This window comes from Podarcis bocagei, assembly GCF_964188305.1.
Source record: "Podarcis bocagei genome assembly, chromosome: 1".
Classification (NCBI taxonomy): domain Eukaryota; kingdom Metazoa; phylum Chordata; class Lepidosauria; order Squamata; family Lacertidae; genus Podarcis; species Podarcis bocagei.
This window is the reverse complement of record NC_138125.1, coordinates 92,396,251-92,468,339: the sequence shown is the minus strand read 5'-3', so window position 1 is coordinate 92,468,339 and position 72,089 is coordinate 92,396,251. Positions and strand designations below refer to the sequence as shown.

Below are 72,089 nucleotides of genomic sequence, written 5' to 3'. Positions count from 1 at the left end.
TCTCATCAGCAAGATAAATAGCTAATGGACAGAGCTGAGGGGTCAGCATGGGTTATTCCACAGCATGTGTCTGAAAGGTGGAAGCGTAACAGAACACTCTCTAACAAACAATTATAATTATAGCAGGATCTGAGACACAACCTGTGTTTGTCCTCATCATTCATCTTCAAGGAAGCAAGCTGTCTGATTAGAGATTTCATGCACAGACAGGGCTCGGTGTGAGTTACAAATTAGTAGCTGTGGCAGAAAGAAGACAAAATGAATGGAAGATTACATTAGGGCAGGAGTACAGAGTAGCGAAACAATAGCAAAATACATATGCATTAGGTTGCAGATTCTGGCAACACACAGGGGGTGCCATCCCAGTAATAGAAATAGAAATGATGAGAGTTTGGTGGAAATTGCTTTGGTGCCATTCTTAGCATTCGTGTGTCTCAGGAGACAATGGGGAAATGTGGCCTTGGAGGCAAGGTCAAGCTGTTAGACAGTTGCAGTGCCTGCTATGGCTGTAGAGACCAAAGCAGGAGTGACATGTTTTGTTGCAGCTGGTTGTAAAAATGTGAGAAGAGACTGCTGGATTGGGCCAGTGGTCCCTGTAGTTCAGGATCCTGTTGTTCACACAGTGGTCAGCCAGATGCCTGTGGGAAACCTACAAGGAGAATCACCAGAACACTCTCCCCTCCTTTGGTTTCCAGCAACTGGTATTCAAAAGCATACTAGCTTCAACTGTGGAGGCAAAACATAGCCATCATGGTCCAAGGCAGTGCATATACATACATTTTACAGATGGGCAATGTCTTCTGATTTAGAAAGTTTGGTTGAGCCAGACTGTTTACCTGGAATGTACAAACTATGCCCAAAACAGGAGGTTCCAAATATTTCTGCAACCTGGACTTTTCCCACCTTCTCCCACTACTGGAAGTAGAATGACCGCTCCCCACATTAAACGGGGGGCACCCTTTGCGTGGACGCATGCAGCCCTTGGACCCAGTGCAGCTCCATCAGCATAGGCTTGGCTTCGCCTTCCCCCAGGTGGGATATCTGGAGGTCTCCGCCTACCTCAATTAGTTGTCCAATCCTGCCTGGGGGAAGCGTTGCCAAGGAGACCAGGCCAGGTAGGGGAGGGACTACCTGCCCACACAATAGAGGGAGGATCTTACCTGGGAATCCTCAGTTGGCCTTGGGCGGAAACCTTTAGTCTATCTTCCTGAATGGGAGGGACATGCAGCGGTGACCCACGCCCCCTTCCTCTTTGCAGCGGTGATACCAGGGTTCCCCGTTAAAGAGGTCATCATTGTTCTCCCCTGCGACGGCGGCATAACGGGGGCGGCTATCTCTGCTTGAATATATGTTCTCCAGAGCCGGCCCATCCCCCCCCCACATTGGATAACCCTGATGTTCCCTAGATCCCCGGCTGGGGACTGGGGAGGGATAACACCCAATGCCTGAGCCAAGGTCTACCCACATCTGAAATATAATAAAGTTGTGGCCAATTAATCCCATAGAATGTTGTCTTGAGTCGTTATTCCACTTGGGGGGGGGTGCCCATGGTTTGGGGGACTCCGCCTGTCCACACAAGGGATGGATGGCCGAGAAATCTCATCTTGTGATGGACTGTTTCAAGAAGTGGCAGAGAGATAGCTCTAGATTTGTCTGGCAGGGCAAGAAACCTCGAATAAAATTTAAGATATTAACAGATGCTAAAGAAAGAGGTGGATTTGCCCTGCCAGACCTTAAACTTTACTATGAATCAGCCGCATTTTGTTGGCTGAGAGAATGGATGCTTCTTGAAAACACGGATGTGTTGGATTTGGAAGGTTTCAACAACGTATTTGGTTGGCATGCATACCTGTGGTATGATAAGGTTAAAGCACACAAAGCATTTAAAAACCATATTGTCAGAAAAGCACTGTTTAATGTCTGGATGAGATATAAGGATTTGTTAGAAAATAAAACCCCAAGATGGTTGTCACCAATGGAAGCAAAGGCTCAGAAAAAACTCAATATGGAGGCTAAATGGCCGAAGTATTGGGAAATTTTGGAACAAGAGGGAGACAAAAATTGAAGAGTTTTGAAAAATTAAAAAATAGAGTGTGAGACTGGCTCCATTATTATCAAATAAGAGAGGCATATAATTTGGACAAAAAAATAGGCTTCCAAGTGGAAAAATCAAAATTGGAAACAGAATTGCTAGACTCTAAAGTTAAGAATCTGTCAAGAATGTATAACTTGCTGTTGAAACGGAATACTCAAGATGAAACGGTGAAATCTGCTATGTTTAAATGGGCACAAGATGTTGGACATAATATTATGATGGCTGACTGGGAACAGTTATGGACCACTGGTATGAAATTCACGGCATGTAATGTCTTAAAAGAGAACTTAATGAAAATGATTTATAGGTGGTACATAACACCAGTCAAGCTTGCAAAAATTTACCATTTGCCTGATAATAAATGTTGGAAATGTAAGGAGACTGAAGGTACTTTCTTTCACCTTTGGTGGACATGCCCAAAGATTAAGGCATTCTGGGAGATGATCTATAATGAAATGAAAAAGGTATTTAAATATACCTTTTTGAAGAAACCAGAGGCCTTGCTTTTGGGCATGGTTGGCCAGTTGGTGCCAAGGAAAGATAGAACTTTTTTTATGTATGCCACAACAGCAGCAAGAATACTTATTGCAAAATACTGGAAGACGCAAGATCTACCTACCAGGGAAGAATGGCAGATGAAACTGATGGACTACATGGAAATGGCGGAAATGACTGGCAGAATCCGAGACCAGGGAGAAGAGTCGGTGGAAGAAGATTGGAAAAAATGTAAAGTATATTTACAAAAACATTGTAAAATTAATGAATGTAAGAAAGATGCTGGAATGAATTTACATGGTTTTAGCAGAAAGGTTATAAAGAATTAAGTAAAAATAGATTGTTAATGGGTCAAAGTGTAAAATTTAAGGTTAAATTGTGTCAAGATAAACTATGGAACAAAGTTTGAGAAAGAGGGAAAGGACTTGCTGAAACAACTAATTGAATTAGAATACAAAAAGGGAGGTGTGAGGAAGTCAAGGAAACAAGTAAATGAAAGATAAAGATATGAAAATACTGGATGTTAGTGTTTTTAAATGTTTTTGTTTCTTCACTCTACTCTTATTGCTTTGTTGCACTGTTTTTGGGTTTTTTTCTTTTCTCTTTTTTTCTTAGTATTGTATTTTTCTTTTATTTTTGAAGTATTGTAATCTTTTTTCTTTTTTTATCACTGCCTGCTTTTCTTTTCTTTTTTGTAATTGTTAAACTTTAATAAATATCATTTTAAAAAAAAGAGAGAGAAATCTCATCTTGTGACATGAAGGCTATAGATTTCAATCAGGTCTTTCCCAACCATGCCTAGTTTGTTATGGGAAATAAGACCAAAGTAGACTGGTTAAAAGAAGAGGGGTGGCAGATGGATTGAAAAATATTATTGACTTCTTTTCCTGAAATGCAAGGAACATGAGACACTTGCAGAAATTGGCAGGCAGAAGAAGGCTTACAAGTGCTGTTTATGTAACAAAAAGACAACTTCTGAAACACATACCCGTGGGGGCACTTTGAAAATGTGAGTAGGCTGGTCAATGGATGGATGTTTATTATTGTGATAGTTGTTATAAAGGTCAGTAACACCCTTGTGACTTTGCAAGAGTACATTTGTTTTTTATGCAGTAAGATTGGGAGTACAGATGATGAAGACTGAGCCTGAGAGGGAATAAATTAATGAAGCATAAAGCCCCAATCACATCCCATAGACCTGTTAATAATTTAATCCCAATACATTGAAATGCATGTTTAATAACAGCATTATAAATTAAATTAGTTATTTAATTGCAATTTTCTCTGCTCATAATATCTCTATGGCACTGGGAGAAAGGATTTCCCTGTGCTCATTGTTCATTCATTCATCAGGAGCAGTAAGTGTTTGGGAATTCCCAGGCTCAGAGTATTTATTTGATTCCTGAAGCACCCATTGCCCATGTCTGTGCTAGGAGTTGTAAGTACTGTAAAGAGTAAACAAAGACTCTCAATCTTGTCATTTATTTTCATTAGTTTCAGAAATGTGACAGTGAGTAAATTTTAATGATGGGATGGACCTTCCTTAGCTCAGCTCAGAACTGAGTTCAGCTAAAATAAGCTTTTCACAAAACCAGAAAAGAAGTTGTATTTTCTCACTTTATTATTGTATATCCATACAATATTATGCAAAAAAAAATAAAAAATAAAAATCAGAACCTCACAGATCCCTCAATTAATGTTAATGTTATTCCCCAAATGACCAAGAGCCTGGAGAGAACCATTTACACTTTTCATAAAATAACCATTTTGTCGATCTTGTTCATCCTAAGATTGTGGCTATTATGAACAGTTTCTTGTTTTGGACTTCAAATGGACCGTAATTATTTTCATTAAAATTGCATCACCTTATTTAATTATCTCCCCCCCCCCCTCGCTCATTTCCACCCCCTTTGGTTCAATTCCACCAAGGTCCTGGAATTTCTTTGCCTTTGAGCTGCAGCTTACCTATTTTGTGAACTGGCTCAAGATTAGATTTTTATAGCCATCAATTTGGCCATGTAGTCTATAAAGATCTAAACTCTGCACTGCCTTTTTGAAAAGGTCTAAAGCCTGCATCTCTTAGGATGATCAGAAGGGGGGACCCAAGAGAGGCCTAAGAAAGACTTTGCCATTTTAATCTGCATTTGCCACACACTGTGCAATTAACTAATTGAGTCTCTTCGATTTTGCATGGCGTTGGAGGACCTGCAGGGAGACCTGTATGGCTGCCTTAATGAGGTGCAGTTAATCTTACCTTTTAACTGAATTTAATTTAGAGTACCAAATGAAGTGATTGAAGGGAGCAACAAATGTACTTGCTGACCATTTGGCTTGGCAGGTGCTGGAACGCCAGAGAAATATATTGATTAACTCTGAGCTTCCACATCAGCTGCTACATTAATACACAGAGAAACTGTATATTGCAATATAAATTATGAGAAGGCTACTGTACTTTCTGACAAGGCCAAATGCCAGACCAATAAAGATAGTTGCCACTGTGGCTGTATATCACCTAATCTTTCTCCATACGCCCACGTATCTGCATATGTGTTTGTGTAGGAAAATGATCTGCTCAAGAATCCATCATGATTGTGTTGAACCTGACTTATATTATTGCTAAGGTTTTCTAGCTTCTTTTTTAATAATAATAATAATAATAATAATAATAATAATAATAATAATAATAATAATAATTTCCCGCCCATCTGGCTGGGTTTCCACAGTCACTCTGGGTGGCTTCCAACAGACTATTAAAAATACAATAAAACATCAAACATTAAAAGCTTCTCTAAACAGGGCTGCCTTCAGATGTCTTCTAAAAGTCAGAAAGTTGTTGATTTCCTTGACATCGGTGGGAGGACGTTCCACAGGGCGGGCACCACTACCAAGAAGGCCCTCTGCTTGGTTCCCTGTAACCTCACTTCTCGCAGTGAGGGAACCACCAGAAGGCCCTCGGAGGTGGACCTCAGTGTCCGGGCTGAATGGTGGGGGTGGAGATGCTCCTTCAGGTATACTGGGCTGAAGGCAAAACTCCATTTTTGAAAGTTTTGAAAGCTAGTCTTTATGTGTATTTCTTTAGCCTGCTTTAAGTGATCCATGAAAGATCAATATGGGTAGATAAGACCCGTGAGACTGTGCCTCTTGCCCCACTCCCTTGCCATACAGCTTCCGGGAGTTCTCCACATGATTAATAAGCCAATACAGACAGCCCTCGTGATGTGTAGAAAAGCTTCCCCATTGCACCAACTACACTAGAACCCAAGGAAACTGGCATGGTCTATGTAATGGTGAGGGTGAGGCAAAGGGCACAGCCTCATTGCTTTTCATTTTGTCCCTTCACTGCTGTATCATCTGAATAGGACTTTTGACACCTGCCCAACAAACCTAAGGTCTTACAGGCAACCACCTGGTAATCCCTAAATGGCTTCGGGAAACTGGTCATACTATCCTGGAGAAATGTAAATGAGAAATGTAGTTCTTCTGGTCTGTTAACTGCTTCTAAATTTCAAATGCTTAGACCTTGGTTTGGATCTCTCTCCCTCTCCCTGCTTTACGGCAGGAGTTGGAAACATGGTGTTAAACTTATTTGCTTTAGGAAATAGAGAAGTTCAGGGATTGCATTCAAAAATGTATTTACAGGATTTAAATTTCAAAGTGCAGAAATAATTCATTTTATAATTTTCTTTGGGAAATGTTGACATTAGGTTTTGAATACTAACTAGAACTTAATTTATATCTGTGTCTTGGTCTGATATGGAAATGTCTGTGTGATCATGCTACTGCCTTTAAAATACTGTGGACAAATATTTAAAATACTGTGGACTGCAAAAGTCACATGATGATGTGGATTTGTAAATAGGCTACCACAGAATTAAGACCAAAGATATAACTTATAACATATTTCCTTGATTCCTTCCTAATGCCTTTCAATGGACTCAATTAATGCATTCAGCTGCCAATCATGTAAACTGCTTAGCAACTTTCTGTTGATATATCAATTTTGTGAAATATTTTTTTAAAAAATGCACTGTACAGTAACCAGTTACAAGGAATCAAGTGATGAGCATGTGTGAACCAGGATCACAAGTCACTAATTATTTGAAATCAAGACTCACTTCTATGAATGCACAAGAACAAAAAGAGATTTGGGCATCATGAGTTATGGCAATATGTCAGTCAAATGCTGCTATTGCCTCACCACATGTTATAAAGCTAATTGCTTGCAACAAAGAATTATATTTACCTAGCCTGGACGAAGGGTGGGGGGATGTGGGGGAAAGAGTAGCAGCACGCTTCCATGACAAACCAGATCTTGCTTGTTGGCTTGTATGTATGTATGCAAGTTGACATCCGGTTCCAGTCTTTCCACTTCATTCCGAACAACAGTTCTAGAAAGGGCAAATGTGTGCGCGTTTTCACCCACCCAACCAGATACAATGAAAGGGAGAACCCTCATGTGCTTTGCCCCCCTCATGATTTGAGATGCAAGATCTCTCCTGCAAACATGATTGAAAGTGACAGCGGTGCAGTGTTTGATTTGGAGACCACATTTCTCCACGCAAAGGCAGTTCGTTGCTCAACTGGGTACACTTCAGTGACACGTTTATGTTCCTTTCATGCTCACTTGTTTACTGAATTCCCTTAAATTGTCCAAAATTGCTATTGAATTTGTGTGGTTAGATTAAATTAGGGATTTGGGAGATTGCATCTGGCATGTTTAATCAAGGATTGTTTAAGGACTGCGTAGGCTGCCAGTTGGTTTTCTGATTGAATGTGCTTAGCAGGCTCATACTGAATGTCTCTCTTTGGAGGTGGGAAGTGGTATGGGATGTTGCTGGTTTTTTGTTTTAATGATACTTCCGTTTTTGATTAAGAATTAATTTATATCTTAAAATTAGTCATGTGAGTGCTTCACATCAAGCTCCACTTTGCTTTTTCTAGGAAGTGCCTAAAAATAAGAAGTCAGAAATGTTTCTTAAACTTCCTTGATATTTTGGGGGTGAGGGGGTTTTTTTTGCATGGGTTTGGGGTTTTTTGGTATTTTTTTTGAGGGGGAGGGTGCATTCAGATGCATATATTCCCCCCCCCCGGTCATCTTACATTGTGGATGTTTAGCCATTATTGGACACAATACCATTGCAGATGTGCTACCAATGTGACAATGGTAGCCAGTGATGAATGTTTTCACCAAGTACCCCCATTCCTCACCATTCCTGTTTCATAGTGTACTAAATCAAGAGGCAAATCCTGCCAGCAAGTTCAGATAGGACACATAACCACCAATATGTTCAGTAGAATTCAGACTAAATATCTACTGCAATCTCACTAAACCCCACTATTTCAGATGTTAGCTAGAACAGATGGCATCTTTCATGTCTGCAGACATCGTCACACAACAACCATGTGAAGCAGTTTAGGCTTCATTAGTCCAGACCTTTGTACACTACAGCCAATTGCTTCTCAAAAATCTTCTGAACAGAGAACTGGGGGAAGCCAGCACCAGCTTGAGGAGGTAGTGCCAGGAGGCTGTAGTGCTGGGAGGCAGGCACACAGTGTACTTAGTGCAGGTGCCAGCCCCCCTGCCCCCCGTTCAGGGTGGTACAGCCGGGAGGCAGGCCACACCCACAAATAAGCCTTCAATTTTAAAGGTGCGGCTTATTTGCAGGTGCGGCTTATATTTGGGCCAATATGGTAACTGTCTTTTCATTTTGTTAAACAAGAAATATTGCAAGCAGTGACAGTTTTCTTCAGAGGAGTTCCTCATCCCCTGGCATCATGTGAAGCTCACTGAGACCCAACTAAATACGGACTCAAAACCCCTGCAATGAACCATCCGTATGTTTCAAAAGTAAAAAATCAACAACCCAAAACAGATGCCTACAATCAAATTTGGAGTCCCCTTTCTTAAAGTCGATGCTACTAAGAACAGAACCTTGTTCGGGATTTCACATCCTGAGAAGGAAGAACCGTTCCATTCTTCCACTCCAACAACAAGCTTGCCATATTGATCAGACTTGCTCGCGGCCACCATTTGCATAGCACAGAGGAGTCATCTGCAGCCATTTCTAGTCCATTTCCTAACATTAATTTTCTGAACTTGATTAAGGAAAAGAAACAGCAAGAAAAAGGACCCTAGTTTGACAATCATTTGAAGATTGGTCCATGGTGTTTTGTTTTAGATGTCTATTTTTGTCATCTAAGAACACCAAATTTTCCCCCTCTGCTTCTTGAGGCAGGCGGCCTTCTGATAGCCCAAACAAATCTTTTTCCTTCTAGTTTAAAGAAAATCTCTAATCTTTGAAAAATTTCTCTACTTGTGGCTCAGAGAGTGACGTGTAATTCCATCTGATCTTTTGTAAAGAACTTCTTAAAGCCATCATTGCCTCAAATTCTTTGATAAATTCCACAACTTAAGGAATAAAAGCCCCATATAAAACATCTCTTTGCTTTGATCTTTAACTCTGTTTACAGGATTCTGATATAGCAAAACCTTTTTTCTCTTATCACTTGTATCCATATAACATTACGAGTGTATATAGCACAGGCTAGATAAAGACATAGTCAAATGAGTCAACTTCTATAGTACACAGAGGGTATTAAACCAATTTTTACTCAGAGTAGGCTCATGGAAAATACTGAACATGACTAATTTAGGTCTATAACTTACTTTAAATACCACCCAATGTCTCTAAATTCCATGGAAGGACTGTTATGAGCATGTTGGCTGCTGTCCTAAGTCTGGACAGAGTTCAAATTTAGCTCTTGTGTTCTGATTTTGAATTTGCAGGGATAGTCATCCCCCCCTTCCTTATGATTTGTTTTTGGTGTTTTTTTAATATGGGGTATTATAAACATTCACTACCCCATTTCATGCAATCTGAAATGGCATAGCCCAGGGAAATTCTCCACATCTTGGGTCACTGAAATTCTATCCTAGAAAATGAGAATAATACAACGGCTCACATGGCTGGTGTGAGAATGTGCAAGATAGGGACTGTAAAACAAAGCAGTATATAAACAAGATGAAATGAATGGCTTCATCCAATGGAAATTATAATTGCTTGGCTCATAGACTTATGTGACTCCCTACACTATATGATTTCACAAATTACTTGCACAAAAAGGATACTGGAATTATCTGAAATATGATGCTCTGTGTGATTATTAAGTAGGCCCCCCCTCTTCTTTGCTCCTTTCAGAGTTGTGTAGATTTCCCCATTTTTCATTTCACCCACAGGGCTGTGGGTGGCTGAAATTTGCACTTCTGAGCATGAGAGAATGAAGCTTGAACAGTGCATTTGTTCTGTGTGACTAGTGCTCTGCCAGTGACTATGTCATGTATTTGGGATGATACTTTAGCACCCTCCTTAGTAATATAGTTGTGGAGACCCAAACCATAGGTTACTATCATTCTTCTTGATCTTAGAGATAAGTGTTTATTGGATTTCTACATTGTCTCCCTATTCACTTCCCTATATTTCACCATTTACTTGCAAAATGTGTGAACCGAGATTCACTTTTACAGAGTAGCCTTATTGCAACTTCCCTTCAGTTTTCACACAAAAGCGTGTAGATGTTGAACACAAGCAGGATCCTTACATGCTGAGTGCAACATCAAAACCCAATTAAGGCATTTGCCTAAACATGCAACAGTTCTAGATATCCCATCCTGGGGACTAGCTCTTGAACAGGAGTTATGAACATAAAATTGAATATGATAGATGGGTGACTGTACTAGTTTCCATTTCTCTCATTTTCTAGTTTTTACAGCCTTATGTTTGGTGCTCCATATTTCTACATCAGTTTATGACTTTCTTTCTTTTTTAAAGAAAAAAATGTGCAAATATCTCCTGCTATACACATTTTATATGAAATTTTTGGCCTAATGTAAACCTTTTTGCACAGCAATTTCACCTACCTTCATGCATTTTTGTGCCTGTTATTTTCACGAATATAGCTCACTTTATGCTAGGATATACATTATTGTACACGTACGTACTGTATATGCATGTTGAAAAATTCAGATAAGTACAAACATTGGATTGCTTTGTTTTGCCTTGCACATTGTTTCAGAAAATGTGAATATGGTAAGTTCACCTTTAAATGAATTAAATTTGTCCCCATCCCTAGACTCATTTTGTGTGTTCAAATTCCCACATAAAATTTGGGGAATTGCATAAAATTATATGCAGTCTGATCCTATATCCATTGTATTTTATGTGTGTAGGCAGTATATAAAGTTATTGCACACAGAAAGAGAGAGAGAGAGAATTATCTGCAAATATTAAAGGCACACTCTTCTCCCCTTGTACACAAGAAGGCTATATAACTGCATGAAAGAACTAACTCTTGGAATCATCCTCTTCCAAACTATTTACCTTAAACAAGCCCTGCCCTTTTTTCTCTATTTGAGCCCACTTGTATGCTGTTGTTTGTGTGCCTTTCTTTCATACTGGTGCATAGCTGATGTAAGTCAGTCCAAGTCTACAAATCCCTCTGTTTTATAAATTGTCTGGTCATCAAACACTCACTCCATGTTCTGTTTCTTTAGCAAGTACTTGTGTGTCCATGGTTTGGGTGGATTGCTATAACATATGCTACCTGGGTATAAAACACTTTTCGCTGAAAAATTGAAATATAAAATTATGAAGAATAAAGTCACAAAGTCATGAATAACCTTCTTGCAAACCTGATGTGCAGTGTTCACAAATGTAATGAGAAATCACATTTGACTTTGCCCTAGGAGAATAAAAATGTACCCTGGGAGAATTCATTAAATTTAATAAATGTGATTGTTGCTTTGAATACCTTGTGTCAGTTCCAATCAGTCCGCATATGAAAATCCAGTCCACCTTCACATCGCATATACAGTTCTCTCCCCTCTCTACTTAAATGGATCATTATTTCTGAGAAATTTCTTCCACTTGTATTAAGATGCCAAGATTCCATCTTTAGGGTCTTGCTCTAAGCATGGACTTTATTCATGACTTTATTTTTTATTTTAAAAAATATTGCTGGTACAGCTAGACTTGCCATTTCTCCCCAAGAAAGACAATGGTTTTGAATATTTAAATAACATTAATATACAGTTGCTTAAAGCCTGGCCTCCCACAGGTGACACAGAAAAATATTTAGCTGAAGAAAACAAATTGTTTAATTTCCAATGCCATGCCTAGTGTATTAATATGTATGATGAAGGACTGGTGATGAAAATATTTCCTGTCCTACCTTCTTCCCCAAACCTCCTAGACCAGGAGTAGTCAATGTGATGCCCTACAGATCTTGTTGGACTACAACTCCTATTATCCCTGACCATTTGCCATCCTGTTTGGGGCTGATGGGAGTTGTATGCCAATAACATCTGGAGGAAACCACATTTGCGACCCTATTCTACAGTTTTAACAAATAATATGTCAGCAGGTAAGTCAGTGCAATACCAAAGAAGAAGAAGGCGTATTGCTAGTAAATTGAAAGAGTTGAGGTCAGTTAATTACTGCTCATGCTGCTAGGAAATTTGATTTTCTGGTCTTGACGCAAAGCTTCTGAACACCTTTCAGCTTCTGAACTGGACAGCTGCAATGTATGTCTTCTGTGAGGTCCTTCTTCAAGGTTTATTGGAGCATCTGATTCATCTATTTATGAGTCATCCTTGACTGTACAGTACACAGTCAGAACCTAAGCCAGCACTAGAAATTATACATCATTTGACTGACGAAAGCATTCCATTATCAGCTAGGAAGTCCAATCTGCTACCAACCGCAATCAAAGCTGTAGGTGGTCCACACCATCTCCATGGTGGCAGGAACAATGAGCCACCTGGTGATGTTTCTATGACAGAGTTGCTGATAGAGTTCCAAATCAGTCCTGACCTAGGATGACAGGAATTCCAAAAAGAAAAGAAAACAAAAAGGGGGGAAGCAAGGACCAATGTGGTATAACTGGTCCTTAATATTTTCTTTATTTGCTTATCAGAGAAATGTACAGTCGTACCTCTGGTTACAAACTTAATTCATTCTGGAGGTCTGTTCTTAACCTGAAACCGTTCTTAACCTGAGGTACCACTTTAGCTAATCGGGCCTCCCACTGCCACCACCTTACTGCCGCCACACGATTTCTGTTCTCATCCTGAGGTAAAGTTCTTAACCCGAGGTACTACTTCCGGGTTAGCGGAGTCTGTAACCCGAAGTGTTTGTTACCCGAGGTGTTTGTAACCTGAGGTACCACTGTATATCCTGCCTTTCAGTTTAAAAAGCCCTCAAGACAACACTAATATGCAGAGGCACGCATTTTCCCATTAAGGAGAAAAATAACATAACTCAATGTGAGCAGAAATCTTAAAAGAATAGTGGAATCTTATAGTATTCTGTAGCATGGAAAGCAAGAGCTTGTTTATTTTTTATACAATCATGTCTTTTTTAGTGTGGAAATCCTTTCCAGTAATCTCATTTATCCCCTCAACAACCTTGTGAGGTTGCTTGCTATGTGTACATTAGCATCCGACTTTCCTCCAAAGAACTCAGAGCATCCATTTAGGTCAGGGGGTGGGGAATGTGTGACCCTCCAAATGTTGTTGGACTACATCTTTCATTATCCCTGACCATTGGTCATACTGTCTGGGATTGATGGGAGCTGAAGTCCCACAGTATCTGGAGGGCTATAAGTTCTTCACCCTTGATTCAGGCTGACAAGTTTGATCAGGCTTCAGTTCAATGGACTTTATAGTTGAGCAGAGACAAGAGAAGTTTTGCGTAGTGGTCAGAATGTTGCACTCAGACCTGGGAGGCCAGGTTGCAAATTTCCATCAGCCATGATGCTTACTAAGTAACCTTGGACCAGTCACCATCTCTCACCTCCTCACAGAGTTGTGAGGATAGAATAGGGAGTGGGGAGAATGATGTATACCACCTTGAGTGCCTTGGAGGAAAGTTAGGAGATAATTGTATGAAGAAATAAAATGTGGCTTCAGTATGTAAGGATGTATTTTATTGGATGAGTTGAGACAGTGAAGTCCCTCACATTATACACCCCAGGTTTCACTACATAGCAGCTTTCAGACTTCAGATTTGATGCCTGAAGCAACCTGGTAGTCAGGTATGTTTGGGCTTTTTCCAAAGATTCATGCACATCCTAGAAGGATCAGTGTGGAGGTATTTGACTGACCTAACATTTTAATACAATTGGGCTGGGATGATGTTTGCACTGGAGGCTGGCTTCCTGAGCTATTTCCCTAGTATAGTTTCTTAGGCGGCAATCCCATACCCATTCACTTGGGATTCAGCCCCATTGAACTCAAGTGGAATTTACTTCTGAAAAGTCAAGTATAGGACTGCAGTTTTCATCAGATTTGCTAATTAAAGAGCAATAGAGGCTATATAATAGGGCATGAAATGAAGTTTTTTCCCCTCAATAGCTTGTAAACGTATGCCCTGTCTCTCATTGTAGGAAAAGTTGACCAGGGAGATTGTCTTCTTTCACCACCCACACAATAGCAACTGCAGGAAAACAAAACAAAGCTTCCAATTTACTATGTGATTTGTTACTGAAAGCAAAGTGGCCCATTAGCATTCCGTAGGCTCTAATGTCTTAGAAATCTCCACATGCTACTTCTTACCTCAGAAATATTGTGTGTGCTGTTATGTACAATGTGTAGTTAAATTCTTAGTCCTGGTGAGCACACCTAGCATTAGACCACTGTATTCTACCTGCTCTGAGAGAATTGCTGAAGGGGGAAATGGACTCTTGGTGGGTGATTGGGTTTAACAGTGGTCTGTAATTGAAAGAAAATGTAGCACACCACTTTAATGTTCTTTTTGTGTATGTCTAAAAAGAAAACAAGAAACTCAATGTGGCTTAGCAACAGTCTGCATTTTTCCCTTTTTTTCTTTTTCTTTTGGAAAACAATGTCATGTGTGCACAGACTGCCGAAACAAGACACATTATATGAACTGAACTAAGGGCCACAACAACTTTGTGAAGGATGTGGTCCTATGCCTAGGGTATACCTATGCCTAGGGCATACCTAGGGGTAAGCCCCGTTGAACTGAAAGGCAGTTACTTGTGAGGAAGTGTGTCTATGATCAGGCTTTGCCTTACATTAACTTAGCAGCTTCAGATGCTTTGTAAAGACAGACCTCTTTGCCCAGGGTTTCCCTGAGTGACCCATAAGATTGGACCCTCTTATTGCTGAATTCATCTTTTATAATACTATTTTACTAGGTTTTTTATGTTGTATATCTTTGTTTCTATGATGTTGTGTTCCTGTATATTGCTATTTGGTTGCATGGACATAGCCAGGATTTTTGTTGGAGGGAGAGGGAAGGACTTTTGTTAGGGGGGCAGAACTGACGTGATTGGTTAAGTATTTAAGTTAGTTAAGTTAGTTAAGTTAGTTAGTTAAGTATTTCTAATGTTTTACTTGATCTATGGGGGGCAGCTGCTGCCCCCGTGATACTCCCATCTTTAGTTGTTTAGAAAGATTTCCAAATAAACAAATTAAATAAGGCTACCACCAGCTCCCAGTCATGATGGCTATGTTCTACCTCCTCTGTGAGATGCATTATGCCTCTGAATACCAGTTATTGGGATCTCACAGGTCGACAGGTGGGCTGTTCTGCTTGGGTCTAGCTTGGGTCTAACCAGGCAACTGGCTGGCCACTGTGAGAACACAATGCTGGACTAGATGGGCTATTGGCCTGATGCAGCAGGTTCATCTAACGCTCTTATCTTCTTAAACTTTGTACTTTCTTTGGCTTCTCCCCCAGTCAATGAAGGTACACCTGCTGCTGGAGTGAAAGCTGGGAAAATAGTGTATCCTGCCTCTAGCCTTGTTTGGATGTTCCCAGCTTGGCTCTAATGTGGCTGAGAGTGCTTTTGGACAATTTAAGCCAACTGTTCTGCCTCCTGCAGGCAATAGGCATTGACAGGTGGAAGTGCACTGAACTGAACATAATTCCAGGGGGCAGAGTGCATGGAACATTCACATCTATTCCCAATCTCCCCATTTTCAGACTCTTGAAACACCTCTACCTATTTGACTCCTGTGAATCTAAGTAGCTGCAGTTATGGTCGGCCTGTTAGGAAATTATGTGGCACTGAAATATGGGTCAAAGATGGCCAAAGCAAGCAAGCAAACAAACAAATGAACACCAGTTGGCCAAGATCTTAGGAGATATAAAAGCCAAAAATTGCCTTTATACCCCAAATAGAGTGACTTCAAAATGTGGAAGCAAAACTCAGTGAAAAGTTTTATCTGTGTGATGACAAAGCTTATCACAGAGCTGCTGCTTCTTCCCAACACATTTGATCATTTTGATCATCAGGGACATTACATTATTTCAGTTTTGACAACATTTAGTCTGTGTAATTACCTTTCTGCCTTGTCCTTTAGGTTTCTAGTGCCACTGGCAATAGAATTAAATGTGCACCATAAACTACAGAAGGACAGTCTGGGTGTAGCAAAATGACACTTCCATGGTCTCCTCTTCTTAATCACCTTGGATGTAAACACATTTTAATCCAAGAAGACTGCTCATCTCAAACTGCTACACCTGACACAAAACTTAACTCTTTTCATGTACCTCTTCAAGTCCACTGTTCCATCCAGCAAACTGAAATTTTTTGTAGCAGTCCAACATTGAATTCCACCCTATCTGTTTGGTGAAATGCTATATAGCTGTAGCCATTCTTCCCATAAAGCCAGGTGATGGTGGGGATGTCTCCTAACATTTCCAGATAGGATTTACTTGCACAATATTCCCTAAGCCACAAATTTAATACAAGCTTCATCATTTTCCCTTGACCTCTCTCAGGCCACTTTAGGGACACCATTCTTTAATAATAGCTGCAGTCATTCTTCTATAGTTGCTTCTGCCTCCTAGACATACAAACGTCAACATTAGGGAATTTCTGTTTCATGAATTTGAAGAAGGCTCCCTGGGCAAAAGAATACATATGTCAGGGTTTTGAAGGAAACGGAAAGAATTTTGAAAAGGTTAGGAGCAATGTTGTCCTGCTGTGACCATTTCCTTTTGCCAGGAGCAAGAAAGACTGCAATTTCTGTCCCCTTGCCCTAAGCTTTCAGGCTCCTACATCTGCATCATGTTTCCTGGGTAGCTCAGGCATTTCCAGGACAAGTTTGATAAATTTGGGAGTGTTATTATTACTAGAAGATGTGGAAAAGGGCTCTTCTTGTGTCTTTTCACACTTGATTTCCTCCTCTTCTTTTCCACAAAGACCTGCTCCTGGTGAACTCCTGGCTCCTGCCCACATTTAGCCATGTCATGCCAAGACCTCATGCAACCTTCCATCCACCTATTCCTCTCCAGACTTGCTCAGAGGCCTCTGTGAAGTGATAGTATTTCTCCTCCTTTGCATCCTCCTACCTCCCTGTCCATACTCACAGGGTATCCAGGGACCAGAGTGGTCACCACACAGCTTGGGAAGGGCTGTAGCTTGGTGGTAGAGAATCTACTTTACATGCAGAAGGTCCCAGGTGCAATTCCTGGTGACTCCATGTAGCGCTGGGTGGAAATTCTGTCTGAAACCACTGGAGACATTACTGAGCTTGATGGACCAATGGGTCTGACTTGTACAGCACTTTTATGGCCTCTGGCTGTGAAGCAGCTTATAAATTCGTAAAATAAACAAATAAAATACAGTGCAGTCTGCTTTTAGTAATTAAAGATGGTGATGATTTTAAAAACACACTTTTATTATGACTCTTTCTGACCTTGTCTTTCTCCAGGGCTTTTCCCTTTGGAGAGATTTACTGCAATTCTTTGTTTTCTAGCTCTTAGATATTCTCATGAGCACAGAGATGCAAAACTGTAGCAGCCTACCCCTCCTGAGGAAACCTTGATCCACACCACCACCCCTTGCAAGTTCTACTTTTCTCTCTTCTGCAGCAGTGTATGAGACTGGAATGTTGACAGGTAAGGTCAGATGTGCTGCATTAATAATTGGAGTACTCACCTGTTCTCCCCCTCTTTACCTTCCTCTTTGCTAAAGCAATCACTCCTAGAACCAGAGGGATTTCAGAGGCTGTCATTGGGTCAGAGGTGTTTACTCAGACTTCCCAGTTCTCCATTTTTATTGACCTCCCTATTAAGGGAAGAAAATGAAGCTTTTTTAAGGGTGAGTGACCAAGAACTATCCGACAGTCAACTATTGCCCAGTGGAAAAGGAATTGCTTCCGTTCCTTCCTTCCTCTAAAATCCTTAATCCAGATTGATCAGATCACTTGAAAGCAGGAGAGAACACTGCTTTTTGTAACACTGTGTGAAGAAGTCTAGGAAACCAAACAAGGCTTTGGGAAGTGTTTCCAGCAATTAAAGGTTTGTTCCTGCATCTGTATGCATATGCTGTTCTCAGGTACAGATGCTCCTTCCTTTTGTCCCAGTAAGAATCGAGAAATAAAGTCTACTTACACACTAAGGCAGTAAAGAGTTTTTGAATGAAACCAGGATTTAGTACCTTAGCTGTGTATTCTAGCCTGGTTTCCAGATGCTCTAACTGCTTTGGGCATGGCCAAGAGTGATGTGCAGGAAGCTGGCCATACAGGAAGTTTGCAGAATGCAATGTAGCCTCCTAGAGTAGCTAAGATATTTCCAACAGGCCTTTCTAGAACGTTGCATTCAGATGCCCCAATTTTGACTGGCACAACCAGTGGACATTATTTTCACTCCCTATTTTCCAGGATGGAGGTTCTTAACACGCAAAGTAAGTTCCCGCAGCAAGCCAAATGATGCCAGTGTCACTCTAGATGTTGCCTTCCCTGTTCAGATCATGTCTGTGCCAAAGGCTTGAAGTATGTGATGTGGTCTCCTAGAGGACTCATGGTCAGTTCTAATCTTGCTAAGTTCCCATTTTGCACAATCTGATCCCATTATTCATTTATTTCTTTATTTATATAGAAATTGTCTGTCTTACCCTTCTGGAGCTTATGCACCATTCCGACAGGTTACAAAAATTTGAAATCATGAAATCATAAAACAAAACAAAACAATAAAATGCATTAAAAATACAGCATTAACAACACAAAAAAACATTAAAAAATACAGCATACTGTATTTTCTCTATAGCACTGTAGCACTGGTGCAGCCACTGAGGAGAACTTATCTTTTGTTGCCATCAACCATGCCTTCAGTCTAGGTGGGACACAGAGAAGTGTCTCTCATTCTGGTCTTTTGGGAGCAGGCAGGAAGGAGGTGATTCCTCAGATATTCTGGACCAAAGACTAGTTATTTCTTTATTTGTTCATTTGTTCATTTGTTTGTTCTTGTTCACATATTAATTTTCACCAATGGGCCACATAACAGTTTACAAGATGCGATTGTAAGTGGAAACCAATAGGTTTTGCCATGGTCTGATGATTATTGGATTGTGGCAACATGGAAGTTGTTTCAACCAGAATTGCAGAATGCTTTCCCTGCAATATGGGAGACCTCATCAGTGTTGGCATTCCAACAGCTCTTGAAGACACATATATTTTAGATATGTCTTTCCCCTGAATTTGCCCTTTCTGGTTTTTTAAATTGTCATTTTAATTGTTTTAATTGTTTTGGGTTTCATACAGTGCAGTGCTACGTAAACATTTCAATCACAAAATCAGCTACCAACAGACACATTTGTACTAACCAAGGAAGGAAGGAAGGAAGGAAGGAAGGAAGGAAGGAAGGAAGGAAGGAATAGGGCTTTAATACTGTAGTTATTAAGTAATAAATAACCATGTGTGAACCAGCCCTAAGTGATATACTTACATTTGAGATCCAGCCCTTATACTATTTTTAATTGAAAGTGTGAGGGGAGCTCATATGTTACTTAAATGGGAATAGTTACATAGGAGGCAAATAGAACAGCTGCACATTTATTTATGGAAGTTTATGCTTTGTCAGTGCTTTCAGCTGTGCCAGTGATGCATCATAGCTAGATCATTATCTAATTCAGGAATACAGTAAATCATTATTATTTATATCACAATCTTGCCAGAGAAGAAAATGTAACAGGCTTAGATGCTTCCATTGAATGATTCGTGGATGAGGTGACTTCATGCTTTGCTAAATGCCAGAAAAATGTTCCAGATAATCCCACACTGAGGCTATGCTTCTTAAACGCACCTTTGAAAAGGCTGTTTCAAATACAAGCAAGCTTCTGAGGAATAGGAAGTGAATGGTTATGCCATATCTTTCCAAAATGAAAACTTTGTTTCCATGGGATCACTGCGTTCTGCAGGAGATACTGTGTTATAAGAAAGTCCATTTTGTACAAATAGGCATCAAGCCTTATGTGTGGTGGCACCTACACTTTGGAATTCCCTTCCATTACACATCACAAAGGCACTACCTGTATTGTCTTTTAAGCAACTATCTGAAGACTTTCCCTTTTCAACAAGCCTCGAAGGTGGAGATCTTTATCCCAGTCTGTGTTTCTACTGGATTTGAAATTGCTTTTATACGTGAAATCGTTTTTGTTTTTATTCTGCACACAGAAGGAGAATGGAATTGTTTTGAATTGTATACATGGAATTTTTAATACAGTATATGGGATTGTCTCTAAATGCTTTTATTGCTCATGTTTTTATTGGGAAGTTATTTTGAGATACTTAATGGGAAGCGTTTCATAAATTGAATCTAATAAACAAAAATCCATTCTTTAAAAGCTGTGGTTTTGAATCCATGTAACGTTGTATGAAAACTCGGCCTGTGGGCTTGATCCATGATGGCTGCTTTTTTTTCTATATGCACTTGGTGTTGACGGCATCATCAAGAAACATAGGTGAATGGAACTTAATTTCTAGAAAACAGAGTACATGAGGTGATAAGGGATAGTGTCAGTGATAGGAGTAGCAGTGAGAAAATTTGCTTTGTTCATTCTGTGGCCCAAAAGAAGGATGCGCCAGACAAGCCCTGGTCAACCTTCTAGCTGATCAACCGTGGGCTCCTATCAGAGAAAAGATGCACTAGAGAAAGACATCTGATAGATGGGTCATAAGCATTACAGGTGAGTCAAAGATACTAAACCAATAAAGGATATAGTATAAGTTACATTTCTGTATTCTGTCCTGGTACTATGGTGCAATCTAATTTCGACTCTCTCAGCTAAGTAATTTGCTTTCCCATTATTTTATTACTTACAGTAGATCTGTAACTTTGTTTGGATTGGGGATGTATTAGATTCCTAAATGACACTGTCACTGTTGCAGTTATTTTCACAATAATTTTAGGGATGTCAAAAAGCTGTCAACTCTTCTGGAATCAAACCATCTCAAATAAATAGCAAGCGGAGACTTCTCATGAATGCCAAAACAGGAATGGATTCTAAAGAAAAGATGCATCCACGCCTGGTCCTTTCTTGTTGGAGAATCACATCCTAGCAAAGGTATTTATAGCTAATAAGCCTCTATAATAAATAGCAGAAGTGCTTTTCCGTATGAGACAAGGAAGTCCTCCCAGAAGTAGCACGTAAAGGACATCTGCTTGTATCTGCCCCATCAAGTTTGGAAACAAGCTGGCCCACCTGGTCATGATGCCTACTACTTCCAGAATCAGAGGCAGCATGTTTCTGTGAGTACCAGTTGCTGGAGAGTGACAGCAGGAGACAGCTATCGTGTGCATGCCCTGCCTGTGAGATTCCCATAGCTATCTGTTTGGTCTCTCTGGGAAACAGGATGACGGACTAGATAGGTTTTTGGTCTGATTCAGCAGGGCTCTTTCAGCAAGTTGTTAGGAATGGAAGGTAAGTTGTTTCCATATTTATTTTGGTTGGAATGTTGCAAATGATATTATGGTGGTTCACTGGCCAACCTCACAGCACTACTCCTGTGTTCAAGTTTTGCAGCTGGCCCACCTTTCTTGCATCTTTCCAGAGGCCAGGTACAAAAGCATTCTCCCTGGGGGTGCAGGGGAAATGGCTGGGAGTCTTGTTTTATAACTTTAAGCACATGAGTGGGTGTGAGGATACTAGTGGGAGAGGGCATAGACTACGTAACACCTGCTAGAACCTCAGAAATATTGGCGTTGCTTATTTAATAGTGGGGGTATTCACAGTAGACTCACTGAAATGAATGGGCCTAACTTAGTTATGTTCATTAATTTCAACGGGCCTGTATAAAACTTAGTTGAATACCAGTCTAAGTCTTCAGCTTGCCTTGTAGGGCAAGCTCTCACAAGGCAGCAATAAAAATGCTGAAAACCCAAAGCAATTGTACATTCATAAATAACATTAGATTAAAAACATCTCTAGAACATCAGGAATAAGAGCAGTAAGCAGCTTGGCAGAATAAAAAGAAGAGACCAGTTAAATGCCACAAGAGACTGGGGCAACTAGGGTTCTGTGGAGAAGGAATTCCACAGATATTGGGGCACCAATGAAAAGATCCTGTGCCTGGTACCCACTAACCTGATTGACTTTAGAGGTGGGTGAGAGTACAGGGCTTCTGAGCCGTACAGTTGCAGGCAGTCCTTCAGGACTACTGAGATAAGTCATGTGAGGAGCTTTGAAATCTTCAGATGTGCTAAGACGATGATGCTTCCAGGTTTTTGCAACATGTTCTTCTACAGCACATGAGGTTGGACTAGACAATTCTTGATTTCTTCATAGACCTCATGCCTTCCTTCAACATGGAACAGAACAGTAGCGTGAAAATTAAGACTATGAAGGTCCCAGGTAACTTCAATCATATAAATGGTGGTAGGGGTCTAAAACAGGTTTGATTTTGTGCAAATGCAAAGCCTCGAGGTGACATTTCATGGACTGAAATGACAAGTCCAGGTTCTAGTTTTTCAATTGAACATCCCTAAACTAGAAGAACCTTGCTCAGAAAGAGTAGCTGACTGGCCATCATGTTTCGCTTTGAATCAAATAGCCTTCTTTCCTGCCCCTTTAACTTAGAAAGTTCATTTCTTCTATCACACAACATGAACAATTTTGCCAAATCCCACGTGACTCAGTCCTTTTATATCTTTTATCATGTCAGTCATCGTGCTGTTTCCTCTGGGCTTTCCACTGTAGTCATGCATGGGTCATGGAGGCTACAGTTCATCACTCTTGATATATTGGAGGAATCCATCACTAAGTGCATTCACTAAGTTAGACAAAAACCTGAAGCATCCAGGGGGTTCAAGGGAAACACTGTTCTTGCTGTAATAATTTTCTGTGCCCCCCCCAAACGAGAGTTGGGAAAATAGGGAGAATGTCTCGGGGGGGGGGGGGCTCAGGAACTACCTCTTTGTGACAAAGTTTAAGTATTTCACAATATGCTATTCATTTCCACCATACCATTTATATTTCATTTGCCTGGTGATGATTCATCCACACATTTATGCTTTCAAGTTCTCCTCTCATGTATGAGGTTGTACAAAAGCATCATAGATCAGTGGATTCTAATATTTTCTCTGATAGTATTTCCTTTAAGGGGCGCATTTCATTCCCAAACAATCAAAGTTAGAAGCCCAAGTATAGTTCAGTTCGATAGGACCAAAGCCACTGTCAATGGCATCAACCAGCAAGACTATCAAGTTCCATCATCAAATCAATTTTTTTTACTCAAAATAAAGTTATAACCATGTGCATTCTCTCCCTCAGTTTTAGGCAATTCTTTTGAGTTAAATAAGATTTCCTGCTTTGCATCACAGCAAGATCCAGTGGGAAACGCTTAAAGAGAAGAAAGGAAAGGAAAGAGGAACCCTGTCTCATCTGGGCACAGCTGCCTTCTTCTCTGCATTTGAAATATGAAACTAGAAACCTTACAGATTGCACCTCTCCTCCTGTACTTTATCTCTCGGCAGATGGAACTGACTATGGCGGCAGGAAGGATGATGACAAATGCATTCACAGAGGAGATGCTATTCTTCCTCTTTATGGAGAATGAATGACTTTGGGTGAAACTACAACTGCTGTTCAGTTACAATAGTAGATTGCTGAACAAGCTCCAGAGTGACAGGAGTGCCTACGAACAATAGGGCTCTTTCAAGCCTCAGCATTAGGGAACAATCTGTATTCTCTTAAATCACAGTCTGTCAGGGCAAGGCCAGGAGGAAGCTCCATCTGAATCTGAGCCTGGAGGGTGTGTTCTCCACTCCGGGTTCTTGAGGTTAGTGGTTTAAGCTGGAGTTTTAAATGCAGCAAGCAGAAGGTAGCAAAAAGAGGAAAGCAGGCTCATTCTATGAATAACAACAAATTAATGCTTCATACTCCTATTCTGTTTGGTGCCTGAACAGGTCTATGAATGCTTGAGCACATATTGTGCATTCAATAGGCAGGATCGCAACTTCAGGCTATAAGGTTCTATGTTCAAGTCCTTTAGGGCTCTGCAGAAGTCACAACACACACATCATGCAGAAAATGCTGGTTGGCCATACCCACCAGGGGCCACACATTCAGCATTTGTGTGTATGAGGCCCTATATACACACCTTGGGTTACTTGGCACAAAAGGGTTTTTAAGCTCTCTCTGTGCCTTGCTTGTCAGGCAAGGTCCTCTCAGTACACTGGCTCTGGAAGCCTAGGCATGCTTACACTAGATCTCATGGGAACACGGATTGTCCCATGAGATCTCGTGAGAGCAGCCCAGAGACAGTACACTGTGTGAGTCTTCTCCACCAAGCAAGGCAGAGAGCTTCAAAGCTCTTTTCTGGCCAGATAAGCTAAGGTTACCAGATGTCCCCATTTCCCGGGGACAGTCCCCAGATTTACAATTCAGTCCCCTGACAAGCTTCATCTATTTAGTAGGAAGTTGAAAAAAATCTGGTAACCTTAAGATAAGCCCAAGCAGAGCTTCTACACTCTGCACTTTGCTTGGATTTAACTTGCTCAGTTTCAGTAAGCCTACCTTCAACTGTGTATGTTTGAAATCACACAGGCTTCCAGTTACTGCGGTACTGAACTGGGTCTGCAGCATGGCATTTGGCCTGAAGATTTCAATTTGCTGGATTGTAGAAATACCTGAAAGTGTGATTGTAGACACACTTACCTGAAAGTAAGTGCAAAACTCAATGAGAATTTCCAAAAGAAAGCACAAACAAAAACATATTGATCATTTGAAATGCACACTTCTCATAATTTTTGCAGCGCAGTTCTCCAGCCAAGTAATGTATATAAAAATGTGCTTGCTAGAATGTGCATAAAAGGCATATTTTTGTGAAAATAATATAGAAAATATTTTACAAAAATGTGTATAATGAGCAAAATTGCATACAAAAATGTATATTATGTGAAAATTGCATTAAATTCTTAATGGCTATTTATGATGATTCCTTCAAACAAGAATTCATAAATCCCCACTCAGAAGTGTTTTTGTTTGTGCTTTCTTTTGGAAATTGCAAATAAAGTAGGTTTACTTTCAAATGCAAACTGAATCAAATTTCTTCCCATCCCTACTTCTGAGTAGACATGCCTAGAATCCTGTTGTTATTCACACAGTCTCTTTGCATGGGATGAAAATGTGGGTTGCGGGCAGGGGGAGGAAGCTAAGAGACCTTGTTTGGTAGTTTTGCATAGTGAATCATGGACATATGCAGAAAGTTAAGAAGGTGTGTGTGGAGGGGACATACAACCACAACCCTATAACACTTGACAAATGAGCAGTGTCAGGGTTGATGTGCTATACAGAGCAGATGATTAACAGCAGGGTCCCAGGACACAAATCTTTGTTGCATCCTCTTTAGGCTTTAGTTGTTGATTTATTAGTTAACACTACAGCATGCCCACTGTCCAGCATCTTTCGGTAAAATGGGAATATAGCAGTGTGATCTGTGAAATCCATTTTAGGTGTGCAACATGTCAGCACTGAATCCCAGCAGAAATCAAATCAAATGGTGGATATCTTTTCGTCAGACTCCTCTTTTAAAATGTTGTGTATTGTGTGCTGTTTTACCATGTATTCCCTGAATTTCTGGGCAAATAATACTATAAACCATACCAAAATCATTTTTTAAAAAAATCATCCCAACTTAGAGCAGTAATAAGAGAACAATTTTTATTTTATTTTTTAAAAAAGTGTCAGCAATAGCACAAAAACTTGGCTCGAACTAAAAAAAAAAGTGTGCTGGGATAAAAATGTCATAATGAACCTGTCTTTGGAGGCTATTCCACAACTTAGGTTTCATATTCCCATGCCCCCCATTTCACCATTAAGTCAAGCTAGGTGGTTTCTGCACCAATAAACCCTCCCTGCATTGGGAAAATCTAAGTAATTACCAGCCACTTACCAATCTCCCCTTCTCTGGCAAGGTGGTTGCGAACCAAATCCAGGCGCTCTTGGGGGGGGAACTTATTTTCTAGATCCATTTCAATCAGGCCTGGTTTTGGCACAGAAACTGCTCTAGTCACCCTGTATGATAAACTCTGTCAGGAGAGTGACAGGAGAAATGTGTCCTTGTAAATTCTCCTTGACCTCTCAGTGGTTTTTGAGACCATTGACTGTGGTATCCTTCTGCAGAGGTTGTCCGAGTTACGAGTAGGTGGCAACGCTTTGCAGTGCTCCTGACTCCACTTGGATGGTTGTTTCCAGAGGGTGAAGATTGGGGAGTGCTCTTTGGCCTCATGGAGCCTTCGGTGTGGGGTTCCTCCGGGTTCAGTTTTATCCTCCATGCTGTTTAACATCTACATGAAACCACTGAGTGGCGTCATCTGGAGTTTTGGAGTACGTTGTCAGCAATATGCTGGTGACACAAAGCTCTACTTCTCCTTTACATCTGCAGGTGCAGCAACGAATGAGCTGGACTGGTGTCTTGCCTTGGTGATGGATGAGATGGGAGTCAATAAACTGAAGCTCAATCCAGAAAATACTGAGGCACTGTTAGTGGATGGTTCCCTAGACCGGATGGATGGGAGGTTTCCTGCTCTTAATGGGGTCACACTCCCTCCAAAGAAGTCGGTATGTACCTTGGGGGTACTGCTGGATCCTTTGCTGTTGCTTGGGGCTCATGTGGCCTTTATAAGAGGTTTGGATGGTAGCAACACAAGAACAGGCCTTTTCTGCGGTAGCTTCTTGCTTGCGAAATACTCTCCCTAGGGAGGCTCACCCGGTGTTTTTGTTACATATTTTTAGGCACTAGGCAAACTTCTCTCTTCTCTCAGGCCTTCAGATAATTAAACAACCGATGGCCTTTTAAACATTTCCCTCTGCCCCAGATGTGATGATCTTACTACCTATTATTATTACTTATTAAATTTCTATACCACACTTCAACTGAAGGTGACAGGCAGTTTACAAGATAAAAATGCATAAAAAAATAAAAAAATACATTGTCAGGATATAGCATCACCCTAAGTTGCAGCAAACTAGTTTGTTACAGGAAGAGCATGAACACATTTCTCCAAAACTTGTTAAGGAAAGCCCCCTCCGAGGGCTGAGAAATGTAAGAATCTCTCTTGGTTCCTGAAAAAATATTGGGGTTCTTTTTCCCTATTGATATTTTATTTTTCATTTTTAAGCTGAAACAAACAAACATTTTAGTTCAGCCTATGTATTTGAGTTCAGCCAGAGGGTGGAGACCCATGGAGCAAAGACAGTGATGCAGTGCTCCATCTTCCACACATTCATTGCACTCGTGGAAAAGTAATCTAGTTCCTAAGTGTGAACACTGCAAATAGCCTATCTAGTAAACAATTTCATAAAATATGAGACGCTGTGCAAGCCAGCTCTAAATTTTACAGTCTGAAAGCGCCTGAAGAATAATAAATTCCAGCTGATGTTGAGGTGCAGATGTGCAAATAAAGCCAGAGGTCATTATTGACTTATTTTCTCTGGATATTGAGATTCCCCATAACTATTTTTTAAAGAACATTTCTCAACATACCAGAATCCCTAGGCATTTTTCATATCATATTAACATGAGGAATAAAAGTGAACTCCACACACGATTTCAGATCTTCAGGCAAGTTCTCGGGTTTGCTTAGTGGCATCTCGATTGCCAGCCCGGTTAGTTCTTCATAAATATGAGAAACATTTTACAAAACTTAGACTTTCATAGCCTCTTAATCTGCTAGAATGCAGTACACATGTGAGATAAGGAGAATAATAAAGGAGAGAGCACTATTCCTAGTTGGGAATGATGTAATGCTTGACAGAAATGCAAATTAAAGGCTATTTTAGCTTAGCCAAGTTTCCCCTTGGGTATTTGCAGAGTAAATATTAACAAGTCATTTAAATGAAGCACATCATTATTCATTTCACCTATTCTGAAAAACTCCATTCCAATTAACACGGGGCCTGCTGCCCCCCTTCTCTGCCCGCTACAATTCAGTTACTGTACACAGTAGTTTCAACAAACCATAAAAAGATTTAATTTATGGTCTCTTGGTTTGGGATAATTTTAGCATCAATAAATTGGGTGTCAGTCTGATTTTTCTGGCAAGCTTTATCCTTTATACTAAATCTAAACATCTCATTACATTCTGAATTACCTGAAATCTGTATTAACCCAAGACATGAGTTATCATCTTAGTTAAGTGCGTTCCAGGAGAAGGTCTGTTGCCAGTATTGTCTTCATTATGTTAATTATATCTTAAGGCAGGCATTAGGAGCCTGTGGCCCTCCAGATGTTGTTGCATTCCAGCACCCATTGCCCTCCACCACCGGCCCTGCAGGATGAGGATTGTGGGAGCTGGAGTTCAATAAGACTGACCTCCTAGTGGAGGCTGAGGGAGTCCAGCAATGGGGTCTTCACCCCTGTCTTAAGGACATAGAGTGGGCCAGAAATGCAAACCTTTCCCAAGAATTCCAGTATGTTATATCCTGTGGCTATTGGGGGGGGGTGAGGGCATGCAAACCCACTTGGTAATTTATTATATTCCATCTCTTTCTTCTTGGATCTCTCATTAGCCCTGTTTACTTGGTTTCTGTTCTCATTTCTGTTGGCCATAATAATAATAATAATAATTTATTATTTATACCCCACCCATCTGGCTGGGTTTCCCCAGCCACTCTGGGCGGCTTCCAACTGAATATTAAAAACAGTACAGCATCAGACATTAAAAACTTCCCTAAAGAGGGCTGCCTTCAGTTGTCTTTTAAAAGTAAAATAGTTGTTTATTGCCTTGACATCTGCTGGGAGGGCGTTCCACAGGGCAGGCGCCACTACCGAGAAGGCCCTCTGCATGGTTCCCTGTAACCTTACTTCTCGCAATGAGGGAACCGCCAGAAGGCCCTCGGCACTGGATCTCAGTGTCCGGGCTGAACGATGGGGGTGGAGACGCTCCTTCAGGTATACAGGACCGAGGCCGTTTAGGGCTTTAAAGGTCAGCACCAACACTTTGAATTGTGCTCGGAAACGTACTGGGAGCCAATGCAGATCTCTCAGAACCGGTGTTATGTGGTCCCGGCGGCCACTCCCAGTCACCAGTCTAGCTGCCGCATTCTGGATTAATTGCAGTTTCTGGGTCACCTTCAAAGGTAGCCCCATGTAGAGCACGTTGCAGTAGTCCAAGCGGGAGATAACTAGAGCATGCACCACTCTGGCAAGACAGTCTGTGGGCAGGTAGGGTCTTAGCCTGCGTACCAGGTGGAGCTGGTAGACAGCTGCCCTGGACACAGAATTAACCTGTGCCTCCATGGACAGCTGTGAGTCCAAAATGACTCCCAGGCTGCGCACCTGGTCCTTCAGGGGCACAGTTACCACATTCAGGACCAGGGAATCCCCCACACCTGCCCACCCCCTGTCCCCCAAAAACAGTATTTCTGTCTTGTCAGGATTCAACCTCAATCTGTTAGCCGCCATCCATCCTCCAACTGCCTCCAGGCACTCACACAGGACCTTCACCGCCTTCACTGGTTCTGATTTAAAGGAGAGGTAGAGCTGGGTGTCATCTTCATACTGATGAACACCCAGCCCAAACCCCCTGATGATCTCTCCCAGCGGCTTCATATAGATATTAAAAAGCATGGGGGAGAGGACGGAACCCTGAGGCACCCCACAAGTGAGAGCTCAGGGGTCTGAACACTCATCCCCCCCCACCACTTTCTGGACATGGCCCAGGAGAAACAGGCGTCAAGTCCCTTTCTTTAAAAAACATTGCCAGCAAGAAATAGATTTGGGGGGAATGAGCATGGAGATAGGAGTGTAGGCAGTGTGGGAAGGCCATGAGGGCATGCATATATTAACAGACCTATGCACGTCTATTAAAAAATCAATCCCATTGAGTTCAAGGGGGCCTAGTCCCATGTAAGTTGGTATAGGATTGCAGTCTCAGAATGCTTCATGTCTCTTCTTTTTGCAAGCCCATAGTCACAAATTCATAGTAAGCATAGAATATATCTAAATGGGGTATAAGGGGAGGGGTAGTGCCTCTGGTGAGGGGCACGTTGTCCTCCTTCTGGGCTAGTTTGTACACTTTTGGTTCCTACTCTGCATTCAACTCTAACCTGTGGCTCCTAGAAGCTGTCAGCATGTGACAGTGGCCACACCCCGGGAAAGGCTTTGACTGGCCAGATAAACCAGGTGATGGGTCTCAAACCCTTGGTGAGGTAGGAACTCCCCCTGCATGCAAAGACAGGCTCCAGTGTGTTGTGCAGATGAGATGAATAGTGGGTCCAATGGTCAAGAAGGCAGTTTCTATATGTGCTATAGAGGGAAGTGAGGGGCAGATGGGGCTCATCAACCTGGAAAGGTAGCCCATATAGGAGAAGGAAACCTCTGATCCTAAACCTCTGCTTCCTTGTGAAACACATTTGGGAGAAGAAAAGGCTAAGGAGGAAACCCTACACAAATCCGGAGTGGGGTTCCTAAGACAGTTGGATCACCATCCTTTTGGCAACTCCTGCAGCCAAGCTAGTGCCAAGCGCATTGCTCTGCTTTGGGGGCACATCAGCCAAGAGGTCTGTCGTCTGGGCAGCCCAGAACCTTTCTACACACTGCTGAGGCTTGTGCCCTGGAGAGATCACTTCAGTGCTGCTAACACAGTGGGTTGATGCTACCCCTGGAGGTGTCTCTCGAGACAGACGGATGCCAACAAGAATTATGGGAATTTTAACTTTATGAAAGTGATGTGCCCACACCTGAAAAGTAAATATTATTATTAATGGAGTGACTGATGACAAAAATTCCCCTTGCACAATTTACTGTGCATGTGCTGCCTTACCTAGAACCACAACTTTCTTAATGTATAACAAAGAGCTGCAATGAATACTGCATACTATGTGGAAAGTGGCTAACAAGGCAATCCTAAACCTGGACAGGCAGCAGCAAGGTGTGACAGATCAGAGCAGCCACGGCGTATCTACAGCACTGCCACTCACATCAACCTAGGTGGAAAGGGGTGGGGACTGGGGAAATAGTGCACCATGCTGTGTTAGTTCGGAGCTGGCATAGGAATCAGGCCAGGATCAGAAAAGGGAGTGGCTCGGGATGCAGTTTGAAGTTTTCCCATGGGCTACTGCTGCTAGGAATTCCACCAGCTCATACCCTCCAACATTTCTCTGATGAAAATAGGAACACCCTACTCCATAATAGTCATAATTATATTATTTACACCCTGCCCTTCTGACTGGGTTGCCCCAGCCACTCTGGGCAGCTTCCAACATATATAAAAACATAATAAAACTTCCCTATACAGGGCCTCCTTCAGATGTCTTCTAAAGGTTGTATAGTTATTTATTTCCTTGCCTCAGAGGTTGCATAGCTCCATACCCTCCAACATTTCTCCAATGAAAATAGGGACATCCTAAGGAAAAGTGGGACATTCCAGGATCAAGTCAGAAACTGGGACGGCTTCTGTAAATCCAGGACTGTCCCTGGAAAATAGGGACACTTGGAGGGTCTACCAGCAGTACTTCTGCCCTTCTGTAGTTTTGGAAGGCAGAATGGGGAGCTCTGCATTGGTGGAGAATTCATAGTTACTATCTATGGATGGGGGCTGGTGGAGGTGTTTCAGTCCTCTACCCCCCTCCCCAGCATGATGGATCAGGAATTTGGACAGGGGCCTAAAGCAGGAGCCAGCTTGCAACATTCTCCAACTTGCTTAGCTAAGCCCAAGTTTGACTCTGCCATGAGCAGAGGGCACTGCCTACTTCCATCCCATCTGGCCACACCTTTCTGGCTGTTGTCAGTCACCACCTCCCTAATAGCCCAAACTCTAGCTGTGTCATCTAGAGAAGTCTCAAAAGAAATATTTTACGTGTATATGGCTATCAATCAATATTCCATGGGTGGTCTGTTATTAAAATAGAACATATAATATACAATTATATTGAAAATCAACAGTCAACAATAGAAGACTGGCAAAAGGCATTATTATTCTACAATTGATTTTTAAACTGTAGTGATTATCAAAGAGCTATTGCACCTTAGACTCTTTACATATATTAAATGATGCTGATAATGCAGAGCAACACTTTAAGAATAAGCTGATTACTAGAATGAAGTAAGAAAATTATTTCCCTCCCTGTAACCATTTTCCATTGCAATACATCAGTAGCCTCATACAGTTTTCTTATTAACATTTCAAGTCAAGGGCATGTTATTAATGACTGCATGACTCCTCCTGTGATTTAGTCATAGTGTATGTCCATAAATAGGCAGTGTTAAGTGTAAGATACTGATCATATAACTAAAACAATTTTCCCGTAACAAAGGTAACAAAGGTAGAAGCAGGCAACTGCAATCAGACCAGAATAATAACTGCATGTTTATGGACTGTTTGAACATGATGTACAATTTCCCTTGTTTAGTTTTTGTGTGCAAGGTATAAGTGGAAGGAGTGGAGAGAAAAAGAGAGAGGAAGAAAGAGAGCACTCCATCATCACCACCAACAACACCAGAAAATATACTGTTGAAACACTATGCTTTTCCCATTTTTTCCTGGAAGCTTTGTCCAAGAATAAACCTTCCCATTTGTCTTTCAAGGTTGCTTCAACATAAGAAGCCTAAATCCTCACATTTCTACTGTTCCTTCTCTTGTAAGCTATTTAGGGTCAAAACCTTGTATTTGTGTTTATTTACATAACAATGGAGCCCTATAAAGACATCCCCACACACCATTTCAATCTTTTAAGTAAGAGAGCACAGACACACTATTCCCTTCCATGTCACATGCTGAGGGCTGAACTTCTAGCATGGCAAGTTGTTCTTACTCATAAAGGTACCCCTGACCATTAGTTCCAGTCGTGACCGACTCTGGGGTTGCGGCACTCATCTCGCTCTATGGGCCGAGGGAGCCGGCGTTTGTCCACAGACAGCTTCCGGGTCATGTGGCCAGCATGACTAAGCCGCTTCTGGCAAACCAGAGCAGCGCACGGAAACGCAGTTTACCTTCCCTATTTATCTACTTGCACTTTGACGTGCTTTCGAACTGCTAGGTTGGCAGGAGCAGGGACCGAGCAACAGGAGCTCACCCCGTCATGGGGATTCGAACCGCCGACCTTCTGATCAGCAAGTCCTAGGCTCTGTGGTTTAACCCACAGCGCCACCCGTGTCCCTTGTTCTTACTCATAGAGGCTCCCTGATTTAAAACCCTGGAAGATCACAGTTCCAAACCATGCAGGGAGACTACAATGTCTTTCATGCACAGAGTGATGATACATGCTCCAATATCCATGAATATAATCTAGTTCAGCTCCAATATACAGTGGTACCTTGGTTTGCATACATTTTGGATTACAAACACGTCAAACCCAGAAGTGCATGTCCTGGTTTGCAACTTTTTTTTGGATTAAAACCCATTTTGGGGGGATTACGAACAATTTTTGGGGGGTAGGCCCCACTGGCGAAAGCGCGCCTTGGGTTACAACCTGTTTTGATTTACAAACGGACCTCCGGAATGGATTATGGTTGTAAACCAAGGTACCACTGTATGGAGGATTACAGGTGTGGCAACAATGATTCAACAAAACAAGTGGAGCCCAGGGGCATCCACTCCCCTCTCAGACAATTGGAATCACATGTGTGAAAATGCCTAAATAGACTTTTGAGGTCCTAAACTACTGATGGTATTATGTACACCTCCGATTGTATACCTCACCCCTAGGCTCTCATATGCTTCCCTATGTTGTCATAATAAGGGGAAATGGAGTGGGAACTATGTGCTGCCATCATAATGCGAAGTTTGACCATCAGACCTTGATGTAAGAGAGGTTCAAATCCTCACTCAGGTAGGAACCTCATTCAGTGGCCTTTTCCTGGCATGTCTCAATTTGCCCAGGGCTCCTTTGTGAGATTATAAACACAGGTGCTAAATTAGTTTTTTAAAAATAAAAAACCAATAATACAAAAACGACTGCATAAAATTTAGTTCTAGCTTTCAGATGACTTCTAACCTAAGGAAATCCAGTGTGGTTTTCAATTTGCCTCCGTTTTCTTCCCTAAGTGTTCCATATTATGGTGAATTGCTAACAAATCAACCTTTTGTCTCAGTAATTGAACCTCTGTGGACAGTGGAGAGTGGAGAAAAGGCCCTCTGGCTAATGTCAAACTTTTTGGGAAGATGTCCTCCCACCCCACATTTGAGATAATTTGGAGTTGAAAAGTGCAGCATTTCTAGATTCTGCCTTGTAATTCTTTTCCATGCTGCATACCTGCCGCAAAAAAACATATAGTGAAACAAATGCATCTCTGCTGAGTTTATTGATCCATTTCAGTGTAATAATATCCCACTTTATTAAGTTATTATTACCCTGCAAAAGATCAATAAACTCTGGGAGACATTTTTACACTATTTTAAAATTTCCAGGAGATACAGGAAATAAGATGAGAAATAGGTACCCTCTGAATTCTGCATGGGTGATCTTGATTGTGGTTAATATATTTTTGTGTATGTGGTATGCTTGAAATGGGGGGCTTATAACAGACAAACTTTAAAGTAGATGATAACTTCAGCTAGCTGTACTAATCTATTATGAGTATGAGTGTGTGTAATCCAGAAGATTTAAAAGGTACTCTTGACTCTTGTACTTTTAGAGTTAACTTTGTGATGAAAATCAAGTTTCTGCTTTTCTAATGTGTCATTTGCATCCTGCCAGAATGAATGAGTTTGGACTAGGTGGAACTTGCCGTCCTGGCTGAGTTGTGGCTCAGTTGCAGATAGGCCATGGTAACTCCTGCATCCTGACTCACCCAGGGATATACCAGTGAACTCCCCGAATTAAGGGTGAGCTGCGGCTATGCTGGCTCAGCTGGGACTCACCTGGCAGAACTTAAGTTGGTGGAATTTACACAGGTGTAAATATGAAAAAGTGGGGTCTGGAGATGGGGTAAGGCAATGAGAGACTCAACACCAGCTAAAAACCTCTTTCAGCTCAGCCCTGTTGCTAAGCAATCTGGTGGAATTTAGGCCAGCAAAAAGCGTGGTACAAGTCAAACTCTTCAAGGCTTCTTTCCCCTCTGCCAGGCTTGGGCCATCTCAGCCAGCAGTAGCCCCACTCTTGGCTAGAATTTAGAATGGGGTAATTTACATTTATTTAACTTGAGGATTGCTCTGTTATTCTTAAATCATCATAGGTGGGAAACACTAGTTTTCTTACTTCGTTAATGAGGATTCTCATTTCCGTCCTAGGTGTCCACATGAATTATTGACAGATATTACCCACAAATCACCAGGGACATTGTTAAGGGGTGACCCAAGGGGCCTCTGCCCCAGATATTTGGCATCTCCTGCCCTTCTGCCCCCCCCCCCCATTAAGCTTAATTTTTAGCTGCCTGCTAAAAACAGTTTTGTTTAGGCAAGTCAACCCAGACATATACTTTTATTGCATTCATTTTTTTCCCTATAAAATGTTGACTTTACCTATACTTGATTATTTTTATTATGTTTACTGTTTTATTGCTATTCCATTGAATTATTTGTACCATTGTTTTTCATTGAACAGTATATAAACATTGTTAGATAACTATCTAAGATCTTAAAATCCACGCAGGGCTCATCTAGCTCAGCCCCCTGTCTCCTAACAAATGCTGTTGAGAACCCTTAAAAATGGGGAGAATAAAGACAATAGGAGCTGCAAGTTGCTCCCTGTAAACCTGAATCAAAAACAAAGCAAGAGGAGACAGTCTCAGTAGCTAGGGATATTGCTCTGTTGCAACGAGCAAATAAGCTCCTTTGAACACTAACCTGAACTTTCATTTGTTAGCTGCCTACAAGATAACTCCTTTCTCTGACCGAATAGACACCTTGACAACCATTTACCCACAACACACTCACAGTCTACCCAGAATTTCCAATCAAAGTCTAGATTATGCCGTTCACTGGCCTAGAGTGATATAAATTCTGGAGTGGATTATTTTGTTCATTGGACTGAAGTCACATAAAACTCTAAAGTGGATTTTACAGTTCAGTGGACTGGAAGCATAGCACTGCATTGCAGAATCCTATTATCTCATAAAGCTACATGCAGGGCTCTGGAACCCTGCCTTTTGGTTACTGTTTTGTTTTGGAGCTTCTGTGCGTGCAAAGATGTCAGTCCTCAGTCGGTGGAGTGCTTTGCTGTGAAGCTTTCTTGAGGTTTTTTTTATAATTATATTAGTGAAAAACAGAAGGTTAAAAAGAAACTTGAGGAAAAATTACACCTCACTGCATTCAGATCTAATTAGGAAAGATGAGATGGCATCTCTGGTGCTTGTTACCTTAATAGTTGTAAAAATGCATTTAGCTTTGCACTTTTATGCATTCTGCTTTTGCACATAATGTCTACCTACTGTTATTTTGCCACCTTTTAATGGTGTGCTCCAGGCTGTGTTAGCTAAACATCTAGAGTGGTGGCCTCTCTTATAGGTCATGCTCACTTTCAGAGCCTATTTGCACATTTCAATACAAGTCTATTTTTTGTGTGTGTTGCTACTGTCATTTTGCATCTGTTCTAATACTTAAATAGTGTGTGGTTATTACTATAAAGGGGTACCTTTACCTTTACCTATTACTATATTGCATGTGACTTTGGGGACATTTCAAACTTTTGGGGTGGCTAAAAATGTGGGATAAAGGTAAAGGGACCCCTGACCATTAGGTCCAGTCGTGACCGACTCTAGGGTTGCGCCGCTCATCTCGCTTTATTGGCCGAGGGAGCCAGCGTACAGCTTCCGGGTCATGTGGCCAGCATGACTAAGCCGCTTCTGGCAAACCAGAGCAGCGCACGGAAACGCCGTTTACCTTCCCGCTGGAGCGGGACCTATTTATCTACTTGCACTTTGAGGTGCTTTTGAACTGCTAGGTTGGCAGGAGCAGGGACCGAGCAACGGGAGCTCACCCCGTCATGGGGATTTGAACCTCCACCCTTCTGATTGGCAAGTCCTAGGTTCTGTGGTTTAACCCACAGCGCCACCCGCGTCCCTCTCAAAAATGTGGGATAAGAGTTCTTAAATAATGAAACAGAAATATTGACACATGAGGTGACAGTGCACACAGTGATAAGAAATCATAGGACTCTTGGAAATAAGAATCTTGATGCAGACTAAGGGACAAAGCTCATGTGACATTTATCAAGCAGTCTTCCCTTGAGTGGAGCTTTATTTCTTTCACAAATTGCCAGAATGGAGCAGTCACTCTAGATTGAAACCCTGGTATGGAAGGTAGATAACTTTAACTCTTTGTTCGTTGCTGGAGTCTCCATTTAGATCGGGCCCTCCATTAGGAAATAATATTCCATTTGCTCCATTAGAGGCTCCTCCCTGGTCCATTAGGGCAAATGGGGCATTGCTCTACCATCCTAAGTCAGCCTTTAACCTGCCTGCCTCCTTACTTACTTATTCTAGCTGGTTGTAAGAACTTAACTGTTTTCCTTATCAAGTCTAAGTAGGTCCAGGGTATTGTATTGTGCATGCTAATGCCTAATGCTGAAGAAGGAAGAGGAGGAAATTTTCATATGGAGATGACGATGATTATTATTCATTTTCTTCACATGACCCAAAGTAACTTACAGACACTAAATTCATCAAAACAAACTGGACTAGCCCAGCACTGTTTGCCTAGCTCATTAATTTTTGGTAAGGGTGGTGGCGGAGGGTGCAGTCGTGAGCAGAGGATCCACGTGGCTGGGGCGGTGCAATGGTGGCGGGGCAAGCCCCCCACGGGGTGCCTTCTTGTCACCCCCTCAAAGATGGTACCCAGGGCACTCCGCCCCCCTGCCCCCTCTTCCTCCACCACTGGGTAAGGGTCAAGTTAGGGGTAGCAGAATTTTTAACCATATTAATGTACGCCGCTGGCCATTTCTCTCTCAAACTCTATTCCTCCTCTTCTCTGCTTTTTTTTATCTTGCTGAAGCCTATACTGGATTCTCACAACAGCTGATGGTGCACAGCTCTCCACCACCCTGTGAATTTATCCCCCATTTTTACTTTCTGGAGTATCAGGTGAAAAACTTAACAAGCAAGAAAGCAAGCAAACAAACAAACAAACAAACAGAAAATGTTATTAGTACTGCTGGGACAATCAACCACAGGACAGATATTATGTATCCTGACAAACCTACTGCTGTTATTTACTCCTACCTTAGTTTCACAGCCCAGCAGGACTTCTGAACCAACTGAGGTAGAGATCAATGTCCTAAAACACTTTCTTTTTTGATTGGTGTTGAACTGGATTCTGATCTCTCTCTCTCTCTCTTTTTTCAGGCTCAGGCCTGGCCATGACTTCTTATTCAAACTTGTGAACAGCTCTGGATGGAGATGTAAATCCTTTGCAATTAATAGGTATTGAGATAATCCTCCTTGAGCCAATTTGTTGCCATGTCTAAGTTAATAAAGCATCTTGTGATACAGAAGAAAGAGCTGCAAGAACTAGATTAAGTTTCAGGAAGAATTCTATGTTTGTAAGTCAGGCAAAAGACTAATGATAAGGGAAGCTGTGAATATTCCAGCATGGCATGTAAAAAATGAAATCCAAATTCATTTAAATAGACTTCAGGGCACACAACAGGGCTTCTCTTTCCTCATCTCCCTACTGAAGCCCCATGCTCCCCCCATCTTTTCCCAGGGAGATTTGGGGAGCACACATTGGTGGTGGTGGGACTGAAGGGGAAGGAGAAATCCTGTTGTGTGAATGGAAGTGTTTTCTGCTGTTGGAGATGCACAATTGGATATAAGCCTATAATTTTGGGAAATGAGCTTGGCTAGGATTAATTGCTAGTCATTTTAAAATACATGTTGATGAGATAATTTTAAAATGCCTTCCAGTGCCTTTATTCATGTTTTTATCTGTAGGATATTCCTATATTTTGCTGATTTAAATTCAATTTATTCCTTTTATAATATTGTACAACATGATACTAAAGTAAAGGGCAGCATATTATCTCTCACTCAAAGCATGCAATATAAATATTTTAAATTAGTAATAAACTTCAGAGACCAGGATATAAAAGTAAATGCACGGTGAATTGTCCAAGCAATATAGTGACTAAGGGCTTGGTGTGATGATGACAGTTATAGGAAATGACCCCATCAAAAGGTAGCGCTTTTAAGTCACATTTCAATTGGATAGATAAATATAATAAAGTGAAGATATTTATGCACATGTTTGATTTTCTTCTAGAAATCAATGGGACTTTGCAGTCTGGATCATATTCAGTAAAATTTGCCACCAGTTCCTTCTCTTTCTCCCAGTACATTATAAATCATCATAAAAACATCATTATCATACACTTTCTGAAAGGAAATATACAACATAATGATTTTGCCTTCACCATGTTAAAAAGGTAAAAAGGTAAATGACCCCTGGATGGTTGAGTCCAGTCAAAGGCAACTATTGGGTGCAGTTCTCATCTCGCTTCAAGCTAAGGGAGCTGGTGTTTGTCTGCAGCCAGCTTTCTGAGTCATGTGGCCAGTATGATTAAACTGCTTCTGGTGCAACGGAACACTGTGATGGAAGCCGGAGTGCACAGAAATGCCATTTACCTTCCCGCCACAGCAGTACCTATTTAACTACTTGCACTGGCGTGCTTTCGAACTGCTAGGTTGGCAGGAGCTGGGACAGAACAACAGGAGCTCACCCCATTGCGTGGATTCAAACTGCTGACCTTCTGATTGGCAAGCCTAAGAGGCTCAGTGCTTTAGACCACAGCGCCACCCACATCTCTATACCATCAGTGGTGAAGCTGCATGCTCTGCTACCGGGGGGGGAGCGTGGCTGGCACCCCCCCAGGGGCATGGCACGCATCCCAGGGGCATGGCGTGCCACCAGCGAGGGCGTGACGCACTGCCTGTGGGGGCGTGGGGGCCGGCACATGGGGGGATGCTCGACGTGTGTCGGGGGGGGGGGCTGTCACAATGGCACCCTACTGGAATAGTGGTGCCAGGGGCAGTCTGCTCCCTCCGCCGCCCGTTCCTCCACCAGTGTATACCATGTTGAAGCACAGCAGTCAAATGGAGTAACAACTTTGCATTCAACTCATGGCACTTAGAACATGGTGGTACGGGGAGCTTATCTTAGCAAGGCAATTTTTCAAGCATTCATGGTACGGGGAGCTTATCTTAGCAAGACAATTTTTCAAGCGTTCATATTATTATCTAATCAGGGCTGGTGTGGTACCTCTGATAATTCTGAGGTGGAACCATACCTTGGAAATCCAGCACATGTTTGGCATGCTTGAGACCCCAGAGAGCTGCTGATGGTCAAAGCAGATATTAATATTGGGTAAATAGATAAACTGGTGGACAAACAAGAGTTTTCTGTGTTGTTCACCTGCCTAATCTCCACTAGCTGGTTAGGGGCAGGAATTGAAACTTAGGTCAGATAACCAATGGAATGTTTGCACTCCTGTTTGTTTATATTATTTTACACAGAAAATAAAAAGCCCTGGGGGATTTGTGGAGGGAAATCTACATCCTTGGTGTGGAATCTGTTGCCCTCCAGATGTTGTCACGCTACAGCTCCCATCAGCCCCAGCCAGCATGGTCAGTGGAAATGGGAAATGGAGCCCAGCAACATCTGATCTTCCAACCCTGATCTAGATGGATCAAAATATCTAGATTTCAGATAAATGGAAAGTCAACGGGAAATATTTGCATTACAAATTCACTTTATAATAATAGTACACACCAGGAAACCAAGTACAAAGTAGTTAAAGCACATGGCTTCCAATCAGCATAGCCCCTGCTAATGCAAAAGTTGTGCATGGCGAGGAAACAGTTCCTCTAATTAAATCTAAGAACTCCACAGCTGTGTGACCATAAATTTTTATCTACATCAGTGGTAGCTGTAAAAGTGATTCTAAATTAAAATTTTAACTTTTGTTTTAATTCCCCTGCAAGGCAGCTTATAAATGATCTGCAAAGCCTATTTATATAGGCTAAATAAAGTGTGCAAGAAACAAGGGAAAAAATTTCTCTACACTTAGGACTTTTGCATACCTGTATTTCTGGAGGGAGCTGTGTTTATTGTTTTCTCCTGATGAGAGAAGAAGGAACAACATCTGTCCCAGTGCTGTGCCAGTAGGTATAGTATTTATTAGTATTATTAAAATGTGTTTTAAAATGTGTTTAAAATGGAGGGAGCTGTGTTTATTGTTTTCTCCTGATGAGAGAAGAAGGAACAACATCTGTCCCAGTGCTGTGCCAGTAGGTATAGTATTTATTAGTATTATTAAAATGTGCATGCCATCCTTCATCTGAAGATCACAGGGTGATTCACAACATAAAAATACAAAATGAGAACACAAAGTACCTGTTCAAAAAGTATAAGAACAAAAACAAACCGATAACCCCCACACCCCAAAGCCATATTTAAAAGTACAAAGAATGTTACTCTCCCAAAGGCTCAGTTAAAGAGAAACATTTTCATCTGGCACCAAAAGATATCTAATGACAGTGTCAGTTGAGCTTCCCTGGGGAGAGCATTCCACAACCTGTGAGCCACCACAGAAAAGGCCCGTTCTCATGTTGCCACTCTCCAGACCTTTTGTGGAGGAGGCACACAAAACAGGGCCTCAGGTGATGATTGCAAGGTCTAGGTTGGTTCATAAGGGGAGAGGTGGTCATTGAGGTATTGTGGCCCTGAGCCATTTAAGAATGTATAGGTTAAAACCAGTCATTTGAGTTGGGCCTGGAAACAAATTGGTAGCTAGTGGAGTCAGGCCAGTTATATGCTCAAACCATCTTGCCTCAGTGAGCAACCTGACCACTAAATTCTGCTTCACATGAAGTTCCTGAACCATATTCAGAGATAGCTTCACATATAATGTGTTGCAGTAATCCAACATAGAGGTTATGAGAGCAGAGGTGACAGAAGCTAGGCTACCCCTCTCCAGATAGAGGTGCAGCTGGACCACCAGCCAAAGCTCATGGAAAACTTTCTGTACCACTGAGGCCACCTGAGCCCCAAGTGACAGTAATGGATCTACACGGACCCCCAAGCTGTATACCCTCTTCTTCAGAGCGAGTGTAACCCCTTCAAGAGCAGGCAACCTCCTAGCCTTCCAGTCTAGGGCACCACCCACTTACAGTGCCTCAGCCTTATCTGGATTGAGCTTCTGTTTATTGGCTCTCATCCAGTCCATTACTAAGTCAAGAAAATAGTCCAGCACATCTACTGCTACACCTGCAGATGTAAAGGAGAATTACAGCTGGGTGTCATCAGAATATTGCTGAGAACATACTCCAAAATTCCAGATGACACCTCCTACCAGTTTCATGTAGTTTCATGTAGATGTTAAACATGGGGGATAAAACTGAACCTTGAGGAACCTCATTTGAAGATCCCACAGGGCCTAAGTGCACTCCCCAAGCATCACTCTCTGGAAATGATCATCCAAGAATGACTGGAACCACTGCAAAGTGGTGCCACCCATCCCCAATTGAGACAGCAGCTGCAGAAGAATACCACAACTGATGGTATTGAAAGCCATTGAGTCGTCAACAAAAAATAACAGGGACATATTTCCCCTGTCTCTCTCCCAACAGAGGTCATCATACAGGATGACCAAAGCAGTTTCTGTGCCAAAACAGGAACTTAACCCCAATTAAAATGGATCTAGAACATCAGTTTCCTGAGAGCGCCTGGATCTGGTAGTTGGAATTAAAATCATTTGTGTAAAACACAGTCCGTTTACTTTGTAAAAAAAGCCTCTTTGTTTATCATTGCTTCATGCTGAGCTGCTAAATTCATTGTAATTTTCACCTTCTGTTTTTATTTTCAGCTTCTATCAGTGCTAGTTCTCTGGAGCTAGATCCTGTAGAAGGGAGATGTTGCTATACTCTCCTTCTAAGCATCCAAGTTGTTTGCATACCAGCAGATCTGTGTTGTATTATAAATGACACCTTAAATAAACGCAGAGAACAAAGTTTGTGGCAGAACTATAATATCTCATTAGAGGCAGGCAAACACATGTATCACAGGAGGCAATTTAAAGTGGAGTGGCAAATTGAATCAGAAATACACACTTACTGAGAGAATTGTGTTTGATCTCCTTAACTCTCATCTATGTTGGACGGCATCTAAAGCATCCATTTCCCCTCAAATTATTTCTGCTTGTAGAACTGGAGACAAAAGCAGAGGAATATCAGACTAGAAAGGATGCAAAACATTTCAGATTTGTCACATCAATATTAGAGACATCGGCTCATTAGACAGCAGAGCACTTTGGCAATCCTGAGGAGAGAAAGACTGCTCCCTCCCACATTTGCACCACTTTCAACACACATCAGCAACCCATAATAGAGACTGTGTGATACCTTGTACGTAAAAAACAGCAACTCTATGAAACAAAAAGACTCTGTAGTGACACTGCATTGACCCTCCGTGTTCACGGCTTGTTACCAGCATGGCCTATTCTGGCCAAACGTAAAGTCCCCTGAGGCATTGTGCAAGGTCTGGAAAAGGCATAGGATCTGGAGTTATCTAGCACACACACAAAAACATGCAGCTTAGTTCTAGGGTAGAAACAGAGAAGTTCATTTGGGACAGGAGTACAGAAATGAACTCCTTCTGTTCAGAAATGTTCCGAGTCATTATGACCTGAGACCACCCTGCCTTCTCTGAATTCCACCTCAATTTGTAATGGTTTGGGGATAATCTGGCAATTTCCACCCTCCCCACATGTATCATTTACCAGTTTTAGTGAGGGGGAGGGAAAACTTGCTCCTTCAAATTGTTCCTAAATTACTGGAAGTGGTGTTGTTGTTATAATAAGGAAAACAATTGAACTACATAATTGTTACTTCATTGTTGCTAGACTCAATATAAGGATTTTTTTGTGGGGAATTTATTTTGCATCTTTCAGCTAGCATATGATGCTTCCACAGCAACTGGTCTATGCAGTGAGGCTGCCATTAGTCACATTAAGCTCTTTGCAGGGATAGGGAACCTGCATCCTTCCAGATGTTGTTGGACAACAGCCCTTATCTGACCATGTCAGATGGGACTGAAGGAAGCCCAAAGGAAAAAGTAATCTAGATGGCCACAGGTTACCCTCCCTAGCTCCAACAGATTCTTTTTGTGATATGCTAGAAATTACAGCTAAAACTACCTCTGCCTTCCTTTTACTGTAGCTTTTTGTAAATTGATGATATCTGGCTGGATCCGGGCTAAGAGCCCTGGTCCCCTCAGAAAGCTAACAATTACTTCCTTAACAATTACTTCCCTTTCACAGGAAACATGGAGAATTGTAAGCTTTTTGAGGGGAACGGGAGTCTCTTAACAACCCTCATCACTCTTAACAAACTACAGTTCCCAGGATTCTTTGAGAGAAGCCATGTTTCTTAAAGCAGCGTGACACTCCTTTAAATGTCAAAGCCAGTTGATACCAGAAAGAAGAACTCCAGCATGCTTTAATTCCACATCCTCAAGCAATGCAGTTGACTGCAGGACTACAAATGGAAAATACACGATGCTATGTAGAGTCCAACTGCATATGCTCCAAGGCAGGGCTACAGCGGCCATGCTTACAAAAGATAGTCCTCTAATTGACAGTCTTTTATCTCAAGGCTTCCTCTGTGTGAAGGGCTTCCTGGTCTAAGTCTCATTTAAGGATAAAGAAACTTCAGGAACGAGACCAGAAGCCTTGAAATTGCCTATCCACCATGGGTACCTGGAAGCTGATTGAGCAGGCACACTGGTGACCTGACCACAGGCCTTCCCAGCATAGTAAGATATATTTATATTTAAATGAGAGCAATTATTTCTTAATTTGCATTGATGAAAATAGATTGGCTTATGCAAATGTATATGCAGCTCCATATCTTCCTTTTAAACTATGCGCAAGTGACCAGTCTAGACAGCACCCAGGAGTATCTTTTCAGTGTTGCCTTCCTTGGCCCTCTCCATGGTACCTTCTCTTCAGACCCTCCATAAAAGCTATCTCCATGACAAACAGGAGTGATTCTCCACTCTTGCTGCCGTGCGCAGGGCATTACAGCAATACAGCTATAGTTATGGTTGATGAAGCACCCCCATTACATTTCCCTGGTTTGAACTCTTTGTAAAATAATTACCCTCTGGACTGAAATTTCTCATGCTTGTTTTCAACCCAAGGGTGAGAAATTTTTTGGAAAGCTTCATAAACTCCCATTTGGGCATTTTATGAGAGAATGAAGGCTGGGAAATAAAAACAAGTGTTCTCTGCTGGCAAAGAAATATTTCACATTCTTTATTTGTGCTCAGGTAAGTTAAAAACGGTTTCCTTTTCTTCCTCTTTTTCTTTTTTAAAAGTCTAGCAATTATTCCTAACTGTGCTTTTCACATGGTGGGAGACATTTTATTTAGAGGGGAGGGAATGATTTTGAAAATTGCTTACATGGGTGTGCGTTAGCTGCTCTTTTCTCCTGCTATTAAGCAGCACACTTAAGAGCACAGTGCCCTGGGTAAAATTCCCGCAGTGGCTGTATCTTCTGCTTTCAAATCTCTTCTTCAAGTTCTCTTCAGCTGCATCACTAAGGGCTGTGACTAAGTTCACACATGAATATTCATCACTCGATTTCACTTCACTTGAGGTCTCAAGACAGCTGACTATGTGAACTGTCTCCACTGGAGAGTGCCATGTTTGAGACGACATAAAGACGTGTGGAATTTCCACCTGTGGTGTTAGCTCTGTGATGGCACATTCACACAAGATGATCACCACTTGATGCTGCTTTTCAGGAGCAGGAGCATGCAAATAAAACAGCAAAAATAAAATAAAAAAATATCACACATCAAATCCACAAACCAAATCAAAGTTTTTCAAGATGGTCTGAAATTCAAGTAAATCTTTGACCCTCAGATTTACTATATAATTCATTGCCCCGTATTTGCAACTTGAAGCATGTGTCCCTGGAAGTGCAGTTTAATGATATCAGTGAAACTTGAATTTAGTTTATGCAACAGCTTTGCTTTATATCACAAGCTCTCTTCAAGCATTGGAGCTCCATTGTTGTTCCACATGAGAGCTGGGTCATGTCAAGTACCTCCATCCCCTGGAATCTGCATAAAGAGTGATGGAGCCTTCATATATACGGTGGTACCTCGGGTTAAGAACTTAACTCGTTCCGGAGGTCCGTTCTTAACCTGAAACTGTTCTTAACCTGAAGCACCACTTTAGCTAATGGGGCCTCCCACTGCCGCTGCGCCGCCACTGCACAATTTTTGTTCTCATCCTGAAGCAAAGTTCTTAACCCGAGGTACTATTTCTGGGTTAGTGGAGTCTGCAACCTGAAGCCTCTGTAATCTGAAGCATCTGTAACCCGAGGTACCACTGTACAGCTGTATTCACAAAGGCTCCATAACAATCCACATTTACTCTCCTCAGGGGGCGGGGCTATTCAGTGTTTTCCTCCTTCTCCCTCTGATCACTCATCACCATCCTACCACCAGTCCCCTGACTCTGAGCGCTGGGGGTTCCCCAGCTGCTGCCTCCCACCACTGCTCTACATCTAGCCAGTCCATGACAGGAATACATTTTTAACACAATGGAACAAGCATAGTATTTGCGTGTTCAGACGCAGAAGCCTCCCCCTCCCCCCAATAAATTCACACTTGACTCAATTTTTTATTTTGCTTTTTTGGCAGAATTTAGGCCACAACTTTATTGATTACAGAAAGTGACTGGTTGCATAGGCTCTAGTTCGACTAGCTCCCTGCCATGTAGGTAGCGCTGACCTAGGGTTCCAGGACAGATCAGCCAAGGGTGAACACCTGGATAAGTGGAAAGCTGGGAACAGGCTATCTCCACCACCCAAATGCCCCCATGGACTCAGGCACGGGCACAACCCCCTCTCAGGGGTTGACCAAACCATCGAGTCCCTGGATTCCTTTAATGGAATACCCTTCCCATAGGGATGGCGAGAGTGTTCTCCCATCCCTATCACCTGAACCAGAGCCTTTCCACAACCTTACAAGTTGTGACAATTTGCTACGCAACAGGCGAAACCCAAATGGCAACAGCCAATCAGCCAAGTGGGAAAAATTCCTACTGTGCTCCTGTCCCAATGACAGATGACAAACGGCGGTATAGCAAGGTCATAACATCAACCCTAAAAGTAGGGAGAGGTAGGCGGGTGTTCCGAATGCACACGCCGAAAGAGGGAGCTCTGGGTCACGTGCATGGGTATAAATAGGTCCTTTGAACCATTTGGACTGCGTCCCATTGGCCAGATTGCACCCAGCTACAAGGGACCTAACAATCGGGTGTTGTGGCTGACCAATCGTACCCACCCACAACACGGGGTGTCAGTTTCCAGGTCTCACTGCAATATGTGCCCTCTTTAAGGGAGGACCCGATTTTCCCAGGTGTAGATAGCCTATCACAAAGCTATTCCAACTGGCTGTGGCCTGCATAAATGGTTCAACCCAAATCCTTGTCTGTAGCCTGTCTCTCTTTTCCAGGAATCAGCCGTCTACTTTTAACCCTTTCCTTTCCTTTGTATCTGTTTATTTTCTTTCTGCTAAATGGCAGCTGAGGGACAAGAATTATGTGCAACAAGTACAAACAATGGGGAAAGCAGTGTTTGTTTAGTTACACATATACCCGGAACATTTGCATTGCAGAATGCTACTTGGTTTCCATATGTGTGGAAGCAGACCTGCTGTTCCACTTACAGCTTAAAGCAAAAGAGCAATGACTGGGAGCTGGAAATTTCTCGATGTCTGAAAACAACCCATGATGCTGAAGAAGTACAAGGAGCTGTGTACAAATCATAATGATCTAGGGACGGACTTCCGGGTTAGCGCGATCAGCTAATGGCGGATTCCCTCCGAGCTCCGGAGGGAATCGGCTCTGTGGAAGAGGGGTCCTGCCGCGACGACGATGCGGGGACCCTCAGAAACCACAGGCGCTGAAGCCTGTGGACCTGGTGACTCGGCGGGCACCATTTGCGCCCCCTCCGACCCGCGAAGAAGCCTTTTTAAAGGCTTTGGAGCGGGGGACGGAGAGCGGCGTGGTGCTGTGAGTAGACCGCTTCTTCCACGGAGTGAAGCCGCAAGCCATGGCTGGAGAGCGTTGACTTCTTTCTTTGATCATTTGGACTATAAAAGTAACAACCCGTGAGTAATACGGAAATCGGAGTTAAAAATTTACTTTAATTGAATTCGGTACGACCGGGGAGGTGTCAAAAGGAAGTCCGCCCCCCCCCTGCAGTCAATTTAAAGCAAGAATTGGATAACTAAGGTCGAGAGACTGTCTTTCTCTCTTCGAGACAAAAAATTTTAATTTCACGACTTGGCTATATAAGTTTTCTGCTGGAGGATTAGAATCGATCGTTAGAGCCGAAGTGTAACCCCCCAGATCCGGGAGCGATCCGCGAGAGAGCCTGTGGAGGATATTTACAGAGTTTGACAGCTGTCAAATGAGCTGTCAAAGTCAGGAAATTTTGCTTTTTGCTACTTTTGCCGGTTATTTTTGTTACATTGGACTTTAAGCTTTTGAAAACAAAGAAGAAATAAGAACAAAATAACCTGATTGTTGGAGAAAGTACATTAGTAACCAGAATCCCTCTAGAGGGGGTTCTGAGATATTACAATGGCTGCAGATGGAAGAATACAGGCAGAGTTGGATAGGATGTTTCATTTCTTGACTCAAGAAAAGTCTGCAGCTGGAAAAGAAGAAACATGCGTTGTTTCAGAGGAGGGGGAAGGAGGAGCTGAAATGCTGCAGGTGAAAAAGGACAACCAGAGGCCTGTTAAGATGGAATATAAGGAAAGCAAGGTTTGGATGACGAAAATTTGGTTTGAAATGGAGAATGAAGATTGGGGACTTTTCCCTATGGGGAGTTCGGAAGACCTATGGATTACAAATTCGACTAAGGCGAAAACTGGAGTGTTTGGGACATTTGGGACATTTGGACTTAAAAAGAGCAAGAAGCAGAATCTGGACTCCTTCTTTGAATATGGAGGTCTGGTTGGAAAAAATATAGATCCTAGTGGGTCAAAGCTGCTCCGAGACTTGATGTTCAACATAAAGGACTGTCAACAAAACCGGCTGAGAGGGACTGAGAGAGATATAAGAGCCTCGGACGTGAGAGATCCAGGCTGAGAACTGATAGACTGAAGGATAATTTCTGGGGATCGAAACCGGGGAAGGGGGGGGGGAAGTTTTGGAATCCAAAGGGGTATAATTATATGCTTTTATTTGTTAGGTTGCTTTGTAATCATTATAAAAATTGGGAAACTCGTGAAAGGGAACTTGGGTCGACCTTAGAAAAAGGGGTAAATGTTGAGTATGAAAATGAGGTGGAAGTTTAAAATTGGTTAATTAAGACGAATTAAGTAAAATGTTAATAATGGATAATTTTGGGGATAAGAACTTGCTGAGTTAATTATTGGAATTGGGATGCAAGAAGGGGAGGTGGGGGAAGTCTGGGAAAGTGGCTAAGAAATTAAGGTTTTAAAATTATACTTGTTATTTGTGTGTAGTGTCGGTTTGTAGTTGTTTATGTTTTTGTGTTTGTCTAAAAAAAAAAAAGTGAAAACCCCAATAAAAATTCTATAAAAAAACACATAATGATCTAGGGACGAACTAGGTTGGTTTGTAAGACAAGGAGAAGCAAACCTGAAACTGTTCCTCATATTATATCCTCTTAAACCCAATATGCAAGAATGTGTGAGAGCATGCATATATATATATATATATATATATATATATATATATATATATATATATATATATATATGCTTTCGTAGATTTTCACGGGTACAGGAATGCAGGTTTTGGTGTCTTCGGGTATCTTCCCGTGTAAGAGTTGGGGTGTCTAGGCGACGTTTCGACGAGGTCTCACTCGTCATCTTCAGGCTGGTGCTTTCGGCTTCTTGTTACTAGAACAGAGCAGGATCTCAGTGTTTGAGTTCCTATAAATACTGTTGAGGGGGTGTGGTGTATAGCCTCCAACGTTCTGGGCAGAGAGGAAGTTCCCAGGTTATTGTGCCTTTTCTTCTTTTGTTCATTAATTACTTGAGGGATATCTTGAGTGATTTCTTGAGTGATATTCTGAGTACCACTTAGGAGGGTCATTAGGTGTGGATTAGTTGCTAAAGCTTTCGTGTCTTGACCTCTTGAGCTTGTAAAGAGTTTTTCTGAGAAGATGGCTGTACTGCACTTAGTTGTGCTCTGGCTTGGCTTCGTGTATAGGGGCGAGCTGTGGTTTTGTGCCCTGTGCCAGCCAGATCTGTGTTGGGATTGCAGGGGGGTGCAGCATCCGGAGGTGCCACTATGGTTTGGCTACTGGATGGTGTCTGTAATTTATCTGTGGAGAGGGTCTGGGTTTGGGTCTGGTGTGGTTGATTGGAGTTGGCGTTCTGTGTGCCTCTGGTTCTGGTGTCGGTTTTTGTGGGGAGGGCTAATTTCCAGATGTCTGGCAGGCGGGACGTGTCGTCACGCTTGTTCATGTTGTGAGGGTGTTTCTCTATCTCGATGGCTTCCATGATTATTCTCTTGTGGTGATGTTCCATGTTAAAGAGCAATTTGGAATCTGCAAAATTAATTTCGTGTCCTGTTTCTTTCATGTGTTGGTAAAGAGAGGAAGTTTTTTCTTCTTTTTTGACGGCATTCTTGTGTTCTGCGATACGTGCATTTATTCGTCTGTTTGTTTGTCCAATGTACGTGGCCGGGCAGACTTTGCAGGGTATTTCATAGACCCCTTGGTTTTCTAACTGGATTTTATCTTTTGGGTTTCTGAGGATATTGGCTATTTTTTGGTTGGTGCAAAAGGCTGTTTTGATATTGTGTTTATGGAGGATTTTGCTAATTTTATCTGTAGTGCCCTTGATATAAGGAAGGAGGGCCATGCCATTGTTTTCTTCTGTGTCTTGGTTTTTGGGGGGTGTTTCTTTTTGGATTAGCTTCGTAACCCTGTTTTGCTGGTATCCGTTGGCGATTAACACATTTGAGAGATTCTGTAACTCAGTTGTCAAGTGGTCTTTGTCAGCCAGGCGTTTGGTTCTGGAGATGAGAGTCTTGGCTACGGAGTTTATTTGTGCAGGGTGGTGGTGTGATTGTGCATGTAAGTAGCGGTTGGTGTGTGTTTTTTTCCGGTAGATAGTGTGTCCTAGGGAGCCATCAGGTTTTTTGTAGATTAGGACGTCAAGGAAGGGAAGTAGAGAAACTACTTCCAAACTAGAGAAACGCCAGAAGCCCAGCCACCCTCCACAACAACCCATGAAACAAACAGTACATAACATATCAGACAGGATCCTCACCTCAACTGAAACCAAAGTACTCTCCAAAGGCTTCAACTTTGCAGTCGCCCCGAGACGCATCCCCACGGAAAACATCATATGCGGAGTCGAAGCTAGCCTAACCAAAATCAACCCAGATGAAGCCAATAAAATCAGACTCGAAGTCACCAACATCCTCTGCTCCAGCAAACCACCCAGAAGCAATTTACACAAAGAAGAATAGAAGCCAACAACCAACTTCCCTTCCTTGACGTCCTAATCTACAAAAAACCTGATGGCTCCCTAGGACACACTATCTACCGGAAAAAAACACACACCAACCGCTACTTACATGCACAATCACACCACCACCCTGCACAAATAAACTCCGTAGCCAAGACTCTCATCTCCAGAACCAAACGCCTGGCTGACAAAGACCACTTGACAACTGAGTTACAGAATCTCTCAAATGTGTTAATCGCCAACGGATACCAGCAAAACAGGGTTACGAAGCTAATCCAAAAAGAAACACCCCCCAAAAACCAAGACACAGAAGAAAACAATGGCATGGCCCTCCTTCCTTATATCAAGGGCACTACAGATAAAATTAGCAAAATCCTCCATAAACACAATATCAAAACAGCCTTTTGCACCAACCAAAAAATAGCCAATATCCTCAGAAACCCAAAAGATAAAATCCAGTTAGAAAACCAAGGGGTCTATGAAATACCCTGCAAAGTCTGCCCGGCCACGTACATTGGACAAACAAACAGACGAATAAATGCACGTATCGCAGAACACAAGAATGCCGTCAAAAAAGAAGAAAAAACTTCCTCTCTTTACCAACACATGAAAGAAACAGGACACGAAATTAATTTTGCAGATTCCAAATTGCTCTTTAACATGGAACATCACCACAAGAGAATAATCATGGAAGCCATCGAGATAGAGAAACACCCTCACAACATGAACAAGCGTGACGACACGTCCCGCCTGCCAGACATCTGGAAATTAGCCCTCCCCACAAAAACCGACACCAGAACCAGAGGCACACAGAACGCCATCTCCAATCAACCACACCAGACCCAAACCCAGACCCTCTCCACAGATAAATTACAGACACCATCCAGTAGCCAAACCATAGTGGCACCTCCGGATGCTGCACCCCCCTGCAATCCCAACACAGATCTGGCTGGCACAGGGCACAAAACCACAGCTCGCCCCTATACACGAAGCCAAGCCAGAGCACAACTAAGTGCAGTACAGCCATCTTCTCAGAAAAACTCTTTACAAGCTCAAGAGGTCAAGACACGAAAGCTTTAGCAACTAATCCACACCTAATGACCCTCCTAAGTGGTACTCAGAATATCACTCAAGAAATCACTCAAGATATCCCTCAAGTAATTAATGAACAAAAGAAGAAAAGGCACAATAACCTGGGAACTTCCTCTCTGCCCAGAACGTTGGAGGCTATACACCACACCCCCTCAACAGTATTTATAGGAACTCAAACACTGAGATCCTGCTCTGTTCTAGTAACAAGAAGCCGAAAGCACCAGCCTGAAGATGACGAGTGAGACCTCGTCGAAACGTCGCCTAGACACCCCAACTCTTACACGGGAAGATACCCGAAGACACCAAAACCTGCATATATATATATATATATATATATATATATATATATATATATACACACACACACACACATATATATATGAGAATGATGGCTATTACCTCACTCAGCCTCTGGGCCTGTAGAAAAGTAAAATTCTGAGCTACCCTTTGACTGTTGCCTCAGGTAAGAGCCTTAGGTGAGACTGGGTGAGATGCTAATTGCAGTTCCCACCTGCCCGGTGGCTAGATAAAAAAAATACACCCGGCTGAACACTCAGCTATGCTGCAGAGCAAAGCACCATGAACATTCACTAGCCTAAAGAGGTGTTGACCAGGTCAAAGTGCCAGGTGGGGCCAGCTAAAAATAATTGCAGTAAATCTCTCTTTTATGAATATGTTTTAGAAAGAGTGCTTGAAATGGTTCCTGAAAGGGAAGAAGCAGCACAAACAGTATGACATGGAAGATGTCAGATGCCAAGACTGGTGGAAAGGAAGGAAGATGTGTTTGTGTTTGTGTGTGCGTTAGTTGTTTCCCCTGCATCTTGAAACATCTGGCAATTTCCAATGCTTGCTGTATAAATGGAATGAAATTGCGTTTTCCCTTCAGGCTGGCCAAACTAGTTTCCTTTGGGACTAAACTAATAACTTGCTATACTACTGAAGACTTTCCCCCCAAAATTCTTCTCAATCGGAATCTGAAATCTAATTGGACCTTCCAGAGTTGGACTGTCAGTCATTCTCATTTGCAGCTAATATTGATGCAGATAGAATTGCCATCTGTCCAATCTTGAACTACCTTGGCAAGGGTTGTTTTTCATTTGTTTGACACCCTGCATTTCATTTCTATCATGTTTCAATGTTCATAAATTGGCAAACACAATGATTACATACAAGAAGTCAATTATTATGTGCAAATGAATATCATGTGCAAAGAAACAATAACTTCACACACACACACACACACACACACACACACACACACACTGAGATACACTAGGAATAAATCCTCAGGAAGTGTAAAAAGCTAGTCTATGGTTCCAAAAAATCACAAATGTCCCATATGCTAAAATAAAATAAAAATTAATAAATAATGCAATCCAGCAGAGAGTGAAGTATTGTTTTTAAACCCATGCCTCCCTCACTGGGTTGGATCTTTAATTGAGGCTTCTTGTCTTTAAATGATTTGGCTGCAAAGCAAAACTTTGATGTGTTTGGGAGGATAGTGGAAGTTAGATTCTCAAATTGTCATGGCACTCCATGGAGTCCACTGTGGCCACTTATAGATTGCCACAGAAAAGGACATAGATTTCTCTCAGTCTGTAGATACACACACGTATGAATATGCAAATTTAGAAATACTACAATCTAAATATAAACACAATAATAGAAATGCAATAGATCTCACCATAACAGGGAAGACTGTGACCTATGTGTCTGCTCATGCTGCTTTTCAGGTATAATCTATTGTTGAGGAAATCTTTTCCACAGCCCCTCTTCTACCCTTCACCATCAGAATGTTTCAGATTTTGCACCAGAGCTGCCAATTTCAAGATTGCTCTCTGCTCACAGAACCCTATCTGTTGTGAGCAAAGTGGATTTGCACTTTGCAATCCAGACTGAAAGAACACCATGTCCCTGGATTAAAGGTGTGGAGAAAGCAAAAAAAAAAAAGGGGGGGGTTCCTATGTGCCCAATAGGGGCAAAACATCCCTACTCAGCACCAGCATGTAGTAATAGTTAACACCATACAACTGTGTCAGGTTGGATGGGTAGCTTGCCACACTAGAGAGAATGAAGGGTGAAGCACAGTTCCTTATTGGCAAAAATGGCTCCTCATAGAAACTAAAGGAGTGACCGTTTTGAACTCTGATGGAGAAGTCTACCGTGTGCCCCTGCCCCTGCTGCTGAACAAAGGGCGACACTCCTTAAAGTGTTATTGAGAAGGAGGAGGTGACACTTCTTGCTAAGGATCATGGCCTATTTGTTGACAAATGGATTGCAGCAAGTCAAGTGTTAACACTGTACGTCTCTGCTATTCAAAAAATGAACCGGTCAATTTACCTCACTGTTGTTCTTTGTCAGCCAAATAGAAAATCATTCTGTTGAAGTTAAATGCAGTGGAAAAACAAGGAAGTGGGAACACGTAAATTTTTAATCTAAGCTCTTGACCTGAAGGAGAGACACTAGGAGTTGCCATAGTAAGGAAAGTGAACTCTCTCATTTTGGAACTACTGACTACTTTTTCCATCTTCTTACACAGTATATCAGAGATTGAAAAACAGGAGCCAGTGAGGCCATGGATACTCAAGATACAACAAGCTTTAGGCCTGAGACAAATGGTACAAATTTTAGCCAGGGGCTAGTAGGGTGAGAACAGAACTTTTGTTAAGATCCCAATTGTATCAATTCAGATTAGAGTCCCAAACCTCTGAACTTCCCCACAAAGCAAGAATTATACAGGATTTTATTTTGAAACAGGCTGCCCCAATTTGAAACAGGCACAGCTTGTCAGAATCAAATTAGCACTCAGATATCACCTCTGCAAACAAGCAGAGACTGTGGGGTTTGCCATCCCAGCAGAGATGTTTATGTTGCTTCCTGTCAACATCCTGCTATTGCAAAATGTATTTTTTTGGGGGGGGGGGGGTGTTGGGGGTTAGCATGGGAAGACCATGGAGTAAACATGACAAATTCTGTTCCAGCAAAGCAAGTGATTTTTTTTTAAAGGTGTGTTTGAGGGCCTAACTACACAGGATGCTAATTGCGTTGCTTTCAATCAGTTCAGTTCATTATCTTCCTCTTGATTTAATGAAGGGTGGAACAATGTTCATCAAGAAGGCAGCACGCAGAGAGGGGAGGTTTAACCTTTTCCTGCTGCCACACTTACAACGAGTATCCATCCTTGGAAAAAAGGTCCTATTGGTGCACACTGATGTTCACCTGAATAGGTGATGGCTAAAACTGCGCAAAGAGCATAACTCCAGAATAATGGGATTTACATGTTTTCTTGGAAGCTTTTGAACACCAGGGATTCTTCTTTAGCCATGGTACTGTATGCACAGCCATCTTGATCACTTATGAAGCAGTCAAGCAGGGCCGAGATGGAATACATCAGCTGTACTGGCTGAGGTTGATGGGATTTGTAGTTCAAAACATCTGAAAAGCACCAGAATGGGGACGACTGGAAATACATTAAGATTTCCTATTGACTGGGCAGAAAAATAAGACATAAGAGATCATCAACATATTTTACATAGCATATAATCTGAAACCAGATCTGGCCACCCAAAAATGAGAATTGAAGTTCAAAATAATATTTGAAACATGGCATTTACATTTTACCATTGCAAGTGATACATTTTTAAGTTAGATTTTTTTTTTTTTTTTTTGCTTTTCAATATCATTGTTGTTAGATGCTGGTTTTGACCTGGCTTAGGGCCCTCATATTTACAGGACCGCCTCCCCTGGTATGCCCCGCAGAGGACCTTAACGTCCATGAATAACCATAGTTTATAGGCCCTGGGCCCTAAGGAAGCCAGACTATCCTCCACCAGACTCCGACCTGGTGGAATGCTCTGTACCATGAGACTAGGGCCCTACAGGATTTAACCTCCTTTCGCCGGGCCTGTAAGACAAAGCTATTCCATCTGGCCATTAATTTGAATTCAGCCTGATCTTTTATTTCCCTTCTCTTCCCTCCCTCTTCCCTTTTATGAAGATTACCCACTTTGGGACCCCACATCTAATTCTCCCCTGGCCTCCTTGCTGGCCCAAGTAGGACTAATTCAGCCAGCTAGCCCTGGTGACTATCTAATGTTCATTGGATGGATTTCCCACAAACTGATTTTTGAACTTTGAATTTCATGATTATTCATGTTTTTATACTGTATTTTATGCTGCTTCTATGTTGTATTACAATTAAGTGTTTTAAATTTGTTGTTAGCCACCCTGAGCCCGGTTTTCTGAACCGGGAAGGGTGGGGTATAAATAAAAATTTATTATTATTAATTTATTATCGTACCAGTTCACAGATGGATGATAGCAGTCCCAGTTGTGTATTGATTCTGCTTCATCTCTGCAAGTCCTCTCTAGGGATGGAGGAGAAATTCAATTCAGTACACATTTAAAGCCAAATCTATCAAATCTATCAAATTTGCACTTTCCAAAAATAATATGCAAATAGAAACACAGCCATCCTTTGAAATTCACACATATCTGAATTTTGCAATGTAGTTCTGATGCATTGTTGGAAAGCATGCATAAAAATGAATAGATTAGTGAAAATAGCACACAAAGATGCAATATAATACTGGAAAGTGCTTGCAAAAAATGTGTTTATTCAGAGATATTCATACTAAAATCCTGATGATTTTTTGTGAGAATTTAAAAATAAATCACAAATTGCTTCAAAATGCAAAGAACCAAATTTTAGATTGGAAAAATGTGAAACTGAGGGAACTAAAATTTATAGATCCTTCCATTCCAAGTCCTCAATGATTTCTCCAAAATCAGAGAGGAATTAATTTGAGGTGGGGGGGGGGGGACACACACACCAAATGGCTACAGGTCCTCCACACTACCCTGTTTCAGTCTTCAAAACAAGAGTGTGTGCCCTGCAAGTTTCCTCCTGGCTTGCCTTTTTAATTTCCTCAGCAGTTGTTGGCCTCAAAACACAGGGAAAGTGTATATTCTGTAAGAATAAATAATCTGCTGTCAGAAAATTCTCCCTGCTGAAGCATAAATGAGCTATAGGATCCCTGCCTCCAGCAGGCTTTGCCAGCCACATGGCTGGCTGTCTTCCTGTGGGTTGCTCATTACTTTAAGATGAGTCAACCTTCTGTTACTCCAGTGAATGCATGGCTGCCATTCTCCTGGGACAAAAGTCATTAAGGGGATTTTATTTTAGTCCTTCTAAATTGTTTCCTTAACTACTCAAAATACCTGGATTCATGTGGACTATAAGTAACACAGACAAGCTGAAGGCGGTTGTTTGCTGTTCATTGTTGGTTCCCAGCATTCTCTTCTCCTAATGAAGGTGCCAGGATGCGACAAGAAACAAGCTGCCAGCTATCACCCAGTTCTGCATCATAACCTTAACCCTATGTCATATCCATGATCAAGTGGAAAATGAGATAATAAAAATAGAGTCCAGGGATTTTCCCCTTTCCCCTGAAATATTTTCTGAGAGCCTGTCAGGGAAGATGTATTGTCCCCAGAGGATGAAAATATCTCTAAGTTGTTCAGTTCCTGCCAACCTAGCAGTTCAAAAGCACGAAGCACAAGTAGATAAACAGGTACCACTCCGGTGGGAAGGTAAACAGCATTTCTGTGCCCTGCTCTAGTTTGCCAGAAGCGGCTTTGTCATGCTGGCCACATAACCTGGAAGCTGTACGCTGGCTCCCTCAGCCAGTAAAGTGAGATGAGCGCCGCAACCCCAGAGTCGTTGGCAACTGGACCTAATGGTCAGGGGTCCCTTTACCTTTACCTTTTACAGTGCTCATAGATCTCTAAGGCAGTGCATTGGTGGTTTCAGTTAAGCCTCCTGAGAAGTTTCTCTCTCATTCTTCAAGACTTTTAAAGCATGATTTTGCATCTCAACTTCAATAAAGGGCTGTCAGTTACAAAAAAGTAGTATATTTTCATACACGAAGCCTACAATCCAGTTTGTATTAAAATGCAATGAGATCCTCTATACAGAGGAAATGTGAGCAACAACAACAGAAAAAGTTCTTCCTGCACACTAGCCTTTGTTCTGATAATGGTACGTCCATTCTTAGGTTTTCTAATTATTGCGTTTAGAGAGCTCATAAGTTGAGGTTTGGGAGGGACCTACAACAAAATGTCACAGTGTGATGTGCTTCTGTCAGCCATGTCTTCCTTCACAGTTCCTAATTCTGTTCACTTTCCAACCAGTTTTCCATTTATCCCAACAATACATCAACATTCCATGGTCAGTGCGCATCTTCAGTCCTCACTGGGCTGCTTTCTTTCCCTTAGCTTTTAATTTTACATAGCTCAGTCCACCATAATGCATACTCTTTTGGCTGCAGCTCTGAATTGAATGCAGGCAGCTTTTGGCTGCAGCTCTGAATTGAATGCAGGCAAGAAAATGAACTTAGACATGTCTTGAGATCCTATAACCTACTAGAGAATATGGTCACTTCTTCACAACAATGCCCATTCTCTGTATATTGTTGAAGGTTAGACCTACATCTACAAACTGGTTTGCAAAAAGATACTTAAAACAGAAAAATCAGAAATCCAGCTGAATATGAATAACTCATTGACTGTGCCTAAAGTGGCTCTTCAGGTTATGGCCAATTTTGCTCAGCATCAAGATTTTGTTACATGAAAACTGACCTTCAAATACAAATAAGGAACTGGAGCTTACGGTAATTTGTTTCATTTACTCCTATAGCCAATCCAAATCATTTTCCAATGAGAAGTACATCACACTTAGACTGTCTGAGCATGATAATTGGATCTACCAAGTCTGTTTTCCTCTGGAGAGTTTTACTTCTAATATACTATTTAAAATTAAATGGAAATTGCCTGTAGAAATATAAATCACCAGTGGCATCTCGGCTACTGGTTGACCATTCAGCTTAAAGAAGGTTCAAACCAAATTGTTGGTTGCCAACAGGTAAGTAGTATCATCAAAGCAATAATTGTCAGTGATACTGTCCAAGCTGATGAAGACCATGATTGGTTATTTTGTGACTGATTAAGCAAGACAGAATGATAAAAGTGGAATTGTTCCTCCATTAAGTATAAAAGGAGCAAAATTAAGGTTTTAGCAGCATTTTAATGTACAAGAATTGCCAAAATTCATATCTAAATCACCACCAAATCAATGGTGATGGGTTTTTAGGCAAAGGCAATATATTCATGATTTTTAATTGGATTTTCAGCAATATTATTTTTATTTTTGTTTTTTTAAAGGTCAACTCATTGTGTTCAGTGTTTTGAACACTGGGACAAATATATGGTAAACTCAAATGCTAAATTAAGAGTAACAGCTGTTCCCGTTCCACAATATATCAAAAAGCAATAAATCTTTGACTTCTCACGCCTTGATTTCCACTGAAAGTACTGTCAATGAAGTTGAGTAATCTATTAATATACAGGTTTTCTTTCAAGTTACTTACTTAAGTTCATTATTTTCATTGGTCTACTCTGACTACAACTAACATTGGATGTGTGCTTTTAAAATTCTGTGAAAGGACTTCCCCCACAATGTTCAGTATCACTGAACACATTTTACCTTGTGAGATGTGCTAGGAATTCATAACTTAGATATAGCAATCAGTTGTGGTGTGTGTGTGTGTGTGGGGGGTGTTAGGTAACACTTTCACTGAAGCAGTAATCACTACCCATTTCTCAACCCGCTGCTCATTCTTCTTTGAATTATGCTAAATCAAAAATGGTTCAAAGAAAGACTTTGTGGTTTGGCCAAAGTTTCTGAGAAGCCAGAGGCAAACAATCAAACAATTTGGCATACAGAAGAAGCATCAAATATTAATTTACTTAATTCCCTGACTTAGTGTGGGCAGACATATTACAAGTTCTGCTTGGAAGGCTTGGAAGCTGTTTAAAACAGCTTCCACTCACTATTTCTTCTGTGTGGCAGTTGCGGAGCTGCCTACATGGATTTCCACTTCCCGTTACCTGAAGAGCCTACATGGAACCAGGCATATGAAGATTTCCGATATAATGGGGACGATTTACCTGATGAACCATGCTATAAAATATAAGGGCTTCGTGTTGAAATGGGTACTATAGAGAAGCTGAAGACTAGCCCAATTCCTCATTAGACTTCTGCATCTTCTGAGACATAACATCTAACCCAAGTGTCAACATACACCTAGCAGGTTACCTGAGAGGCTATGCGTACTCTGAGGTCAGACTAAATGTTGTGTAAAGGCTACCGAATGACTTTGCAAAATATCAATTCTCATACCATGCAAGGCATGTGGTAGAGGTCAAATACTGCTTTGAGAAGGAGATTCAGGTAGGTAGCCGTGTTGGTCTGATGCAGTCGAAATAAATTTTAAATTTTAAAAATTGTCCAGTAGCACCTTAGGACCAACTAAATTTGTTCTGGGTATAAGCTTTTGTGTGCATATGAAAAGGTAACACTTCAGGTATCTGAAGAAGTGTGCATGCACATGAAAGCTTATACCCAAAACAAACTTAGTTGGTCTCTAAGGTGCTACTGGGCAATTTTAATTTTTTGTTATTTATTTCGACTGCTTTGAGAAATAATAATAATAATAATAATAATAATAATAATAATAGTAATAGTAATAATAATAATAATAATAATAATAATAATAATTTATTATTTATACCCCGCCCATCTGGCTGGGCCTCCCCAGCCACTCTGGGCGGCTTCCATAGAAACCAAAAATACAATAAAATATCACACGTTAAAAACTTCACTGAACAGGGCTACCTTAAGATGTCTTCTGAATGTCAGGTAGTTGTTTATCGCTTTGACATCTGCTGGAAGGGCGTTCCACAGGGCGGGCGCCACTACCGAGAAGGCCCTCTGCCTGGTTCCCTGTAGCTTTGCTTCTTGCAATGAGGGAACCGCCAGAAGGCCCTCGGCACTGGACCTCAGCGTCCGGGCAGAATGATGGGGGTGGAGACGCTCCTTCAGGTATACTGGACCGAGGCCGTTTAGGGCTTTAAAGGTCAGCACCAACACTTTGAATTGTGCTCGGAAACGTACTGGGAGCTAATGTAGGTCTGATTTGTTATGATTGAAAGGCAACATGGCAAAATCAGAAATTAAATAAATGAGAAGATAGGACTTAAAGCAGGCTGCAAGAAGAATTATAACATGGTGGGAAACACAGCTAATATGTTTCATCTTCTGTGGATCAAGCCAACTTTTATTCTCAGCATCTAAACGTTTCCAGCAATGCAATGTCCATATAAGTGCAGGGAGAATACTAATGATATTAAATAGACAAGGTACTCCATTCCAATCAAATGTGCACCGAGATTATTCAGTTTCCTATACAATAACAAATGGACTTGTCAAAAACAAACAGAAGGAAGCTATAAAAAACAAAACACCTGCTATTACTTTCTTACAGATGTGCTTGCATATGGCCATGGAGACAGTAATATAAAATACTTTAATCATTGCCCAGCAAATTAATCGCTCAGCGGCAGTCACCTAGTCTCATTTATGACAAAAACCACAATAACAACAACAAAACTCCATGTTCTAGGCTCAGTGGGTTTTGCTAATTGTATCAAATATAACTTTCTTCATAGATTTCTGCCCTCTTAAGTTTGCAAGCAGGAAAATATTCATCATCATCATCATATTATTATTGTAGCATGATTTACTGGAATGCTTTAGTCTGAATCACAAGATGCTTGAGCAGGGGAATTCTGAATAAAGTTTATTGGCACTACAGTTATAAGCATTTGCATGATTATATATTGCTGCAATCTTGGGGAAAGCTCTCTGAAATGTCACTGATATTGCATAGTTAATGAGACCACTTTTAATTGATTGGTTCTGAATTGATTCACAGAGCAATCCCCTAACAGAGATCTACCAGGAGTTTGCCTCCTCTATGTCTGTGATTCTAGGATATCAAAAATGGTATCAAAAGTTGAACAACTTCCTCTTGCACATCAGGACTTTCCTCTCTTCTTTCCCATTCATGACTCCTTAAATGGGGATTCCCCTCCAACCCTCTGGAGCAGATTTGTGGATGGTGAAATACACAAGCAGGTGGATGAGATGCACAAGCAAAAGTCATTCTGCTCAGGCACTTATTTAGCAGGATACTGCCCATAGAAATTATACTTTAGCATGCAGTATCAATCTTTAGGTTATGAATGCAGTATCTGGGCTATTTCCAAATATATATGCTTCGTAGTTATGAAACCCTTCCAGCTAGCTGGTGCAAGCATTATTTGCATGCATGTATTCATTTCAGAGGATGTTCAGTCCACTAAACATTAACATAGGAAAATGCACAAAGAAAACTTTATAAAAAGTCTATTTTGTCTTGCTATGTTTTCTGCGGTAAAATACATTCTCAATCCATAGGCCATTGACAGAAGACTAGAATGTCCATCCTTAAAATCAGTGTAGGAAATGCAAGGAGCCCTGAGATTTTTAACCCTGAAATGGTGGACATCCCTGATTGATTTTTTTTTAAAGCTTTCCTACATCTCTCTTCGTCTTTCTTTTCTGTTAAGAAAGTTTTCTGCTCAAAGATTCTCTTGGAGTATGTTGGTAATGCATCCTCACTGGCATCTGATATCTTTCCAGATGTCAGTAAAAAGGGCATCCAGTCCACTTAGTAAGAAGAGTGAAATAATGTTACTAACCACAACAGACAAAATGGCTCCCCTGTTAAGAAGGCTTGCTGAGTAATAATAAAAGAGAGTGCCAAGGGAAACTTGAAGCACCTCTTCTATGTCATTAATACACAAAACTGAGTGTCGATCAACAAGACCCGCCATTTTGGAGTCAGATACTCTCTTCTTAATGTTAGCTCAAAGTGTGTTTAAAAATTCATCAATCTCACTATACACATTATTGCGGGGAACAAAAGAGAGGGAAACCATTACTATGGGCATGGCACGATGAAACCAAAGTCGGCGTTAATTTAAGCGATGGGGGCAAATTGCTAAGGCATTTAAAGAAGCACTTTCACAGCACCTAATGCAGTCAAGCTGTATGTGGCAGTGCTTTGTGGGAAAATAAAAAAAATGGTAATTGCTAACCTCCATGCTGGTACTGCTGGGTAAAACTGAAGAATGGGGCAGGGGGCTGGGGGCATTTTCGCAGGAAGACATAGCTGATCAGCATTGGACCTGCCAAATGACATCAGTGCTGTGCAACAGCATGCCAAGGACATCCTTAATTCAGGCCCTGATGTGAACAAATAGCTGAGATAAATGTGACAGTGTATGTATTTGAAAGTCAAAGCTAATGAGACATTTCGTTTTTTGTTTGTGATATCTGAGAACAAAATATATGCACATTATGGAAGAAAACTAGGCATACTCTTGATTAAATTCACAATCCTCAAACTCCAACTCCCCCCAATTTTCTCCAAACTATACCCCATACGACAACTATACAACAGCTAATGAAGCTGACACAGAAGGTAAAGGGGAAGATATGATTCAACTATGCTGTAAATCATAACTTGCACAATGTATATGTGTTTTGTTTTCAGATACCATAACTTAAGTACAAAACTATCTTCTGAGAGGTGCTGACAGTGAACACAAGACACTACTCTCAAACTGAAGCCCAAATAAAATTGATGTGCATGGACATGGAAATGTCAGTTGATTGATTTTTTTGTTTTTTTATTTGAAGTCAAGTCACTGTATTTTAAACTTTAAAAAAGACTTGTGACTGACAGAAGGGAAGAAACAGGGCAAAAAAGGAAGGGGAAATTACAATAGAAAGAAAATTGGCCTCCAACAACTCTGAAGATTGAAACAAGAATGAAAACTAAAAATAAATGGTCATTTCAGCAATAGGATGCTTGTAGCGGGCAGCTGTGTTGCCAAAGGAAATAGCCTACACATGACTATTTTTAGATGCCATAAGTACAGAGATCAATATTACACATTGTCTATAGCCCGAGGAACAAAAGGAGCAAAGAGAGACAGTGAAATCTGATAATACATTTATTGAGTCAATTCCTTTGGAACAGACAGGTGTAAGGTAAAACTCAACATTCCCCAACAGCTGAGCAAAACTGGTTGTCACAAGAGTTCCAGTGATGTCCACACATTCTTTGTAGTCTTTGGGATTAAGCCTAATGGCCAAACTATGTGTAATACTAATGAAAATCCACCACACTTGCTATTGGCCTGAGGTGTGTGTGTGGAAAATTCCCTTAAGTACCAATTGGGCAATGCATTTTAATCCCATTCAACACGCATTTAAAGCACATGTCTACCCCCAAAGAACCCTAGGAACTGTCATTTCACCCTCACACAGCTACCTTTCACACATTACAATCCCCAGGATTCTTTGGGGGGAAGCTAGGTGCTTTATATGTGTGCTGAATGGGATTAAAATGTATGGTGTAGATTTGCTCTTTGTCAGTCACACCTGTAGAGCAATGTGAAGATTAGATCAGCCACTGATGAATGCCTAGAGGCATCTTAATGATAAAAGGGTGATTCCCTAGATTCACCCTAAAGAAGAAAAACTTTGGCCCTGCATATGATTGGCTCCTAAAAACCTTTAGAATACTACACATGCGCATTGGTTCTCTGTATATTCCAAGCATTTTTCACATGCAAAATCAACATGCATGTGGGGGAATAGGGATGCACTGTGTAGCTCCACTCTCACATCAAACGCTTGGAGAATCCACCCGACTAGCGTCGGTCCACAGACATCTATGAGGGGGGTATCCTTAACACATACATCTTTGTTCACCCAAGTTCATTGTGACCTGGATATCCAGCCATGCATATTCTGAGGTTTCATGGGCATATTTGGGTATACAGCTACATGCATGAAGGCCTCCTCTGTACAGATATTTGCACTAGATGTATAAATGTGTGAAATTAACTTAAAATGGTGGAGAGACAGAAAATGAAATTTCACATGAAGGCCTCAGAGCTGAGCTCAGGGATTTTTTACCACCTTTCTCACACCAGCACAAATGTCAACAAGAATGCACATGACCTTAAGATGAGCCAGTCAAATAAATAAATAAATTGGATGTAAAACGGTCAACATTTTACTATCAGCAAGAACTAAACCAAGCATTACCTTGCATATTTGTATTTTTAAAAGAATATACAGAACATGTACTGTTCAGAAAACTTAGCATATCATTTCACATAACGCACGAAGTGAGACAATCCACAGGCAACAGGGGGGAAACTTAACAATAACAACATTGTCACTGCTAAATGAAAGCTGTCTTTTTAATTTATTTAAAATAATTAGTTAGATATGACCTTGTGAGAACCCAACTAAATAGGAAGGGGGGGGGGGAATCCTTTCCTTTACCACCAGAGGGTGGTGCATAATGTGGATTAATTGTTTCATGGTATAAACAATGATCAAGAATCCACTCCCAAACATATAATCTGTCTGCAGTTTACACTGATTGCTGCAAGGCCTTTGGTGCTGTGTTACACTTCTGGCTGCTTCAAGCACTAAGATGTATAAATTGAATCCTACTATTATAGTGCTGCAGGTTAATTAATATAGAAGTGGACAACATGGAGATAGATAATAGAAACCTAGGAAGCTACCTAATACTGAGTCAGATCAATGGTCCAGGGGTATGTCCAGGGGTAGCCAAGGTGGTGTTCTCCAGTTGTGGTTGGACTCCAGTTCCCATCAGCCCCAGCCAGCAAGGCTGATGGGCAGGGAATGGTGGATTTGGGAGTCTTTTCTGTCTTGGAGTGATGGGCAGGGAATGGTGAACTTGGGAGTCTTTTCTGTCTTGGAGTGATGGGCAGGGAATGGTGAACTTGGAGTCTGTTCTGTCTTGGAGTGATGGGCAGGGAATGGTGAACTTGGAGTCTTTTCTGATTGGCTGTAGACCTCCAGGGTTTAAGGCAGGAGACATTCCTATCCCTACCTAGACATGCCAGGGATGGAACCTGGGATGTTCTGCATGCAAAGCAGACACCTTCTAACAGTTATCTCCCTCCTCCTAGTATTCAGATTTAAATGGGCATTTCTCAGGGGAACTCCCAGTATAGTTCTGTCTGGCTCTTGCGCCACACTTAGCTCTGTTAAAAGTATCTGGCTCTGAGTACCGACTGATTAGAAAAGGCAGGAAAGAGCCCTTTTTATATGGATAACATAAAATTATTCGCTGAATCTCCAAGTAGACTCATCAGCCTCATAACAGCCACAAAAAAATTCAGAGAACATATAAAAATGTCATTTCACTTGAAAAATGTAAAAGTCTTCATATAATTAAAGACAAAAGTAAAGATCCTGCAAATCAGCAGCACCTGGTAAGCACTAATATGTCATATACACTTCATAGTAATTCTACCTATAAATATCTTGGGATCAGTCAGAACAACTGGATAGGCCACTCAAGTTTTAAAATCCTCTTACTAGCAATCTCTATAGGCAGAGACTCCTTGAAATATTGAAAACTTAGTTTACAGCTGAGAATAAAACAAATGCTATTAACACCTGCACAGTCCCAACACTCATTTACTCAATGGGTATATGTAACTAGTAGACTTGCTAATTTGAATGAAATTGATATATTAACCTGCACATTCCTGACAAAGTTCAGAATGCATTATCTAAATGTCTCCATGAAAGGCTATCATTCTCACTAATAGCAAACTTGGGTAGTCAACTGCCTATCAGTAGAAACAAGATGAGGCTATTAAAAATGATACTGGTTTCTGCATAGAGAATTCCCTGTATGGATTGTATTCAGCTAAGTCATTCTCTGAGTAGACCTACCGAAATAAATGGATTTGTTGACTCTATTGCTTTCAGTGGATCTGCTCTGAGCATGGCTTAGTCATATGCAATGGTTAAACCATTTTTAAAATATAAAAATGTATTTTAAATTACAAACAAAATGGCATGATGACCTATGGAATGTTCAGTTTTCAGATGAGAACCTTCTAGAGAAATTCATCTCAGCTCACTTCTGAGTTCACTTTGAACACAAAAATCTGGAACTTCTGTTTTTTAAATGTGTGTGTGAGAGAGAGCGAGAGAGAACACCTACTGGTGCTTTGGTGATTAGACCCTCCTGGAGGTGAAGATAAGCCAGCACTTCTTGTACTGTTGGATTTGAATGAGCCAGAGAATAAACTGAGAGACTGAAAAGCTAGTATTTCCTTTGAGGTGGTCTTTTGCAAATTGAAAAGTTTGATTCTGAGCACTTCACTGGCATCTTTGCTACAAATACCAGTTAAAAACACAGAAACTAAAAAGCCTCAGCAAATATTGAAAGTCTTTAACTGTATAGCTCCAGGTAGGCTTCCCTCAGAAAATAGTTCTAAAGAGGGGGCATGACAAATTAAAAGTGGACTGGGGAGAGTGTAGCTTTTTAAAAACCCAGATGTGTTTCATATGTCTGGGCCTGTTAGCACTGTAGCTGCCATATAGTATTAACTATAGTTGCCAAACTACCCTCAAGTCTCACATACAACACATTGCAATAATCGAAATTTGACATGCTCTTCTACCATAAAATGCAATAAGGTGTCATTTGAAAGGGATACCACAAGCCAGGGAATTCCTATCCTTCCTAACCAATCATTTATGCCACCTTATGGAAAGAGGCTTGGAATTTCAGAACCTGTCTGAACGAGGACCACGAATAACAAGATGAACAAAGAAAATAATAGTCACAATGAGAATTATACACCAAGAGTAACCGCTAGTAGGTCTTCAACAAGTATTGAAAGAATAACAAGTTTTTTTCAAGTGGTTTCAAAAGATGAAGGAGGACACAGATGAATATCACAAGGGGACCTGTTTCACAGTCAAAGTGCAGGGTCCAGCTGTTAAAGAAATTAATATTCAATGGTCTCTTTTATTGTCTGTAAAACACACAAGGCTTATGCAATGGCAAGAAAAGTACAATGTGTAAGGCCTCCTACAAGGTCTAAAAAAAGAGAGTTTATTAGATCTCTTGCACCCTTTGAAGAAATAATTTCAAAGAAGCATGATTACAAAGGCTTACTTTCTATTATGAAAAAACCCAGAATTAATGAAAACTAAGCTTGTACCACTGTGTTCTTTTGTGCTTCAGTGGAAAATACATTTGAATGTTAAGTTAAAATTGAACAATAGTATGACATTTTTTGAGAGAAGTAAAAAGCAGTCTCTTTTTTAACTAAAAAAGGAGAGCATTTAAGAATATTATGCAGATGAAATACAGCTCAAAACGGTTTCCTCCTCAGGATCTGATTAATGTGGGTGCCATTTTTGCCTGAAGGTGGTAGTATTTTGGCAGGAATTAGAAAATCTTCAAGGAATTGCAGAGCCCAGGATGTTCTGGAAAGGAGAGAGGTAGGAGAATCAGTGAAGGATAACCTCTCCTCAACTTGATTCAAAACTGGGCGTGGCAAAATTGGAGTGGCCCAATCCTTATTATTATTATAATTTGAAAGCAAACTCCACTGAGTTCAATGTGTGCACAGGATTGAAAACTGAACTGCTTTTCAGTTCCCACCCCCAGGAAAATAGTTTATTCCATACCCATTACTGAAATAGAAAGCCTGCTACACCCTTGATGAGCTAATATTATCTTAACGGTTTCTTAATTATTAGGTGATCATTATCTTAATTATAAAAACAAAAACATCTGTTCTTTAGAAGGTCAATGCCAAAGACAGGGAGTACAGAGATGTGATAAAATCAGAACAACCACCTTTACTTGAATTCTAAGAGGTGGAGGGATTTAGAGTATAAAGAAAGTAGACGTTTCCTCAGTGGGAGTCAAGTTGGTCTGTTAATTCTGTATTTTCGATGGATGCATCTTAGCTAAAACACAACGAGTTACAAGAAAACAGTGCTTGGTAAACTGTGGCTTAGATCTCATGCCTAATGTCCTGGATTCATTTGAGAATGCAAAGGTGCAGTGGAGCCCAATATGGCATGATTATGTAAAAAAAAAAAAGGGAATTTTTAAACATTTCTTCAGCAATATAATTTACTGAAGGATGAAGGAAGAATTTAAATTTGAAGCACCTTAGTTTCCTTCAGCAGCAGCACCCCCCAAAAAAGAGGCAATTTGGATATAATATGCATACTACTTCAGATGAGGGAGGGTGCACTAAGCACAATATTTTGTTTGGACTCCAGTTTGATGCATCAGGAAAAAGTCTGACTTAGTTTATACCAATTACAAAATATAGGACTGGGGGCGTTTCTCATGGGCACCTATAAAGATAGACCTGATAGTGTATAACTTGGGTAAATTTGTGTCATATAAATAGAAAGGTGCAGAAACAAAAATAGAAACTGCAGTATGTTCTCATAGCCTACATCTGAGGGAAATTATCTTCTTCTTCTTCTTCTTCTTCTTCTTCTTCTTCTTCTTCTTCTTCTTCTTACCCCACCCATCTGGCTGGGTTTCCCCAGCCACTCTTGGCAGCTCCCAACAGAACAGTAAAAACAGAATAAAACTTCAAACATTAAAAACTTCCCTAAACAGGGCTGCCTTCAGATGTCTTCTAAAAGTCAGATAGTTGTTTATTTGCTTGACATCTGGTGGGAGGGCGTTCCACAGGGCAGGCACCACTACCGAGAAGGCCCTCTGCCTAGTTCCCTGTAACCTCACTTCTCGCAGTGAGGGAATCACCGGAAGGCCCTCGGAGCTGGACCTCAGTGTCCGGGCTGAACGATGGGGGTAGAGACACTCCTTCAGGTATACTGGGCCGAGGCAGTTTAGGGCTTTAAAGGTCAGCACCAACACTTTGAATTGTGCTCGGAAATGTACTGGGAGCCAATGTAGGTACTTTTAATATTTTTCACATTCCTCAAAGCAGCTCAGTCCCAAGTTTTTGTTTTTTTATTGCAATGCACATCTTTAAATGTTTTTTTAAAGGTACTGTGCATGACTTGTTGATTATTGGGGGCTGAACTGAGTAAAATTTGTAGTCACCCCCCCTTCTGACCAGTGGAATACACCCAAGGGTTAGAAGGATAGCTACAGTGGTTTTCCTGCAAAGGGAGATTTTACATGGTGTGTTTTTTTCCTGTGGGTGTAGTGCTAAAAAAAAAAAAAAAAAGGCTTCACTTAATTTCCCATATTGTTTTCTAGACAACATGTATGAAAATATTACATACATTGCAGATAGAGGTGCCCCTAGATAAGATATCTGCGAAACCTCAGAAGGTTAGATGCAGGATTTCTTTGCTTGGAAACCTTAAACCTGAACTGGGAGAGAAGAAACTAAAAGAAATTTGCTCCTCTTCCATTTCCAGGATTTTGTGAAAAACAACTAAATATATGAAAACTGCAGACATCAGTTTTCTAGGCGCCCCTAGAAAAGCAACCTGCAAAATTTCAGAAGGGTAGGTGCTGGAGCTAAGGAATGGTGATGAATTGCATTGGGCAGGGGTCAGCTTCAGCCACGTATTCTCTCAACTGGCACCAAAAGTCACAGAAATTAACTGCAGAGCTGATTTGACAGGAGTGGGTGTGTTGGCCTGTGGTACAGAGGAAGAAGGACTCAGAGGTTCAGCATTGCCCAAGCAAACACCAGTAGCAGAAGAAGCAGAGAACAGAACACAACAAGGAGATATATTACGTCGATGTGCATAAAGCACTGTGATCAGAGAGCCTGGCAAAATAAGATTCTAAAAAAAACCCTGTTGGATCAGGCCAATCGGCCATCTATTCCAACATCCTGCTCTCACAGCTAAGGAAAATGTGACTGGTGTGTGTGGAATATAAATTGCATGTGGAATACAGTAGCCAGGTTTTCCATATAAAAAGTCGCATTAGAACACAGTTCCCGTCTTAAAAGAACATCATTTGTTGACAGTGTGAGCACCACATGAGAGCCATAGTAGATTACACACATTTAAATTGAGCAAAGCACCTGTTCAGCTCTGTAACTCTTGGATAAATTTCCAAAGCAATTAGCCAAGTTTCAGCAGGAGTGGGGTGTACATGTGTGTTGCAGAATGAAGCTTTTTGTACTCTTTGCTACAGGAAAAAGAGAGCAAGGAAGCATCCCTTCCCGCTTGAGCTTTCAATATGTGAATCGAACAACTGGCATGGGTTTGTTTTCTTTAAATGAAAGGATTCCACCACAAGATTATTTTAAGTGTGGTTTCATTCCTAGATACCAAGCTGCAAAATACCTTATCTAACTGTGGAGAGCAGAAATCCATGCCCCTTTCAGTGAAACGTGAAGTCAAAATACAAACCAGTAGCATCAACATAATTTAAACATTAAGGGGAGGACGTAAGAGATGCAAGGGGAATTGAAGAAGGGCAAGATGGAGACTGGAAATAGAACGACCAGTCTCAGCAAATTAACAGGTGTGTGAATTATAGTCTGCAAAATGGAACTGGCAATTATGGCTGAAATCATTCATTGCATGTCCCCCCCCCCTTCATTCCCTATCCTGACTCCCACATAGTACATTACAAAAAATAATGGTTTCAGGTGTGGACAGAAATTTGCCTCCACAAAAGACAGATAAATAGAGAGTGTGTGTAGAAAATAAGTGGCTAACCTTTGGCCTTCCAGATGCCTTTTTACTATAACTCACATCCTCCTTTGACTATTAGCTATGCCAACTGGGGCTGATGAGAGTTAGAGTCCAACAACATCTGAGTTGCCTCCATCAACAATGACATCACTGCAGCTCACCTCAAAAGGTCCTGGTTAGGGCAGGATGGCGACAAGGTTAGGACTATGTTGGTACACTGGGGAAG

At 41.3% G+C, this 72,089-nt stretch overlaps 1 long non-coding RNA gene across 1 annotated transcript; it reads right to left on the bottom strand.

Annotated features, from left to right (window-relative positions):
• Nucleotides 1-42,910: 42,910 nt before the first annotated feature.
• Nucleotides 42,911-47,561, bottom strand: LOC308582452. The gene is made up of 3 exons (XR_014005690.1): nt 47,444-47,561; nt 45,236-45,568; nt 42,911-42,980 (listed from the first exon to the last, which is right to left on the bottom strand). It is a non-coding gene; the product is annotated as an uncharacterized lncRNA (long non-coding RNA).
• Nucleotides 47,562-72,089: the final 24,528 nt, after the last annotated feature.